This window comes from Triticum dicoccoides, chromosome 4A, assembly GCF_002162155.2.
Source record: "Triticum dicoccoides isolate Atlit2015 ecotype Zavitan chromosome 4A, WEW_v2.0, whole genome shotgun sequence".
NCBI classification, from domain to species: domain Eukaryota; kingdom Viridiplantae; phylum Streptophyta; class Magnoliopsida; order Poales; family Poaceae; genus Triticum; species Triticum dicoccoides.
Genome location: NC_041386.1, coordinates 709141412 through 709199804, shown reverse-complemented (window position 1 = coordinate 709199804; position 58393 = coordinate 709141412). Strand labels below are relative to the sequence as shown.

At 44.3% G+C, this 58393-nt stretch overlaps 2 protein-coding genes and 1 pseudogene across 2 annotated transcripts; 2 read left to right on the top strand and 1 right to left on the bottom strand.

Moving 5' to 3' along the window:
* Window positions 1-18396: 18396 nt before the first annotated feature.
* Window positions 18397-21803, top strand: LOC119284179 (glutaminyl-peptide cyclotransferase-like). Its single transcript, XM_037563412.1, has 11 exons — window positions 18397-18555; window positions 18876-18932; window positions 19285-19320; window positions 19535-19599; window positions 19731-19794; window positions 20082-20199; window positions 20277-20374; window positions 20917-20987; window positions 21110-21137; window positions 21323-21377; window positions 21470-21803. Exons 1-11 carry the CDS (start codon window positions 18397-18399, stop codon window positions 21619-21621), a joined length of 903 nt encoding a protein of 300 aa, XP_037419309.1. The 3' UTR covers window positions 21622-21803.
* Window positions 21804-23974: 2171 nt separating this feature from the next.
* Window positions 23975-25694, top strand: LOC119284178 (annotated as a pseudogene).
* An 8667-nt stretch (window positions 25695-34361) lies between these two features.
* On the bottom strand, window positions 34362-36826 carry LOC119288072 (succinate dehydrogenase subunit 8A, mitochondrial). Its single transcript, XM_037567693.1, has 2 exons — window positions 36596-36826; window positions 34362-34718 (listed from the first exon to the last, which is right to left on the bottom strand). Exons 1-2 carry the CDS (start codon window positions 36692-36694, stop codon window positions 34641-34643), a joined length of 177 nt encoding a protein of 58 aa, XP_037423590.1. The 5' UTR covers window positions 36695-36826; the 3' UTR covers window positions 34362-34640.
* Between the last annotated feature and the right edge of the window lie 21567 nt (window positions 36827-58393).

The following is a 58393-nucleotide window of genomic DNA, read 5'->3' as shown; positions in this document are numbered from 1 at the left end:
CCCGGTAGTCTGATAAATACCCGATACACTTCGGAACACTTCCGGTGTACGAATAGTATCATCCTATATATCAATCTTTATCTCTCGACCATTTCGAGACTCCTCGTCATGTTTGTGATCTCATCCGAACAACATTCGGTCACCAAAACCACATAACTCATATAATACTAAATCGTCATTGAACGTTAAGCGTGCGGACCCTACGGGTTCGAGAACTATGTAGACATGACCGAGACACCTCTCTGGTCAATAACGAATAGCGGAACCTGTATGCTCATATTGGCTCCTACATATTCTATGAAGATCTTTATCGGTCGAACCGTAATGACAACATATGTTATTCCCTTTGTCATCGGTATGCTACTTTCCCGAGATTCGATCGTCGGTACCTTCATACCTAGTTCAATCTCGTTACTGGAAGTCTCTTTACTCGTTCTGTAATGCATCATCCTGCAACTAACTCATTAGTCACTTTGCTTGCAAGGCTTCTTAGGATGTGCATTACCGAGAGGGCCCAGAGATACCTCTTCGATACTCGGAGTGACACATCCTAATCTCGATCTATGCCAACCCAATAAAAACCTTCGCAGATACCTGTAGAGCATCTTTATAATCACCCAGTTACATTGTGACATTTGATTTGCACATAAGGGATTCCTCCGGTATCCAGGAGTTGCATAATCTCATAGTCGGAGGAATATGTATTTGACATGAAGAAAGCAATAGCAATAAAACTGAACGATCATTATGCTAAGCTAACGAATGGGTCATGTCCATCACATCATTCTCCTAATGATATGATCCCATTATCAAATGACAACTCATGTCCATGGTTAGGAAACCTTAACTATCTTTGATCAACGAGCTAGTCAAGTAGAGGCTCACTAGGGATACAGTGTTTGTCTATGTATTCACATATGTATTAAGGTTTCCGATCAATACAATTCTAGCATGAATAAAACATTTATCATGAATAAGGAAATATAAAAATAACAACTTTACTATTGCCTTTAGGGCATATTTCCTTCTCCCACTTGCACTAGAGTCAATAATCTAGATTACATTTTAATGATTCTAACACCCATGGAGTCTTGGTGCTGATCATGTTTTGCTCGTGGAAGAGGCTTAGTCAACGGGTCTGCCACATTCAGATCTGTATGTATTTTGCAAATCTCTATGTCTCCCTCCTTGACTAGATCACGGATGGAGTTGAAGCGTCTCTTGATGTGTTTGGTCTTTTTGTGAAATCTAGATTCCTTCGCTAAGGCAATTGCTCTAGTATTGTGACAAAAGATTTTCATTGGACCCGATGCACTAGGTATTACACCTAAATCGGATATGAACTTCTTCATCCAGACTCCTTCTTTTGCTGCTTCCGAAGCAGCTATGTACTCCTCTTCACACGTAGATCCCACCACGACGCTTTTCTTGGAACTGCACGAACTGATAGCTCCACCATTCAATATAAATACGTATCCAGTTTGTGATTTAGAGTCATCGGATCAGTGTCAAAACTAGCATCGACGTAACCATTTACGACGAGCTATTTGTCACCTCCATAAACGAGAAACATATCCGTTGTCCTCTTCAGGTACTTCAGGATATTCTTGACCGCTGTCCAGTGATCCACTCCTGGATTACTTTGGTACCTCCCTGCCAGACTTATGGCAAGGCACACATCAGGTCTGGTACACAGCATAGCATACATGATAGAACCTATGGCTGAGGCATAGGGAATGACTTTCATTTTCTCTCAATCTTCTGCAGTGGTCGGGCATTGAGTCTGACTCAATTTCAAACCTTGTAACACAAGCAAGAACCCTTTCTTTGACTAATCCATTTTGAACTTCTTCAAAACTTTATCAAGGTATGAGCTTTGTGAAAGTCCTATTAAGCGTCTTGATCTATCTCTATATATCTTGATGCCTAATATATAAGCAGCTTCACCGAAGTCTTTCATTGAAAAACTTTTATTCAAGTATACTTTTATGCTACCCAGAAATTCTACATCATTTCCAATCAACAATATGTCATCCATATATAATATTAGAATGCTAAAGAGCTACCACTCACTTTCTAGTAAATACAGGCTTCTCCAAAAGTCTATATGAAACCATATGCTTCGATCACCTCATCAAAGCGTATATTCCAACTCCGAGATGCTTGCACCAGTCCATAGATGGATCGCTGGAGCTTGCACACTTTGTTAGCACCTTTAGGATCGAAAAAACCTTCTGGTTGCATCATATACAACTCTTCTTTTAGAAATCCATTAAGGAATGCAATTTTGACGTCCATTTGCCAGATTTCATAATCGTAAAATGCGGCAATTGCTAACATGATTCGGACAGACTTAAGCATCACTACGGGTGAGAAAGTCTCATCGTAGTCAACTCCTTGAACTTGTCGAAAAACTTTTGTGACAAGTCGAGCATTATAGACAGTAACATTACCATCAGCATCAGTCTTTTTCTTGAAGATCCATTTATTCTCTATGGGTCGCCGATCATCGGGCAAATCCACCAAAGTCCACACTTTGTTCTCATACATGGATCATATCTCAGATTTCATGGCCTCAAGCCATTTATCGGAATCTGGGCTCATCATAGCTTCTTCATAGTTCATAGGTTCGCTATGGTCTAGTAACATGACTTTCAGAATAGGATTACCGTACCACTTTGGTGTCGATCATGTTATGGTTGACCTACGAGGTTCGCTAATAACTTGATCTGAAGTTTCATGGTCATCATCATTAGCTTCCTCTCTAGTTGGTGTAGGCATCACGGGAACGGACTTCTCAGATGAACTACTTTCCAAACTGAGAGAAGGTACAATTACCTCATAAAGTTCTACTTTCCTCCCACTCACTTCTTTCGAGAGAAACTCCTTCTCTAGAAAGGTTCCACTCTTGGCAAACAAAGATCTTGCCTTCGGATCTGTGGTAGAAAGTGTACCCAACTGTTTCCTTAGGGTATCCTATGAAGACACACTTCTCCGATTTGAGTTCGAGCTTATCAGGCTGAAGTCTTTGGACATAAGTGTCGCAACCCCAAACTTTAAGAAACGACAGCTTAGGTTTCTTGCCAAACCATAGTTCACACGGTGTCGTCTCAATGGATTTAGACGGTGCCCTATTTAACGTGAATGCAGCTATCTTTAGTGCATAACCCCAACAGGATAGTGGTAAATCGGTAAGAGACATCATAGGTTGCACCATATCTAATAAATTATGGTTACAACGTTCGGACACACCATTACGCTGTGGTGTTCCAGGTGGCGTGAGTTGTGAAAATATTCCACATTGTTCTAAATGAAGGTCAAACTCGTAACTCAAAGTGAATGAGACCAAATTATATCTCATCTAGATGAGTTCTAGATACTCCCTAAAATATTCTGCCGATTAAACTCTAGCTGGACTCCTGTACGTGATCGCTGCCTCCTGCCCTTTCAATCGTGCTCTCTATGGTTGGTGGCGCTGATTTTTCTCTTTCAAGTCAAGTGTGCTCGGTTCTCCTAATATATTTTCCTTTTTATCCTAGAATTCAATCTAACATACACCTAATATATTTTTCTATATGCTAGCTCAAAAAATAAATCTCTCATGTTTTGTAGATACAATATATATTTTTTGAAAGAAGGTTGACGCGGAAGTTTGTCAACTATAGATGTGGAGTTGATCGAAACTGACAGCTAGATGAGACACACCGCAAGGAAAGACTTGGGTCGAGTCAGGACTCAAGACTAATGGATATAGTCGTGGAGATGAAGAACCTAGGAAATCAGATTAGCTGTTGGTTGATATTTTTTTTTTTGAGAAATAAATCAATTTTGAGGAATCTGATTACATTTTTAATTTCCTGAGCTGGCGACATTGAGCCACTTAAATTATAAGTTTGTTTTCTTGGCAAGTTTTGTTGGTGCAGAGAGCATAGGGGAAGCCGGCCAATGTACCCAATAATTAGTTTATCATTCTTCCCATATAGTGCATACGACCAAACACTATTATTGGGTGTCCTAAAAAAATAAACGTAAGCATTCCGAATATTGCATGTGTTCATGGTATTGAAAAGCAAAGGACATCCAAGTGATCTCGGAAAATTCTGATATACCCCGCGGCTCCACAAGTATTTTGTCGAATTTAAACACAGTCAAAATTTGTACTGCTTTGCTTGCTGCTCCTAATAAACAATATAAACATGGGAGCATGCCATTATTCTACAAGGAAAGGCCGATCCACTTCACTAACTAATTGGTCAGGAAGTGGAAGAGTGCATTTACCCGACCAAGATAAATCATTTTGGATTGAGCGACTGATTTCATGAATCTACGGCGTGTATTGGCTGGCTCGACGAGCTCCTCCTAAACGCCGGGCTATGGCTGGATCCGACGTCCGCAGGTGCAATGTTGTGGTGTCCTGCAAGTTTAGTCTAGATGCTAAATCAGCTCGAGCATTGATTATAATTATTATGCACTAGTCATCAACCCGTGCCACTGCACGGGCTAGGTATTTTTATGTAATTTTGCATTATTGTACTAATATAATGTGGAAACAAAAAAATTAAGTAGAAGTGTCATATATTTGAAAGAATCACTCTGCTGGCCACTCCCTTGACCTACATCTTGGTGGTCCTAAATGTAAGTATGTGTAAGCAATAAAAGTTGGCCAATCACATATGAGGTTCAACTTGCAACTTTGTATAAGTTTGTCTATTATTATGGTGTTCCTCTGCTGGCCTGCATGTCCCATACAAAAGCTGAAGAATAACCTCAAATAGACATCCATATTCTTTGAACTGAAAGAAACAACATTTCGAAGTTTGGCAAATACAATGACATGGTAGATGGTTTCCGCCATATGTACTGGTATATATATAATTCCATGTTATTATATATTTTTAACAGGGATAACTTCATAGATTGACAAATAGGTTCATTAGGATCACACAATGCCAAGTGCAACATGCAGGTCAAGGGGGCCAAAATCCTCTTTCTCCTAACTGACCCAACCCTTGTATTCCACTAAATTAATATGGATAAACTTAATGAACAGGGGAATGGAAACTTATAATTTTAGGCATGCGTCGAACACCTAAAGTCATTCATGCCTCATGCTAGCAAACATACATACAGAATTATTGAATACAACCTAACTGTATGCCGCCATGATGAGATGAACTAATGTATGAATAGGGGTCTGGCGAGCAGTCACAAAAAAATTGAACTTTAAACAGTAGAAGTAGTCTCAACAAATCGAAGCACTGGATAACAGATTTTGTTTTTGAGACGCACCAGACAACATTGTACCATACGACTCAAAATCTGATAATACTGCAAATGGTGATAAAACACTGATCAGAGCTCTAGATTAACTTGCTAGCAATGACACGTATACCAGTACTGATAACATGATCTTTTCTTTACCTTCTGTTCCATAAGTTGATTTGACCTGGGAAAGGAGAAATCACATAATGCACCATTCTTATACGTACAATTAAAATAAACTAAGCATTGGTCGCATCCAAACAACTGGGTTATCATCTAGGATTTTAACTTGATTGATAATGCTTACCCGAGATTAGTGAACCTTGTTTCGCAGCTGAGTACAGGCTTCCGGCTGACGGTACGAAAGATGTCTCTGTTTGATCCTTTCCTTGGAGTCTCCAGGGCAATTAGACGACTCATGATCATCCTTGTGATTCGTGGGCTGGATGATGGTTTTAACACCTGCAAAGATCTGTAGGACCGTGTGCCCTGGTAGGGCCGCTGAAAATAGGCTTTCTCCACATCAGATCAGTCTTTGAACCCGGCATGGCAGAGGTCCGACACGATCTCCGCTCACTTCCTGGCGAGCAGGGTGCTGGATGTTCTTGCGATCCTCACCTTGTGTCCTTGTCCTTCCTCATGAGGTCCACCATGTACGTGATGCTGCTGCCGCAGAGATCGCAGGCCGTGCATGCTGCCAACGCGTTCCTGTAGAAGCCACGGGGAGGCAGAGACGGCTGCTTGTCCCATCTCCACCAGGCACCTAAGCAATCGCCGGAAGGTTACCAATTTAAACTTATTGCTGCCAAATCTAGGAGGAGAGGCGCTCAGATTTCAGATTCCTGTTTTCTATTTCGTGGGGAATAGAGAGACCAAGGCGAGGACCATTGGCGTACGTGGGATAGGAGAGGTTCCTGTTTTTTCTTTTCAGCAAGGGAAATAGAGAGAGACCAGGTGAAGGACGATTGGCGTACGTGGGATAGGAGAGGTTTCTGTTTTTGCTTTGCGTGGGAAATACAAAGAGTCCAAGGGGATGACGATTGGAATACGTGGGATATGAGAGGTTTCATCCAACGGCCATAGACACTCAGTAAATTAATCGGAAGGCTAAAAGTTATTAATACCTAGGATTAACGTGGTGTCTTGTATGGTGCTTTCAATTAGTAAATATATATAAGATATAAGATATAAGATATAAGATATAAGATGCAAATAATACTACTGTTCTGACATCTATATTACTTTTCCACGCATGCGATTCATGAATTACATGGATCCACATGATTCTTGGCATGTGCAGATTGTCAATACATATTTTATGCGTGTATATTAAATCTATGCATGACTTTATTTTGCCTTATAAGTAAGAGAAAATTATAGCTATTAAAATACCTTCAAAATAACACCTAATTACTACAGTAACAATACAAAATCTGGATGTGTCATTCACCACAAATATCTCATATGAGGGATATTTATATTTTCATAGAATGGATAATAAGTATTAAAAATTAGGAACAATCATAGAACAAATTCTTTAAGAATGTTTTGGTACAAACAACTTAAATCCGAATAATCTATTACAAAGTTCCCCGACACATTAATAATAAAAGTAATTCTGTAATAATTTATTGGTTAAGAAAACAACATCAAATCTGAATAATCTATGGCTCTTAAGGAATAAGAATTTCCCCAAAAAAGGGCATGAGAAAATAGTTAATTCTCCGCTCCCCATTTGTTCCCAAGAGAGGACTTTTGCTTAAATGTCGTGCACATATAGGATCTAATCTATGAAGTGTTTTAAGACCAAACACTATGAAAGTGCTAGCCCGTGCAGATGCACGGGTTGATGACTAGTTACAACTAATTACAATAGTACAATTTTATTCTTTTTTGACAAGCAGGTTATGATAACTCACCAGCGCAGAGATCTGCTGATGAATATCCCGACATTGTGCAAGCTTGATGGAATGCTCCTTGTAATATAAAACTCCACACCCTTCTCTGAATTGTTTACGAGATTGATGTGAAGATACCTGAGTTGCTAATTTGTTACCGTTGCACATCTCTGATGTCAAACAGGACTACCTCGATAGTTTCAGCGACAAGCAGGAGTTTTGGTATGTGAAGAAAAATGACAATGAATCCGAGAAGTGCGACACGCCGCAGAGTGACAAATGGTGGCTCCTGACGGTCAAGGTCCCTCCCGAGGGTCTGTCAGACTCGACGAGGAGATGGCTTCAGCACAAGAAGAAGGAGCTTGCCAACCAAGTCTTGAAGGCAACAATGTTCCAGAAGCTTACATGGAGACTCTGCCTAAGGTGATCCATAAGAACACAAGGACGTTATTATACAACAATTTCATTTACCTTGCTTGACTACATTATTGTGATCTCACATGACAACAACGGTCGATTCGTCCCAACCCACTGACCCCGTTTCCGCCTTGAAACTTGAAAGACAGAGCAACCAGATCGAATTTGATAAGTGCTCACTCCACCAAGACGTGTCCAATGAATCCACAGGCAGGACGGATCGACAGCACCGTACCTTTCCTCTCACATGACAAATTAGATGATAGCAAGGTATATAAATAAATATTTTGCAAGAACAGAATGAATGGATACTAACTTCAAAATGTAGTGTATCACAGAATTAATACTAACTTCAAAATGATGCCTCTAGTATCGATATACAAGGAAAAGGTGCATACATTTCTCGGCAGATTCCATGGATCGAGTACGTACTTGCTAATAATTTGGTAGGAGTAGGGCATAATGTAGGGATCAAGCAAGAGCATCCAGTTGAATCTACGTAACGGATATGGAATCATTCAGAACGACACCAAGCTACGAGTTGAGTGACTGATTAGTTAATGGCGGCTAGTGAAGCTAAGCTAGTCGTGGTTAGTTGGGGGTCAAGTGTCATTTTATCTCATTATCTCTCAGACGAAATCAGTAAGACCAAAATTTTCCATGCACCCATCAGTCTGACAAAATCAATAAAACCAAAAATGTGAGTACTCATCATCTGCAGCCCGTGAGGAATCAGAGATTTGCCACTGAATGATGGGTAAACAGAAATGCAGCTGAAGCATCTTCAGAGTAGCACATGCCCTTGAAAATATAGAGCCAACGCTAAACATCTTTCACCCATTTCAAAAAAATGATGACAGATCCACTACGCTCCCTTGCTAGCTCAACTAAAACACCTAAAAATGCCCTCAAACTCAACACTAAACACTCATGGTTGAATAAAAAAAATCAACAACACTTCCCCCAAATAAACATTGACCTGGACATGAAACAATATGGATTAATTAATAACGATCTCGGTATGCCTATGTGTGTACCTGCGCGTGGTCGACCACCACAATGAGCCAACCACCATAGATGCAGGGACCCTTGACTGACATGTCAATCATGCATCAACCGGCCAGCATCAGCGAATGCCACCGCGCTCCTCTCTATTCTCCCTCCTCTCTTTCATGGCTGGCACAAGGGATGGGATGAGATTGACGGGAGGCAACCCCTCTCCTTCTCTCCTTCAAGTGGGTCACGGCACTGCATATTTACATGAGATTACAAAGTTAATCGGTTCAGTTACATGATAATATACTTAATCCTCAGTATGGTCATGTGTAAGTACCGAACATATCAAAATATAGTAATGTTAATGTTTAAAACCAAGATATACAAGGAGAGAAGTTAAAAATCAATGCTTAGACTAAAATTATAACTTACTGAATGAAAACTTAGTTCGGTTCAGATTATAGATTTGTAGTTTTAAAACGTTAATCACATCAATAACACATGACCCTCTATGGCCTTCTACAATTTGGTCTATAAATCTTCAAAGTGGTTTGGACAAAAAACAACCTGATGTGCAGAAAGAAGAGATACTAATACAAATATTCATCGTACTTGAATGCAAAAAAGAACAACAAAATCGGAACCGACTGAAAAATAAGAAAAGAGCACCTACTGACTCACCTGTACGCTATGGCACTTCTGCCTCACAGACTTCGTTGACCCGCTTATTTTACGGCAACGACCCTACCTCTTCTGCTGCATCCGTGCTTGGCCACCATGACGTCTCCTCCTCCCAGTGCATCCCCTCTCCCAAACTCCACGAGGAGATCCTCCCATGCTTACTATGCAAAATAGTTGATGAAATATATGAGGCCCATGTGAAATTGGAGTTTAATATCTTGGCACTCTGTAGTTAACTCTTAACTACAACACTTCATTGATCTAAAAAACATGCAGCACTTCAGACGTTGAAAGCTTTGGAATTGCTGCAAACAATATAGAAGATGCTTGCACTATAGTCCAGCAATACATTTACTAACACTTGGAAACATATTCTGAATGTTCTAATCTTCATAGTATTGATAGCATAGTTTGAATGCTCTTCTACGTAACAAGTACTCGTACACAACCAGTCATATTGATGACTCCACATTTTCAAGACAAATTAACATAAGAAAAATTGCAGTTTTATATTCAAATGTGAGAGGTATACCTGACTATCCTGAGAGAATGTATTACTCCGTACCAGCTGAGAGTTATCACTATTATCAATCTGAAACCTTATCCAAAGAAAAATACGGGTTGCATATATGCACGCAGATGCTCCACCAAGAATAGAAAAATAGACAGACAGGCAAGTAGATTATTCAGAATAGAAGCACATAGAAGACAAATCGAAACATCAGCAAACCACACCAACCAAATGAAAAGAGAGAGGCAAAAAACTGATGTTGAGCACCTTCATAGTGGGCATCCTCACGGCCCCTTGCACCCGCAGCAGCTTCTCCTTGCATCTCCGTCGCTAGATCGTAGCAAATTGCATGCACGCCCGAATCAGACGCGAAGATGAACCAAACCAGAAGAAGTGGAGGAGGGATTCATACCTGGGCGAGGTCATGGACCAGGGTGATCTACAGCGCCAACGCCAGACCGGTCATCATGGTGCGGGCTAGGGAGGCGACGATGACGTCTTGATGAGGAGGATGAGGGAGAGGGCATGAGGAAGAGGTCATCGCCGAGAGACACCGCGTTGGCGTGAGGTGAAGAGCCAGATCGAGGATTGGGGGTGCGGCGGCGGCGGCGGCTGCGGTTGGAGACCGGGAGGCAACCTAGGGATAGCTAGGTATTGAAGGAGGGAGCAGGTACGTGGATTTTTCTATGTCTGCTGCTGCGGGGGTGGGGTTTTTTCCGTGCGTAGAGGGGAGGGAACGAAAAAAACTAACGAAAAAACGGTTGAAAGTGGTGGGACGAAAATAAACCGTGGAGGCTATTCACCAACTTAGACATTAGGAGTAGAGATGGGCGAGGTCATGGACCACAGGGTGATCTACAACGCCAACGCCAAATCGGTCATCATGGTAGTGGGCTAGGGAGGCGACGATGACGTCTTGAGGAGGAGGATGAGGGCGAGGGCGTGAGGAAGAGGTCATCGCCGAGAGACACCGCATTGGCATGAGGTGAAGAGCCAGATCGAGGATTGGGGGTGCGGCAGCGGCTGCGGCTGCGGTTGGAGACCGGGAGACGACCTAGGGATAGCTAGGTATTGAAGGAGGCCGCAGGTACGTGGATTTTTCTATGTCTGCTGCTGCGGGAGTGGTTTTTTTTCATGCGTAGAGGGGAGGGGACGAAAAAAAACAGCGAAAAAAACGGTTGAAAGTGGTGGGACGAAAATAAACCGTGGAGGCTATTCACCAACTCAGACATTAGGAGTAGAGATACAGTCGATCGACCAATCGCTATCCCTCCCAAACAAAATTGCTCGACGCGAGAGAAGGTGAAGGGGATGGGTTGGCCGCTGCGAGAGAGAAGGGTGGGGATCGGTCTATCGATCTGCCGCCACGAGGGATGCAACCGACTATGGGTTTGATTGAAACTGCTCCATGCAGATTTCAAGGATGCAATCTGTTTTTTAGGGGAAGGATGCAATCAGTTTCTCAGGTATTTATCGCTGGTGATGTGTCCGTCCTTTTCTCTGCCTCCATGCAGGTGCGTATATAGAATTATAGATGCCCCCCCCCCTACGGTGCAATATCCATAAGCATGGTGCTCTGCTAGGTTTCCCTTTATTTCTTGTTGTTTATGTATGATTCCTTCTTCCAGCAAACAATTACATTGTCCTCATATCCTCTCAATCCAAAATAGGTGTTGTTCATATTGGCCTTTGTCAATTGATTTGCTTAGATCTTGGAGATTGGTACTTGTTTTTACTTAGAAAATTCTTCAGCTCATAATATCTAGTGGCTTCTCGATAGATAATTACTTCAATTGTACTGTCAGATCTTATCCTTCCATGTTTTTATGCCACACACGATTGTGTAGATTATATATTTACATGTCATGGTGCTACCTTCTGTTGTATGGCATTTCTGCATAACTTTGCACACAATTTATTTGCAGAAGACTAGAAGACAATTCGTACTGTTTTTATTTATATGATAAATTGATAATGGGTTGTTCATAATCAGACCAAGGTAGCACTATTGATGCATTAGTTCACAAGAAATCTCTTTCAAATGGAATCCTTTGCAAGGGTTTCTCCGGATCTATCTATGTTCTCAAGTAGCTAGCGATATATATTACTTGTGAAAAAATGAGTTGCTACCATTGCTAAACTACTCTACTACCATGTCAAGAAATTGGTTTAACTGTTGAAGATATTTTCCATTTTAAGCGGCTGCTCTTCATACATCTTGCACTGCTCTCTTAGTGTAACCCAGAAAATCTGCTGATATAGGTATTGTTCTTAAACTTAATATTACTAATTATAGTCTCTTAGCTTGGAAATTATTTCAGGCCCATTCATTTGATCTCCCATCTAATATTTAGATTTCTATTTGTACTTTCACTTTCAAGTACAATTTAGGACAGTAGTGCTTATAAAGTTTTGAAATCATGACACTCTTGTGTACTCCACTCTGCCTTTGAATATCGACTGCACCCTTACCCTGTAAATTAGATAGTTGATGTGTAGCATCTTGTATTGACATTATGATGTATATTCTTAATCTTGTAACTAACACAACTTCTATTGGTTTATTAATGTCATTATGTCTTAGATTTTGAGGCCATGATCAATACAGAGAATCGTATGTAATTCGGGAGACTCGGAAAAACTAAATCCTCTTTGCTAGACAAGTGCACATTGAAAGGGCCTCATGCAAAGCTATCTCAATGGCCTATGCGTCTATACCCCATGAAGAATTGTTAGAACACTCCAAGGCTTGCTGTGAGTTGCTGCAGCAGTTTGGTTGCTGCCATGTAGTCTTCTATTAAAGTTGTGGGTATGCTAATTAAGTAGCTTCTTGATCTTAGTAATATGCACATCCAATTTATATGAGGTTTATATGAGGTTTTCCATAGAACAATGCCTTAACTCCTATCCAGTTTTTTTGCGTGTAAGTTGTTGTGCTTCACCTATTCATGGGTGTGGAAAGTGTTTTTTGTCAAGATGCGTAGCTTGTTCAATTTGGCTCTATATAGCTAGAATTTGCAGGATGAAACCTGACAAAATCTGGCCGAAGCTGAACATTCATGCCAGTTATATTAGTGAAACATACCAATGTTCATGGGTTGCGACATGCCACGGGTTCAGTTCTGTGGTATGTGCATGTTCCCTCATTCAGAGCTGCAAAGATGCAGTCTAGTTGTATTTTGCATGGAAGAAATCTGGCGTCATTGTATATTGAGCCTACCGGTGATCGCCGACAGCGATTGAGCTGTTTTTGTTGAGGGTCTGAAAATGTATAGACCAGCATCTTCAACTGCAAGGGTGTTAGAAAAACAAGAAAACAAGACGACTCAGGCAGCTACTAGGCTAAGAGTGGTGGAGATTAACAGAAAAAGTAATGAAGTTGCACACATTCCAGTTTAGTAGAGGTCTTGGAGTGTGGTGTGCAGCAGATCTGCAGCCTACGGGTTGAGAATGACATCGCACGGTTGTAATGCTATCTCTTAACCTTACTAGCATACACCCGTTTTTATTAGCTGCTTTTGGAAGCTGCACACATTTCATCTTATACTTGTAACTATTTGTTGTTTTGACATATTTATCATACTATATGTTCTGTCGCACTATCCTCCAAAGAACAAGCGTCATATTGTCCCCCAAAAAAGTATTGTGCAATGCTTTGTTGATATAGAAAGTTAGATTTAATTTTGTTACTGGACAAACAACTTAATAAGTATTTCATCAACCTTTCATGTTTGATACCATTATACACATTCAATTCTACCACTCTATGAAAGAATAGAGGGTCATGGTAACGTTTGTCATCTTGAGCCAGAAGAGTACACGCTTTATCAAAAACATGTGTCCATCGACCATCCTAATTAAAAACAATACACATGAGACATCCTGAGGCAAAAGAGCCCATGATCTATCACAAAACATTTATCAGCCGTCCTAATTCAAAGTTCATAAACTCGAAACCCAAGCTCGAACCAAGTCTACTCGACTTAATACAAAATAAAAAAGCTCATGACACAACTTTCTTGATAAGCTATCAGATTCTTATTCAACTACATACCAATTTTAAAATGAAGGAGTCAAGCACAAGCTACAAGAAAGCACGATACCTAAAAGCATCCGGAACAAATTATACAGATTACTCTATACCCCAAATAACTGACAAAATAGATGGGCGCAGCAACGCGCGCCATCGACGATCTTGTAGCGCTAATACGCAGTTTATTTAGCAAGGAAGTTGTTCCACCCCGCGGTGCTCAAAATGGGACAGGGCTAAATAGCAATTCATCATTGCTGGCAAGAATCTCCGGGTTGGACAGGCCATATTAGTTACTATCAGGAACACCCAGCGCCATGATTTGGTCATCGACCTCATTTACAAGTATGTGTGTGGCGGGGCCATCGATGCTAAATAAAATGCTTATTAGCGCTATTTACTTTTGTTTTAGCTCGTGTTTGTCAAGAGACGATGATTGTCGTTTTATTAGTGATCTACAACTATTTGTGAGATTGTCACTTATTAACTCGTAATGTTCTATTAACTGGTACTGTTCTACTGCGTAATGTTCTATATGTGCTTAATTTTAATGTGACTAGGAAATTTCCCGTGCGTTGCAACAGGGCACAAATATTCTAAAAGTTTGGTACAATCATGAAAAATATATACCTTTATAGTCCTCATGCACATCTTGCCGAATCATGTCTTGTTCAAAAACATTTAGCTAGAAAGCAAATATAAGATGTAATGCATCCTTCGGTCCCGTTTTTATCTGGACAGAATATGAGCGGGCGATGAAACCCCAAGATTGAGTTCTACTCCCTCTATAACAAGATATTTTTTGAAACTATGACAATGTCAAAAAATGTCTTCTATTACGTTACAGAGGGAATAGTTGCTTGTGTTTTTCGAACACTGGCACATACATAATCGTATTGTCGTCTACCTCGCTTGCGCACCATATTTTTTCTAGATTTAGTAGATCTATAAATGGTCTCACATATCTTGGGAGATGAAGTGTATTGTATGTCTAATTTGCAAGTGAAACGACTGTCACCTGCACAGGAGACGACATATTAAATTTCTTATTTACAAAAATGATCAAAGATGCATGCAATGATCAGGCTAAATACAGAGTAGTAAATCAGGAGTAAATTAAGTGGATGTCACATCTTAAGTAACTTAGGAGTTAACTTCTACGAGGTGGGCTCCTTTCTCCATGTTCTTTTTTCTCCCTTGAGCTAGCATATCGAAGTAAGATGAGCCTCTACCGAACATAAAGAGAACAACAACTCCGTTATACTCTTAATTGCAGCATGTAGAGTCATTTCGTTGAACATCTCTTAGGTGTTTAGATAGACGGAGGAACAAGAATTAAAAATCATATCATACCATGACATCCTAGGGAAGAAGATTACCTTGCAGCTGGCAGTCCCGTAGTGGTCCAGCTTCCATCCATGTCGCCTTGCTTTTCCATGACGGTCGAGTCTCTGGAGACGAAATCCCATTAGCAGTGCCCATGGCATATGATTACAATTTAGAAGTTATACACTAATATATATCAACATACTGGAATGTATGGAAATCTGGACATTAGTGCATGCCTTGAATCGTTGAATGTCTTGAGCTTGTAGTCCTTAACTGTTTCACTACCTGAATCTGTGCTTCCCCCAAATCATTTCTCATGGGCAACATCAGCATGATCTGAGAAGATAAGCACTATTCACTACTGAATGATTGTTATTACCTGAATCTCTAATTGGAGTCACATGCTCTCGCTTTGGCTTGCTCTTGCAGCAGTAGCTGCTGCTGCCGCCTTTTTATTGGTGATCTCTCTGCTTTGTTACCACACATAAGCGCAATTAGAAAGCTGATCTGCTGATTGCTAATGCACGTACATGAATGCAAGGAGCTCCCCACATCGGGAGCTACGGACATGGTGGTCGGCCGTGGCGCCGCATCTTGAGAAGGACGACCGTGAGGCGCAGTACACCGGCGAGCCAGTCCCGGGATCCCAGCTGCCCTCAGATGAAACGTGCCCACAGCGATCGGCCATAGGGGATAAGAAAGTGATATATGAATCACGCTTTCAGAAAATCCAAATCGAGAGTGCATGTGCAGGGCCGTTGATGGGGGAGTGCGAGCAGCCTAGAGATTTATTTCCTTCTTTTCCGCGGATCACGACAATTTCTTCCTGCGTGACACGCGCGGGCCGTGATTATCTTCCGTATATGCACGTGATTGTTTCCTTCTGATTTGTTTACCGATTTGGTTGAAAGAAGAAAGTAAATTGATGACCTTCATTGCGTTTATTGCATTACCAAAGAAGATATTCATTACCATACATGTACATACTGATCGTGTTTGTATTACCAAACAAAAGATTGGTTACCATACATGAATTATTTCGTTGCCAAAAATATAGTGGGTCTGTCCAACCTGATGTGAATAAAACCAGCAAATAGGGAACCACCAGGAAGAAAACCGGTGGAGGGAGAAAAGAAAATTGGTGGTGGGGTGGGGGTCGTACAAGAGAAGGATGACGAAGGGTGGGAGACGTAAGAGGGGAGAGGGAACATTACGTTCTTTTTAGGTAGTAGAGAAATGCTAAATGTTGGATGGTGTGAAAAAATATATTTTTTCCTGCACGCAACATTGGTGGCGTGCAAAATACATTGTGTGTCCCTAGATGAGATATTACAATGGTGGCATTTTTGGCAGGCTAGTAATATGTATAATACTGCTGACGTGGGCACCAACGCCATCACTAGTATTTAACAATGGCGCTATATTGGTGGTGTGGTGTGTCCATGCCAGCAAGGCCATTTTTACACGCCATAGCTAGCATTTTCTACACAAGTGTCATATGCACATCTTCAGGGGGAGTTCCTCAATATCTTGTAGCCAATTTCTTCATACTCTGTTCTTACACTTTCATTATTTACTCCCATTGAAAACTTAACCAATTTGTCATCAATCACCAAAAAGGAGGTGATTGTAGTGCACCCTTAGTAGTTTTGAAGTATTGAAGACAAATAGGTTAAGGGACTAATGTGTTTGCGAGTGTACACAAAAGTTATAGTCCCTAAAGATTTGGTTTAACCCAGAAAAGACGACCCCTAAAAATGTATTTCTTCAAGTGAAGAAATTGGTACGACCTCTGAAGAAATTGATGTGAAGACTTTGAAGCTTTAAGACTTTGTTTTCATAGTTTCTTTTCTTATTTGAGTCATGGGAAAAACCGTACTGTTAAAGGGGGGTCTAGGTGAAACATATTTCACATTTTCATAGTGATGCTCAAACAAATACTTACAGAAGCCGCTTCGGGTGAAGCCATTGGAAATCTCTGGAACAGCTGACGACTTTGCTAGCACAGTGACGAAGTTCATCTGGTCTTTGAAGAATTTAGTCATTTTGACGAGTTATGATTTCGCCAGTGCGATATGCCTATCGTGAGGAATTGAGTGCCCCAACGAAATTGAGAGCTAAAATCTCCAACCGTTGCTGCGCTGCATGCCAGCTGTCGAATGGATCCTTAACCTGTCAATGGTCATGTCCAAAGGGCATTTATGACAATTATGTCGGGTTGCCTCCGGTCAATAAATAGCCGCCCCCGACAATCACCTGTCGGTTGGCTGCTCCGAGAGAGCTTGACATTTGTCATTTGAGAGCAAACCATCATCCGACGACTTTGAGAGAATCCTAAGTGTGGAAAACCCCAACCAGAGCCAAAGTGGTTGAGCATCACTGAAGAGATTGGTCTATGTGATCCGACGCTTGTTACCTTTGAAGACTATCATTCTTCCACACGGTTAAGCGTTAAGTTCTGAGCACCCAAGAGTAATTGTGGTGTGCCGGTGAATAAGTCTGTTAAGGTTTTAGAAGTCTATCTTGAAGACTTACCATGAATGATTAGGCGAAGTCTAAGTGACCTTGACTCAAGAGGAATACAGTGAGGACTGCTTTCAGAGCTCACGCTCAACTGCCCCAACCAGATGTACAGTTGATTAAACAACTGGAACTGGTCTACCAAATTGTTGTGTCTTCATCGAGCCTATGTGATTTCAAATTCCTCAACCCTTACCTTTATGTTGTTCTGTTGCGTAAGAATTTGTGATCTATCCTGTGCAGAACTTGAACTGAATATTTTCATCTTGTTGTACTCTAATTCTTCAGTTCATCTTCCTCGTGCTTGAATGACTGTATGATTGCATGTTCTTCATTTGTATGTATCATGTGTGCATGCCTTATGTTTGTCCGGTGGCTTAGTTTCGCTTTTGTTGCTATTTCGTCAACTTCATCAGAGTTTGACGAATTTTTAATAATCTCTCATCCCCCCCCACCCCACTCCCGGCGTGAGAGTAAACGTGCGCTTTCATTATCCGTAATGGGGAAAAGATTAGATCTGAACCATATAATTCGGACCCACAAAATAAATGGTTTCTATTTTTGTATTAGTAGTGCATAATTAGTATAAGTATAATTATAGATAGATAGATATAGATATAGATATAGATATAGATATAGATATATAGATATAGATATAGATATGGATATGAATAGATACATATAGATACTAACATGCATATCCGCTGCCGACGACGCTTTGAGTCGCATCATTTTTTCCCGACGTTGCCAGCATGCCGCCGCTCCTCGTCCGGCACCCGGTACTTATCTTCATTATCCCCGCCATGCTCCTCACCCTCCTCGGGCTCCCACCAACTGCTACGCTCGCCACCAGGTTCTACTCGTTCGACCTGATGCGCGAGTACCCTCACGATCCGGAATCCTTCACAGAGGTACCTACGCTTCTTTGCCATTGATCCTATTCCCATCCCATGGCCTCCCGTGTGGAATTACTTCCTAACCACTTGTGTGATTACTAGTACGTACTTACTGTACTAGTTTAGTACTAGTAAGTATACTAAGTAGTAGTATGTCTCTTAGTGATTATTATGCCTGAAGTTTATTTATTTGTGTTCTTAAGCCTGTCGTTCAATGCAAAGAAATCAAGCAAATTGACTGGCATGTAACTACAAATAATGTATTAGTTAGTTTTATATATGATATAGGTTGGAAGAAATGAGGATCTAATCTCCATATTGTGTTTGCATTGCAGGGCCTCTTGTATGGAGGAAATGACACTCTTTTCGAGTCCACTGGCCTTTTTGGCAAGGTAAATGTTTCCCTTCTTGCTGACTTCATATCTTTCCTCCATGTAATCTTTCCCTAGATCAATCCCTCAAGCGACGATGTTTCTATACCACTAGCAGATTAGGTTCATAGTCAGTATGCGGTCTGAAGCTCTCTTGGTTTGATTAAAATGACAGTGGCAGTCAATTAGGTGTACTCTTAGTTGACTGCAGTTGGTTTCGATGACTCCCACGTAGCAATTACTCCGAGTTATGTAAGAACCTATACATGATCGATGCATAATCCTTTTATGCTGCATGTGTTTTTTTTTCTTGTATCATTAACTGATTCTCTAAAATCACTAAATATGTATCTCCCTCTTGGTTCTTCAACAGTCATCCGTGCGAAAGGTTGATCTTCAGACAGGAAAGGTACGATAAATACTTCTCTTATCACATTTATCGTAGCATAGTCTAATGTTTGCCACATATCCGACCTCTGCTATTCATTCCGCACTGAACTACTCCCTCTGTGCCAAAATAAGTGTCGCTGAGTTACTACAAAGTTGTACTAAACTAGCAACACTTGTTTTAGGATGGAGGGAGTACAATAGAACTTGTTGCTTATCATTTTGCCATTTCTCAGGTTTTAGTTCGGCACCAAATGGACGAGAAAATGTTTGGAGAAGGTCTAACACTTCTCGGCGATAGGTTGCTAGATTAACCTCAATTTTGTATCAGAGTCTTTGCACAACAATTGCTATCTTGAATATAGGTAGTTATTTGCTTATATTCTTTCATGTACAGCCTTATCTCATCTATTATTTTACTTCCATCTGTAGATTGTTTCAACTTACTTGGTTGACGAATGTTGGATTTACGTACGATCGACACAACTTTAGTAAAGTATGTTCCTGCCCCTGTTCTCTGCTTGATATAGTTTACATGTTTCTGTTGTGAACTCCCAGACAGTGATCTTAAGCTCACACATATTTTGGATATGAATTGTCTGTGGGGGGTGGGGGTGTGCTCATTTTGTGAAATATGCATTTGCTATCAGCCCTACGTACATTTGAACGCTGACTGATGCAATTAACTGTACCAAATATAGGGCACTCCTTTTATTTCCTGCTCATTTACCGTCATTTTTTACTAATGTATTGGGTGTCTAGTTAATATGTTGTCTTGTGAAGTGTGGTAGCTTTTCCCACAAAATGCGTGATGGGTGGGGGCTAGCTACAGATGGGAAGGTTGTTTTCGGCAGTGATGGTACCTCAACTTTGTACCAGATAGATCCAGAGTCTCATCAGGGTAATCATTCATTGTGCTTGAGGTTCTTCTAGCTTTCAGACTTCCGTCTCTTATATTTTGCATTTCCTGGGATGTAGTCATGAGGATGGTGCCTGTGAAATATCAAGATAATGGCGTTAGGTATCTTAATGAACTTGAATACATAAATGGTGAAGTGTGGGCAAATGTCTTCAAGGTTAGTTGTCTACTTCCTCCTTCCTCGAAATGCTGAATAGTCATTCTAGAGTACCAATTTTTATTTTTTATTAACTAATATGTTCATCAACGGCTGGAGGGCCAGAACATTTTCCATTAGAATATTGTTGCCACATCATTCCGTAGTGTCATCCGTAAATGCTTGATCCAGACAAAATGTGGATAAAGGGTTTCACAAAATGTGATGAAGTGGCATGCCTAAATTTTTACTAAGATTTAACGATTTTCCTTGTGTGTCATCCTTTTGGGGATTGGTACTGCAAAATAGGCCATTGGTAGAAATGAAAATTGGCCAATTTTTGTTTGGCAAAAAAACATTGGCTCGGATTTAATGGAAGACATATTATTTTTTCTAGTCAACTGTGGAATGAAAGTGAAATTGATTAGAGCAATGACAAATACGAGTATTACTTTGCCACTTCAACTGGTTATTGGTTCCATTTACCATAAGTCGTCAGCAGCCCTACCAATTTGTTGTAATACTGTGCTGCAATTCTGAGTATTCCAAGCTATGACATGTAGACAGATTGCATCGCTATAATTTCCCCTGATAGTGGCATAGTGGTGGGTTGGGTTTTTCTTCATGAGCTGAGGTATGTTGCACATAAATAGCTTATGTTTCTCTATTTATATTACCATCAGTTGAGACTATTCATACATATTTCTATTTTTGTAGTAGCTGTTTCTGAAATAATTATTGATGTGGTTCATGCAGGCATCACTCACCTAATTCAGGTAATATGGTGAGTGGTTTATGGTTTACTTGTTAATATTGTGCTTGGATGTTTCCTCAGTCTGTGATCTCCTTTTTTTATCATGCTTGTTGGAGTGAGTTACATTTTGTTCAATTTGCATGAACGCACACAAGATCTTGTTATCCAAATCTCATAGTGATGGTTACATGACACCGATCTGTTTCATAATCCAGGCTCATGACGTTCTAAATGGTATAGCTTGGGATGAAGACAACCGCAGATTGTTCGGTGAGTTCTAGTGCTCGCATTTCTCTGTTTGTTGCCAGACCTCTTAAATTCTAAAATTTGGGAACCATGATGAACCCTTTCGGCACTTGCAGTGACCAGAAAATTATGGCCAACGCTATATGAGATTAAGCTACGTCACATTGAGGGGCCACCAGATGGGTCTATAGAGCAGCTATGTCCAGGGATCATAATTCCGGGTTCCGGAAATTTGCCCAAACAAGCCGGCTGGTCGGTTACCAGGTGATCGCTGGCCAGTTACCGGATTACATGGTTTCGACGTGTCCAGTTGTACTGATCTAGTGTGAGCGGCTAGTTAGTTTCATTCCAGAACTAGGCATGCATTCATACCCCAGATGTAAAGGTTGGGTCTTGCAAGGATGATTTTGTTTCGAACTGTTGTAATTGTCAAGGCACACAACATTTTCTTGCCATGTGGAGTATATATTTTAAATTATTCTTGTAAAATCTTGTTTGAAATTAATAGACAGCAGTACATTGTATTAGGAAAGGGGAATGCATCATGTATAAGGGCATGTCCAACGCCGACCATCAAACATGTTCTCACACCCTCTCCTTCCTTCTGTCGCCGACGCATGGAACCAAGGAGAGCATGTCAGAGATGGAGGAGGCAAACGTGCTGGAGGATCCGAGGATCATGCTCGCCCGAAAGATCATCTCGGCTATGCGGCAAACTCACCGCGTCAAAGCGGAAGAGGCCAAGATGTTGTGCTTGAATGTGGCCTCTTTGGATGCAGGCGCAAGAATGATCGTGCAATCCGTCCTCTACCAAACGTTGCAGCGGCGGAAAGATTAGTTAATAGCGGCAGGCAATGAGGACACGGCGGAGGCTACCTACATGGCGGCAACGACACCTTGATCTGGAGCAGATCGCTGGGATTGTCGGTCCGACAGGGAAGAAAATTGCACGGGCTAATGTTCTTTTGGATTCGGGGACGTAAAAACTAAGCATACTTGCCACTTTTTGGCCGTGATCGAGCATGCAATCCGGCGCGGTGTGTGGATTGGACTTTATTGAATTTCAAATTGCCCTCACGGACATATAGGATAGCATTTGATGGATGGTTCCCGTCCCTGTCCGCGGACGGATGCGGGAGGAAATTTGCTAATTGGCGTTGGAGATGCATTTAGGCATTTCTAACTGATCCCTTAAAGTCCATAAGGGAGTAAAAAATTGGTTTTACCCCCTTACGGCGCACCTAGCCAATCCCTAAATGTCATAGTGGAGTAAATTTTTACTCCAACTCTCAATATCCCTCCAAATATCCCAAAATTATCTCACTCGTGCGGCCGTCGAGTAAAACTGGCACCTCTCCTTCTCCCACCCCACGTACCATCCTGTCTCACACGGACGCATCCGCCGCACCCCAACGCTGCCACCGATGACTATCTGTTCGGCCGGAATGGATAGCACGGACCCTTCCCCCATCCCGCCGACCACCACTGTCGGCTTTTCGTCGCTGGAAATCACCACGCATCGCAGCCCATGCCGAAGAAGAGGTTGGGGATAAAAAATCCACCTTGTTCAAGCTCCTCCTCCAACCGCCCCAATGGCCTTCGGGATGGCCAGCGCCTCCCCGGCAACGGCCCATAACCTCCCCCTGGAGCCAAACAAGCTCAGAAGACGTTGGCGGCAGCCGCCGCGCTCGCCGAGGTGGCTGCGAAGAAGAAGAAGAAGAAGAAGAAGAAGAAGAAGAAGAAAAAGAAGAAGAAGAAGAAAAAGGCGAAAGTGGCTCCTCATCCTAGGCTGGCACTTCATGCAACTACTCCGGCGACCCCTAAGGGAACTACTTCGGCGTGGGTGGCGGCCGCAACCGACAACAAGCATCGCGGACACCAAGTGCTTGATTGTAACACCCCAGACACACTCGCCAGTGGTCGTTACTCCTGGCGGGATCCAGACTGGCCCCACACATCAATAGTAGTCTTTTCTTGCATAGTTTGTCCTCAGTCGTGCGCATCGGGACCAACTTCCCAGTCGATCACCCATCTGAAATTATTCTAAGATGAGCACGCTTAATGTTGGAGTTCTTTCTGAATGGGCTCCCGGAAAAGAAGGAATTCCTTATTGGTATGAGTAGTCTATCATCCCTATCGAGTCAGGCTATCACATACACCCCCACTCAGAGGAACCAACATCCTCGTTAGGCCACATGAACGGTCCATCTTGACACATACGTCGATGCATCTAGTCCGGCACATGTGCCATGCCGTGTGCCACGACGGGTCACAAATGTCATGCACAACATGACCGCGGACCTGTTCGCAAATATTCACGTACCCACGAGGGTCGGCTCTGATACCAAATTATAATGCCCCGGACACACTCACCGGTGGTCGTTACTCCAGGTGGGATCTAGGCTGGCCCCACACATCAATACCAGTCTTTCATGTGCACTTTGTTCTCACTCGTGCGCACCCAGGACCAACTTCTCGGTTGGTAACCCATCCTAAAATTACTCCAAGCTAAGCACGCTTAAGTTTGGAGTTCTTTCCTAATGGGCTCCTGGAAATAAGGATTTCCTTATTGATATGAGTATTCTATCATCCCTATTAATCCAGGCTATCACATTGACGAAATGCCTACAAGGTAAAAATAAAAACCTCACATTTGTTGGTTTCCAATAGTGATTGTTGGTGGCCGCTAGTGATGGTTGGTAGTGTTTGTTTTGCTATTTTAGTCCAGAGATGAACACGCTCGAATTCCTCATGTCTTTGGAGTCCTCTGCCACCAATGGACTTGATGAGTTCAACAACGACTTGTTTTGGGATCATTCGGAGGTGAACCAAGACATGGAGCAAGATGTGACCGGGAAATAGGAGGAGGCCAGGGAGGAGGAAGCCAAGGAATAGGTGGTTGTGGAGGTGACCGAAGCAAGCACGAAGGTGCCAAGGTGTCACACTCAAAATTACAACCAAAAGAAGGATATTACTCTTTCTGATGCTTGGTGCACGATCTCCATGGATGCAATGATTGGAATGGATCAAATCAATACCATGTTTTGGGAGAGAATTACCAATCACTACAACACCTCTGTGGATGTGTGATCAGCCATACGCAAGGTTCTCTTGGGTATCGTTGGAGCACCATTCATGACCAATGCAACCGATGGTCCGGCTGCATCAACCAAGTGGACCAACCGAGTGGTGTGCAAGTGGCGTAGTATGGCCCCTACATCCAAGAACTATTCAAGAATAGGAACACCAAGTTCGACCACAAGCCCTTCATGTTGCATCATTGCTACAAAGAGATATACAAGAACGAGAAGTGGATCCAAAAAATCATGGGGGACCATTCCAAAGAGATCGAGGTTGAGCATATCCATTGAGGAGGACGCTGAGGTTGATGAAGATGCCAACAATAGACCGGAAGGAAACAAGACTGCAAATGAAAGAAATAAGAGAAATGCATTCGGTGGCACTTACAAAGAAGAACTTGTGGCAATGATCGAGACCAAGAAGGTGTTGGCGCCCGAACGCAAAGAAGAGAAGATGGCGAGGTTGAATAATCCCAAGGCGTTGGAGGATGAGAAATGGAAGGCCAAGTTGGCGGCCGAAGAGAGAAAGTTGAAGGCAAAGGAGCATAGGCTTGCAATTGAGGAGGAGAGGATTCGTGATTCCAAGAAGGCCGAAAAATGTGCTATCATGTTCATGAATCCAAACACAGTGGATGAAACCACGAGAAAGTATTGGGAGCTCATTCGTGGAGAGATCTTGGAATTCTCTCTTCGTAATGTTGGTGGTGGCTGAGAGGGTGGTGGCGGTGATGGTGGTGATGGTTGTGGCCGAGGGAGGGTGATGTTGATGGTGGTGACCGAGAGGGGGTGGTGTTGATGATGGTGTTGGTGGTGTTGGTGGTGGTGGCCTAGAGGATGGCGGTGGTGATGGTCACCGAGAGGACGGTGGAGTTGATTTCTTTGCCGATGACATAGTTTGAGTGGTGGCCGCCGAGGGGGTGGTGGTAAATTTCATAGGTTGGCTCGATCCACAACATATACATATACTATGTTTGTGGTAATTTTGGATCAACCATTGTGTTTCAAGTGTTGTCTTTTGGGTGAACTTTGCATGTTTTAATTTGGAAAACGCGATGATGAAAATTTGTGTTATTGCGGTTATGATATGCATGTTTTGATTGGCATCTCTCAGAAAAGTAAACATCTTTTATCGCCCCCGCGTCGCTCCTCTGTCCCCCGCGCCACCCTCCTCCGGCGACATGGGGGCACCCTAGCCGCCGCCGGTAGCACTCACCTCCGGCGGCCTCCCCTGCATTGCCGCCGCCGGAGCGCCGACCAGTGAAGCCGTGCGCGAAACCCATGAAGGTGGCAATGGGGCGTATCTAGATCCTAGCACACTCCAGCGCCACCCTCCCCCATGGCGGTTGCTTGCTGGTCCGCGAAGCCGCGGGTGCGCCTTGGCCGTGCGTGCGCCCGAATCCGGCCTCCCCTCATCGGCTTGGCCCCTCCGCGCAGCTCGGGCTTGCCGAGCTCAATCCATGGCGGGCGCGGGCGCCCCCCGCCTCCAGCTGTCGCCCCCACCCCTGCCGGTCCAGCGGTGGATGCAACGTGTCATGGATGCAATCCTGGGCACCCATCCCTGCAGCCCCCTCCCACCGGCAGCGCGGCCAGTCTGTTGTTGGTGCTACTATTGGGCGTGGGACTTGCGCCGAGTTGGGGGATGCGCGTAACTTGTCTCATGCAGGCGCCCCTTCCCCTCCTCCGGCGGCACTTCCTCCTCGAGTTAAGGTGATGGCTCTCGTGCGACGATGACAAGGCTTCAATGGTAGTGGCAGGCAGTGGGCGCCCCGCGACGGGTCCTGCTGGCGCTGCTCCGACCCCGATAGCTTCGCCGTTTACTCCACTAACTTTTAAGGGGTCGGTTAGAAATGCCCTAAGCTGAGCTCTTGTAATACAAATCAGTGTGTGTGAGTTAATTCATATCTACTCGTACTCGTCAAAGGAACTTAATCGTGGCATTCTAACCGAAATGAAAAACTATAAAACAAGTGCTCCCTACGCCTCGATGCATAGGGCGTGTGTGTAGTTCTAGATCATTGATTTGACTAACTAAAAATGTGTTATATTTATCGATATCATATAATTGGATTCATATAAGAATGTAGTAGTTTCTAAATAAGGTAGTATCGTCCGTGGTGCTTGAATTTGTCATGGATGTTCACTTTAGTGCATGAATTGGTTTTAAACTTGATATGGACGTACAAATACGGTGCTAATCTCATTTATAGACATAAAGTGTGCTGATTTGGCACTGTATTTGGCTGACGTGGCATGGGTCCACTTCTAGCAACCAAACAAGATTTCAGTTAAATACCATGTGTCTATGACTACCGGGTCCTGCCTGTCAGTAGAGAGGGAAAGTTGACCTGAAGCGTAGGAGCGACCTGGCTAACCACTCAAAACCAAAGTTTTATGTGGTTAAAACGCCCCTTACTCTTAATGTAATGTGAAGTAAAAATGCTTTTGTTTTATTAAAGGGTTGCACTCGGTGCGGCCCATTTAGCGCATGTTAATTTTTTTTTAAACTGTAAAATGCATATAAGTCATAATCACAGTAATACAAATAAATTTCAAATAGTCGTGTGGTATCAATAATTATAAATGTTGTACATAAAATAAAAATAATAAATTCTTTAAAAATGTTCATGTATTTTAAAAAATATTTATGCATTATCGAAAAACATGCCTATAATTGAAATAATAAATATTAATTACAATGATGTTTGTATAATATTAAATAATGCAAATATTTTAAAAATTACAGTTCAAATATATGAATAGTTATACGCACATTTTATAATTCATAAGTATGTTATTAATTGTTTTGTACAGTTGAAACTAATTCATAATTTAAAATTTCAAATTTAGATATGAATATTCACTCATGGATTATATTTACATTATTCATTATATAAAAATTATGAATGCTAACTATGAGTGAAATTATACACCATTGAATATGCATAAATATTGGTTTATGTTGTTATCCATAAATTTCTATAAATTCAATATAACCATGCATGTATAAAAATATTTGTATTCACTATATATTTATAAAAATTAATAATTTTAAATATAATCAATGATTTTATATTTGAATTGATTGTAGTTACTAAACATTTTTAAACACTCATTGATTTGACTCAAAATAGCATTTTCTAAGTAATACGTGCATACATCTATGTATTTATTTTGTGTGCACATGAATATTTGTAACCCACAACATGGCATAGGCCTGGTTTATAGATTTTTCTTAAATAATACATGTGTTTATTACGATTATAATCTATAGGCGTTTCACATTTTTCTTTAAAAATAATGTGTTCAAAATTAACAGATTTTTTTAAAGAAAAATGTGAAATTATAATTTACACATGTTACTACTCTGTAAATTATAATCACACTAATACACATGCTACTACTTTGTAAATTATAATTTACTGATTTTTTCAAAAAAAATAATATATGCTAAATTGGCAGCACCGTCTGCAGCCCATTTAAGTAGCACATGTCTTTTCCCTTACAATAAGTAAGCGAAATCACCAGTTGGGGAGTACTCATTGCAAAGATCACTCCAACTTCCCTGCTTGCGACAAGTGGCGCGCTGCATGTGCGCCCCTTGTCGCAACCTAAGAGTTTTCCTTTTCTTCGTAGATCCGTTTATTCAAAATGTTTTATCTCTCAAACCATGCGTCCAAATCTCAAACCGCTTTCACCGTTGGATTCTTCGCGTCGAGATCTTCAAAACTAGATCCCATGTTGATAGGTTTTGACAAACTTTTTTTCATGAAAATACCGGACGAAAAAACCGAACCGGGAGCATGAGTTTTTTCTCTTTCCGAAAGTGGCACGCCCGTGCCTCTCACGAAATCACAACTGTGCCTCTCGTGGAAGCAAAACCATGACTCTCGCAGAAGGGAAAAAAAGAAAAAACGTGTTTTTTTTGTTTCCGAAGAGGCACGGCCGTGACTCTCGCGGAAGCAAAACCGTGACTCTCGCGAAAGGAAAACAACAGAAAACGTGTTTTTTTTTGTTTCCGAGAGGCACGGGCGTGACTCTCGTGAAAGCATAACTGTGCTCTCGCGGAAGCAAAATCTTGGTTGCCATGAAAACTCCCTTGGTTTAGTGGCCAACGGTGGTGGCCGGCAATCTTCAAGTCGCATGGTGGAACCCAGAACACTAAAATATTGTTTTGTGCTACAAGTGGACCTCATGCCACGTCAGTTTATTATGGAAGGCATAAGTTCAACCCATCAGGGCATATTTTACGAATCTATACAACCATCAACCAAGCAAGAGATACGATTTCGAAAGCAGAGTACTGAAACCAAAGCAGGTGATACAATTTACCGAAGGTATTATGTATCAGGGAAAAACTCACAAGATTTTGGATGTGAAGGGCACTGTCGGATAACAACCCAACAATGGATCTGGCGATTCACGACAGAGTTGAGGTGAGTATCGGTAATCAATCAGATGAAGAAGGGGATGCAAAGGCATCAGCTTATAGAAACTTATGAATAATTCAATGCTTGAGTACAAAGGAGTTATGGTTCCAAGATGAAGGATCAGAAGCAGAGGCTCTGATCAAAAGATGAGTAAGTTGAATAGACTTAGAGGTGCACCCGATCAAATCTTGATTGGGTAAGAACCAGCTCATATTCGAAACAATGCCTGAGCCGGAAAGAAAATTTCCAAGGATTAATTGATGATCGTGTGCATTCTCACAGATGCTGAATCAACAGGATCAGAATGTTAATCCCAAAGGATTTTAACGAATATCGCTAGACAAATGGAATTAACCAGAAAGCAAGTATGCAAGAATTCCAAGAGCAACAGGTTGTAGAGGATTTTCGGAAGATCAAATAGTATTTCGAAGAGTTTTGTGAACCACATGAACAACTGAGGATGAACTGATCCTCGGTGAGTGCGAGGAATTATTCAAAGGGGGGGTATTCATGGGGCAAAGAACTGCAAGGCAGTAAGCTCAAAGGATTCTCAAAAAATAGAGAACTTCGGGGCATCTTGTAATATCAGAAGCAACTAGGGAGGAAGGTACAAGCGGCAAGGATGTTGTTCAAGGGGATTATCGGTGGTCAGGAACTGCAAGGCAGTTGGTACAGGGTCTCGAGAAACATCGAGGAGTATCCGCAGAATCTTCTGGCGAAGCAAGCGATCATCGACAATGTCGAGGCTCTCAGGGAGGAAGTGGGTACGAGAACCTAATGTCAGAGTTTAGTAAAATGGTTAACCCGAATAGAAGAGAGATCAGAGTCCCAGAGTATAGACGAGGAATAAAAGATCCTAATACCACCCAATGGCGACGTGGGCCCGTAAGCCACACAGCCATGTTAGTAAAAGTTTTTCAGTGACTAGACTCAACTTCGGCCAAGGAGTTGGAAAGGGGGCTACCTACAGGCAGTCGGCTCTGATACCAACTTGTGACGCCCTCGATTCAATCATACACTAATCATACACGCAAATGTGTAGGATCAAGATCAAGGACTCACGGGAAGATATCACAACACAACTCTAGACACAAATTAAAATAATACAAGCTTTATATTACAAGCCAGGGGCCTCGAGGGCTCGAATACATAAGCTCGAAAACACAAGAGTCAGCGGAAGCATATCTGAGTACAGACATAAGTTAGACAAGTTTGCCTTAAGAAGGCTAGCATAAAAGCAACATCGATCGAAAAGGCAAGGCCTCCTGCCTGGGAGCCTCCTAACTACTCCTGGTCGTCGGCGTCCTCCACGTAGTAGTAGGCACCCTCGGGGTAGTAGTAGTCGTCGTCAAATGTGTCATCTGGCTCCTGGACTCCACCATCTGGTTGCAACAACCAGAAAGAAGAAAGAAGGTGGAAAAGGGGTAGCAAAGCAACCGTGAGTACTCATCCAAAGTACTCGCAAGCAAGGATCTACACTACATATGCAACATTATCAAAGGGAGGCTGTATATGTGGACTGGGCTGCAGAAATGCCAGAATAGAAAGAAGGCCTAGTCCTATCGAAGACTAGCATCTTCTGGAAACCACCATCTTGCAGCAAACAGGAGGGAGTAGAGTAGCATAAAGTAAAGTAGTAGTAGTGTTATCAACCTCGGCCAGAGATCCTTTCTCGCTCCCTGCGAGAAAGAAATCCCAGAGCCGTACTATCCAATTATCATCACAATCCAATTCTCATCACCATCCAATTCTCATCACAAGTATCCAGTTCTAGTTGTATCGATCGGGATACAACTCCAAGTGTTCGTTACCGTAGGGCAGGCTATCGATAGATGTTTTCTTCCCTGCAGGGGTGCACCAACTTACCCACCACGCTCGCTTAACTCCGGCCGGACACACTTTCCAGGGTCATGCCCGGCCTCGGCCAAACAATACGCCGCAACCCGACCTAGACTTAATAGAGAGGCCAGCATGTCGGACTAAACCTATGCCCCCAGGGGTCATGGGCCATCTCCCCGGGAACTCCTGCACGTTGCGAGGGCGGCCGGTGAGCAGACCTAGCTACCTCCTTCAACAAGGCAGGCGCTTACGCAGTCCAACCCGGCGCGCGCCGCTCAGTCACTGACGTCTATTAAGCTTCGACTGATGTATACGATGCAGAACGCCCATACTATGCCCACGTGATGGTTAGTGCTATCAGGCCAGAGGCCCCTCGGATCAAATATCCAAATCGTAGTGGATTAGGAACGCGCGGTAACAAGCAGAGACTCACGAAAGATGTGACCCCGTTGCCCCGTCTCGAGGACTTGCGGCAAGGGCTAGGAATGCCCGGCCACGCCTCGTAATTATCTCGCGGGCACCCTCCAGGTCAACCCGACTCCACATCACTCGCAATTAAGCTCGCGCGGGTACCCCTCAGGGTCGACCTGTCTTTCCAAGTAACAGTGGTAAAGTCCAAGTATCCGTGTATCCAAACATTAAGGGGAAAACCCGAGGAATCACCCACGGTGAATTCCACTCGATGTAATCATCAAGGTAAACGTAAGAGGATCCACCCTCGAGGTTCACACTTGAGGGGTTGCACGACAGAGCCGTATCGGAAGTGGTTAAGGAGGAAATCACCCTCGATGACCACGACCGAATAGCTACACTACAGGTTAACATCAGAAGTGCTGTAGAGGTCTCACCCTCGGCACTCAATAGTAACACTGCAGAGTCGAGCAACGAAGGGGCGTGATGTGACGTGAGGTGTCGGGTTCTGGTCTTCGATCCCGTTGATTGGGTCTTCTGATAATCCAGCGGGGCAGTCGAGTCAAGTGGGGGGGTCACTGATGGGTCTCTAACCAACCTATACTAAGCAGTTTAGGATAAGCAGGTAAGGTACAACAGTAGGTACAAAAGCAGGCTATGCATCAGAATAGGTGCAAACAATAACAGTAGCAAAATCTAATGCAAGCATGAGAGAATGGAATGGGCGATATCGGGATGATCAAAGGGGGGGGGCTTGCCTGGTTGCTCTGGCAAGGAGGGGTCGTCGTCGACGTAGTCGATCACAGGGGCGACATCGGTCTCGGGGTCTACCGGAGAGAAGAGGGGGAAGAAACAGTAAATATAAAGCAGACATAGCATCACAAAGCGTAACATGGCAATATGTTGTGCTGGGTGTGACCTAACGCATGGCTACACGACATAGGTGAAGGGGGAATTCAACCGGGAATGTATTCCCGGTTCTGGGCCTATGTCAAACAGATGACATGAGGGGGAATGTTCCATGTTCAGATAGTTAGAGGCTTCTGACAGGTAAACGGACCGCATATTTGGATTGTCTCATTTTTCTGGGCGTTTTTCATATATAAACTTTTACGATCCGAGCTACGGTTTAAAAGTTACGGATTTTCAAAGTTTAAACCAATTTCTGAATTATTTGAAAAGCAGAAAAGGTTTATTGCATTAGCAGTGAAGTCAGCACTGCGTCAGCTCTGCTGACCAGTCAAACTGACAGGTGGGACCCACCTGTCAGCCTCTCTGTCTAACAGAGGCTTAACTAAACTAACAGGGTTAGTTAGGGGGCGTGGGCCCCAGCAATCAGTGACTAGTTAGTACTAACTAACTAACTAATTTAACTAACGTTTTAAGTAATCGTTTTTATTTAGAAAAACGTTTATTTAACAAAATATGCGATGGGGCCCGCGTGTCAGAGACACTGTGTGCCCAGTCAGCACAGTTGACCACGGTCAACGTGGTCAACTAGGGCCAGGGGGCCCACGGGCAGTGACCCAGAGGCGGGGCCCAGGTGTGCCACGTCGGCCGCGTCAGGGTTTCGCCGCCGGCGACCAAAACAGTGGCGGGGCTCGCCGGACTTCGCCGGGAATCGCGCACAGGGGGTCATTTGGCCCGGGACTTGGCGCGTTCGAACGAGGAGACGAAGCCGCGCTGCATGGTGTGGTCGGTTGGACGCGGGGGTGATCGGAACTGCGTCGGCGACGAGTGGAGGCGGCGGTGGGGTTCGGGACCTCGTCGGGATCGGCGTTGCAGTGCGTGTTTTGGCGAACGAAGGAGCTGGGCGAGGTCTACGGCGCTCCAGGAGCTCGTCGGAGCTACTAGCTCGAGCGGAGGAGCTCGGTGGCGAGCCCTACGACGGCAATGGCGGACGGCGGAGCTCGGCTTGCGGGCGAGCTAGCTACGGTGGAGGCGGAGACGCGCGAGGAGAGGGAAAAGGGGGCCGGAGCTCACCTTGGGGGCACACGGTGGCCCGTTGGGTGACTAGGAGCAGCAGTGGTGTGGATTAGGGGCGGCGGCGTTCGTCGGAGCCGAGGGCGAAGGCGAGGTCGTGGCGGTGCGGCGGGGCCGTCCCGGTCCGTGCGGCTCGGCAGGGCGGATGTGGAGGTCGAGGCAGCGCCTGGGGGCACGTCGGAGAGGGCCGGGGACAGCGGTGGCCGCGGGATCAACCGACGCACGACGATGGTGGCGCTCGGGAGGAGTGAGCGCGTGAGGGAGAGGGGAAAGGTGGATCTGGGGGAGGAGAGGCGCAAGTGGGAGTGGGGAGCTGACGAGGCCAGGAGGCTCGGCCTTATCCCCTCGGCGCGAGCAGCGGGGTGGCGAGGCGGTCGGGCGGCGACCGCGCGGGCGCGCGCCTCGGTCGGGTGAACAGGGGAAGGGGACGACCGCGGGGAGGAGTGGGCTGGGCTGTGCACTATAGCAATGGGCTACAAGTGCACAGTAGTAGCTAGGCCCTTTTCTATTTCCTTTTTTTTTACAGAGAGAGAAAGGGAATTATTTGGCCAACTATTTCACTTAGCAAAAATTTGGGAGGTGTCCCATTAAATCCCTGGTGATCATAGACAGTGCCACAATTATTTTGGAGACCAGAAGAATTCATTTGGAATTTTTCAAAAATAGGATAGCATTTAAAAATGCTGAATTGGTGCTGTTATAATTGCTAATGTTCATCTTTGCACCAAAGTGATGTTGTGTTCCTTAACAAATATTTGTTATGGAATTTTTGACAGATGATGAACATTTTTCCGGCAACTTTTGATCAACTTCAGACTTCACTTGAATTTGAATTGACTGGAATTTCAAATAGGATATTGGACAAAGGTGATTAAGCACTGTTTGGGTAAATAATTAGCTTAATCACAGAGGGTTACTATAGCATGATACTGAGGGTGTTACAACTAGTTTGGTGTATTTTTCAAGTTCATGCACGAATGTGAACATCCATGGCAAATTTATGCACCACTTGTGATATTACCTCTTTCTAAATATATTTTTGATTACATATAATACATATCTAGCTAGTTAAATTGATGATCTAGAACTACGCAGAATTGCCTTATGCACTGAGACAGAGGGAATATGTAAGGGTCACTTGTTGTCCGCTTGGATGTTTTTTCGTTGGTGTTTTTCAAATGATTGGTTGTCTGGCAAACATAATTCATCCGCCCAAGCACCGGCCGAATGTACACCGACTCTATAACATATCCAGTGACAAAAAAGTATTGCGACTCAACAGCGATGGTATATCAGTATCAAAACTTATTCAGAGCGCCAGAACAAAGTCGACAAACAGCAGGCTACCAAAGGGAACAGAGCAAACATGGCGTCGAGAACATTCATGGGGGAACAGAATGAACATCCGCGTCAGTATTATTCATGGGGGGCAGAAGCAAAAGGTGGCATTGGAAGGCAGAGATAATTTGTATGTTCTATATCATAGAGATACTTCGTTCCATGTCTAGTTCACATGTTGACACGTCGAAAGTGAGCCATGGTCTGCATTAGTTCTTGCCCATCATGGCTCTGTCCTGCTGCCTCAGCCTCTCGCCTTCGCGAGAAAGATAGCCCTGGAATTTCTCCTGCCAAAATGAAAGCAAGAATGATTACACCTCAGCCACCGGTTAGCAACTGCTCACAAGTTCTGTAACAGTGGTAGCAATGCTAACATAAGTGAAGGAGCAAAAGAAATCATGTGCGTACAAGTAATCAAACTATCACAGTATATATATGTGTGTGTGTGTGTGTGTGTAATCATCACGAGGATGCACTCTATAGACTACACATTGCAATTTCCCATACATTAATCGCGCTGAAATACCTTTGAAAAGGATCACTTGAGATAGCGTATGAAAAGAAGTTACTTAAGAAGTACAATTCACATCTCAGTATTCACTAGGCTTGGTTTTATGGGGCATCCCAAGGAGAGGTGACTACATGAGCATTATGTTGGTTCCAAGGGAATATGACTAAGACTTGTGGCTTAGGGTAAAAACAATAAGATTAAAAATGAAATATACAGAGGCATACAAGGAAGGAAGAGGTAGATAAAATAATTTCCAGCTGCTAAGAAACTGGATCTTGTTTTTATTGTTTAAAGAAGAACATTATAAGACGTCAGAAAACGCAATTTTGCATCCAGCTATATACTGAACTTAGAAATCCCAAAAGGTCAATAGTAAAGAGCTAGAAATTAACATAATCGGTACAGACAAAAACCAAAATAATGTCATAACTAGGAACCAAAAACATACCAAATTGCATATAGCAAAGGTATATGTGCCATTTTAAAAGACAGCATCTAGAATATAGTGTATTAAGATGCCTAGTCCAATGTGAGTACACAAGTCCTCAGTATTTCAACCAAAATACACCAACACTGAACTTGAAAAGTATATATCTTAATGAATTTCTTTTACAAACAGGTAAAGCAACCCATTATACAGTAGTGGGTGACATAACAGAAACTCTGCAGTCTTAAACAGCTATACTGACAAATGGGCAAAGCAATCCATTAAGCAGGAAACGGTAGACATAACACAAACTCCACTCTCTCAAAACATCTATACAAAGAGGAACCTATTATGGCAAAGAACACATAGCAACTTTGCCATCATAAGGCATGTTTAGCTTTTCAACGCTGTTACTTATTGGAAATCTTGTATTATTACCCACTTGACCAGTCCATCACTATTCAATTCGATATATACCCGTTACCGCAATCTGCAAATTATGTGGGTATACACCTAACACTATATCAAAACAGGACATATAGTTGAGCTGCAACTCTTGCTATCATTAACGCTAATGATAGCAAGAAGTAAATGCGCCTTGCACTTTGCATGTTACACAAATCAAGACCCGGTAAGTTACAACATTAGCCTGATATGTTGCACAACCATGTGCGTAGCCTCCCAAAAAACTCTGATTACGGATAGCACCAAAGCATGAAGAGACGACCCCTTTGCTTGATTACAACAACGTTTGCTACTTTGCTGCTATGTAGTGCATCATAATGTCGGTTCTGACATGCAATCTATGATTTTTTACATCCCGTGAAAATAGACGATTACTCGAACCGAAAAACATATTCTGACTTTGGTGTCGCTACAAATTGGGAAACCAGGTCTTGTCCTCTGAAATAGTAAGATATAACCGAAACCAGTAGACAGCATGACTAATTAATTGTGATGTGCAACTCCGGTCCTTGAAAATTGAAACCAATCTATCTAGAACTAGCAACGGGGTAGGCTGGAAGGAACGCCAACCCCTACCGGGAGGGAGGCGAGCGAGCCGCCAGATCCACAGTCCAGCGGGCGCGCGCAGCAAACGGATCTAAGTTGATCTACCGGGGCGGACGCGCGGACCAAGCGGCCAACCGGCCAAAACGACCGCGGCCGTCGGGCGGAGGTGGGGGGGGGTCGGTGACGGGGTTTCGGGAGGGAAGGGGTTGGTTTACCTTGCCGCCGAAGAGGAAGATCCCGGCGAGGCCGGCGGCGCCGACGCTGCCCCAGATGACGACCGTGGAGGAGAGCAGGGACCAGTTGCGGTAGATCATCCTCGCTTCTTCCGCGGCGGATTGGATTTGGATTTGGATTTGGATTTGGATTTGGATTCGGGGGAGATCGGAGCAGAGACCGCAGCAGGTTTGGGGAAGGGGAAAGAGAAAGAGGAGGAGGGATGGCCACGCCGAGGTCTGTCTGTCTGTTGTCAGCTCCACGGCCCGGCCCAACATGAAGGGCTGGCCCAGCATCCATCGTGAGTCCAATGCACTCCCTCAAAAAAAAAACTTAACGAGGCCAATGCATCTAAAGCGGAAATGGTCGAAATTGGGTGCTCTCATATTTTCTTGGCACAAGCTGAAATGAATACATAGAGTCTAGGTACAAATGGTTCTGGGAAATTAAACGGATCAAATGCGATGCGCACATGGAGATAGAAGCAAGTGTACACCGGAACTGAAAGACCTCTTGAAACACAAGGAAACCAACAAAACATTCAGCTTTGGCAACACAAGAAACTTGAAGGCATCAAGCAACCAAATTACATTGACATAGTAGCGCAGCTCAAACTCCGATGGCATACTCATGGTAGTAGACTAGAGTTAGGGATGGCAGTGGGTACCCATTACCCATGTACGTATCCTGCGGGTAAAAACTCTATTAGGACAAGGGTATGGGCCAAAATAATATCCATGGGTACATAAATAGGACAAATTCATACCCATCGGGTATAGTGGGTACGTGTATGGTTTAGTATAACCCATACACATGTACCCATGAACCCGCATATATTCTGACAAATAGGCTTTATATATTATTTATTCATATATTAAACAAATTATATATGTACATAAATCCCGCAGCCCTAATTAAAAAGACCTCATCATGCATGTTATGTTGATCTACTAATTTATCTCTCGTTGTTCGCTCATGTTGTTGATTCCTACTATTGACATGACCCAGGGCCTGGGCCTGGGGCTTGATCCCCAATTACTTTGCTTGATGCCCAACTACTTATAAATGTTCAAATGAAGTTTTGTTTTCATATTCCAGTTTCTCATGAGGAGGGCTTCCAAATAAGACCCATTTTGAATACGGCTTGACAAAATTTGATAGTATGAACGACCGATAAAATTACGGAAACACTAACGCCCACACGTGTGGGCGTTATCCAACTCGCCCACATGCCTCGATCGTCTCCAATGCCTTTTGCACGAATCTTGGCACGAAAAGGTGAATTTGGTGTGTCACGTAGGACGGGGCTGGTGTGTGGGTGTTAGAGAGTTTGCCCACACGCTCGCACCATGCTGTTTGCCAGCTGCGCTGTGTGGGCGAACTAGTTTCTGCCCACACAGTCAGCCACCTACTTCATGCGCGTGTGGGCGAACTGCTTTTCGCTCACATGACACTCCTACGTTGTTGATGGCAACTGCAGTTAGGCGAACGTGGCAACTAGGTAAACACACATGGCAACTGTGATTTTTTGCTAGATGGCAACTGTAGTTGCGCGTACGTGGCAACCAGATAAACACACATGGCAACTGTGATTAACAATACATGGCAACTATGGTTTGGACCACACGTGGCAACTAGGTAAACACACATGGCAACTACTGTTTGACCATATGTGGCAAGTAGTTAATCACACACGGCAACTACGGTTTGATTACACGTGGCAACTACCATAAATTAGACATGGCAACTACAGTTTTTTTTGCGAGGTAATACGTTTCTCATTCATAAAATAAAGATCCGGTTACAAGACACGTAATCACCGACATTACAGTACTGAAAGGATAGGATAATCCTACACAAAAAACCAGCGCCTGTTCCTCTCCTTCGGCATCACCGAAGTGACCACCAAGAGAGAGAAGACAAATCACCTCTTCATCCGAGCTCGACGCGGCTCCATCGTTGATCTGCAGCTTTACGGACCTCCAAAGTAGTTTGTCAAAAGCAAAACCATTGCCGTTGAAAGAATCAGACCGGGGCAACGTGTCCCCGGACACGCCATCGAACTCCAGACCTGACATCCCCGCACAACTACAACGTCGGAGGAGAAACCAGAGCTGTCAGCCTCCAACCACACACCCAGCACAGGATGCACCATCTTCCAGCTGTCAACTGCGCAGGCCGTCGTCTGCGCGTACTCCCGGACGACAAAACCTCCCTACTCCACCATGACGTCGGAGACAACGCCACAACAACGGGGACAGAGCAGAAGGAGAGACACACCTGATGGAGTCGCCACCACCGCCTCGTCGACACCATCCATGAACCCTGACTTCGCCGATCTGAAGGATCAGCAAACACACGATGCCATCAACTCCGAGACGCCGCCATGAAGGACACCGCCGGTGTGGGAGTGGAGCTGAGGCAGATTTATTCGTCCGGACGCCGCACCCACCACCCCAACGACGCACCACGACATACAAAACCAAAACCTAACTACAGAGCGGAGGAACGGGGTCCCCCCTCCCTCCCGCCGCTGGAGCAGCAGACGGAGGGAGAGGGGACCAACGATCGCGCCGGTGAAGATCAGTGGTAAGCTGGTCGCCTGCCTGGTTGCCGCTCCTGGCGGCTAGGTCAGGGAAAACAATTGGGGGATCCCAACAATTTGTTTCATGACAACTATAGTTAACCAAAACAGATAGAGTTGACATGCTTTTACAACTACACTTGCCATTCCGGATAACTACATCTGTCAACCAGGATGGCAACTAATTCGTCATCCTGCGGTGTACCTAACGTAGCTGCGCCAGGACGTGTGGGCATTTTTGCTTCGTGCCACACGCGCGAGATGGAGTTGAGTAGTACTTGTTGGCGTGTGGCATGAAGTAGCCGTGCCCACGTGTGGGAAATTCTAATGTCCGTCCACACACAGCCCGTGTGGGCTGCCTCCTGCTCACACCACACACGGTGTGTGCACGCATGTCGAATATACCACACGTGTGGCAGTTATCGGCGTCCTAAAATTACGATTTTATACATATGACCGACAAAAAAATGACTATATATATAACTTGGTAGAAAATCTCAAGTTTCAGTTGAAACCTCATAAGTTTCAATGATCGAAACTTAAAACTTACTGCGCCATCATGTGAGATCCAACTACTTCACGAATTGCGAGGCAATCGAGCGACTGAGCAGAGCTTGGCAGGTGCGTGCCCGTGTGAATTTCCGAGTCTCAGTCCCCAGCAATATTGAGCCTAGTGCTTAATGGAATTTTGTTCCATAGTCAAAAAAGAAAAGGTTTGAATCAATCATAACCTGTACGTTCTGCTATCTTTACCTGTATAACTTTCTTGAAAGCTCTAGGAGGTGGCTCAACCAAACCAAGATCGGTTCCAGGATACGAATTTATCACCTTTTCTTTTTGATGGAACAAATTTATCACCTTAATCATGCAGGAAGCATCGACAAGTTCCTTCTTTAGGGGACAAGTTCCTTTTTAAAGCATCGATCTATTATCACATTATTAGTCATGGTGTAACCGTACAATGGAAAGAGCGGACCTGTCTGTGTCTTGGCTGGCATCAACGAGTATAAGGCGTTTGATGTGCTTTCTGTGCACGAGACAAACGAGCCCGTGGTGCACAACCGGCAAAGCATCCAGGCAAAGGAAAAACGAAAGCGGAGGCCGCGCGCATACGGTGTGGATTACGTAGGGCAGGCAACGCAACCCGATGCCAAACGAGCTGGTCCATCGGGTGCTCATCACATTGTTTTTGGAGATCTCTCATACGGCTAGTCAGGAATAGATTCTTTTACCACTACTATTCTTTCACCTAGTCAGAGTAAATGTTGCTATTTGTAATTCAAAGCTCATCACATTGAATGAAATATTCGATTTATAAACTTTTCCGCCGCCACCTCCCTTCATCCAACAACGCCGCCAGCACCCTCCCGCCGCCGCACCTTCCTCCCCCTCGCCGCCTCATGAGGCACCGTCGGGCAATGTCCGCATGGCTCCGGGAAGGTGGTGGCGGGGCCCTTCTCCGGCTGGCCGCGGATGTGTGTGGTGGTGCGTGGCCTATGAATCGGGTGCGGATCTGGCAGGCAGGGTAGAGTGGCGAGGTCGGGTGTACAACAACGGCTCACGGTGCCGGTGTGGCTTGGCTTCGGCCTGAGGGTAGGGCATCGGCCAACGGCTGTTGACCTAGATGCGGATCTGATGGTGGCCTACTCGACAACACGACGGGAGGCCAAGTACGGCTAATCAAGCGACCACACGCGTGGGATCCGGGCCCTTATGCCTGGATCTAACGGTCGCGGCGGCTGTTGCCGTTGTATGGGCAAAGACAGAAATAATGCATCAGCCAATTCCTTTTCTAGGCCCCATTGGAAAAAGGAGCAAAATCATTCTATCCTATCCTGTTCACGGATAGGTTGTGCACCAATGCTATCTTTATTACCCTGTATGTATAATTTGTGGGGTCATAGGCTTTCTTGAAAGCTTCTTAGCAGGTGGCACAACCAAACAGAGATCGAATCCCGGAGATGAATTTATCACCTTAATCATGAAGCATCGATAAGCTCTTTTTCAAAGCATCGATCTATTTATCTCTAATGAAAAGAGGGACTGTGGTATCCCCAGCCCACCAGGGTTCAAATCCTGGTGCTCGCATTTATTCCTGGATTTATTTCAGGATTTTCGGCTATGCACATTCAGTGGGAGGAGACGTTTCCGTCGACGACGAGGCGCCTACGGTGACTTCGTAAATCTCAAGATGATATGCCGGCTCAGTCTTTCGGAGGTGCTCATAGGGGTATGATGTGCATGTGTGCGTTCATAGGGATGAATGTATGCGTGTGTATATATAAGCGCTTGTGTCTATACTGATGTTAAAAAAAATGGAAAGAGCGGACCTGTCTTGGCTGTAAAGTATGAGACGTTTTTTTATGTGCCTTTTGTGCACCAGATGAACGAGCCATACCGGCAAAGCATACCGGCAAACAAAAACGAAAGCGGAGGCCGCGCGGATCAGATGTGGATTACGTGGGTCATGGGCACGCAAAGCAACACGATGCCAGACGAGCTGGTCGGGTGCTCGATTGATTTTTGCAGTGAAACTTTCTTCATGTTTAATCATGACAGTAAGACAAACATTAAAAATGATAAAAATTACATTCACACCCGTAGACCATAATGATCTGGGCATTACAACGGGCCCTAAATATTGAAAGATGTCATCGCAAGGAGCTAAAAATATTGAAACAGTTTATAATTCACAACTTCGTTACAAAAGCATTAGAAACTTCGTACGTAAATGTTTGCATGCAACAACACTAGTGAGATCTAATGGAGGGAAGTAAAAAATAGTGCTCCCTCTGTCCCGAATTAGTTGACTCATATTTATCTACATATGGACGTACAAACACAATTGAATGTTCAATACACCCATATCTAAACAAATCTAAGTCAACTATTTTAGGACGGCGGTTTGCATTTCTTTCTTTGTATAATATTTTCCTCTGCCCTGGGAATAAGTGCCACTTGTAGAGAATTAACGATGCGTGCGTAGCTACCAGCGTAGACATGAACTCAATATCCGAGCATGATAATATGTTGAAAGATAAATCATATTTCTATTTAAAAGTTCTACAAAAGCTCTACGTACTAGTCCCCCATTTCAAAATAAGTGTCGCTGATTTCGTACAAGGTTGTACTTTATTTGGAATTGCGCCACACCTCCAAGTTTGTAAGATTTCTGTACAATTAATATGTAGCAATAACATTGCTCACTTCATGTCAGAACCATGAATAGTGTACATTGTATGATCAATCATCCTCTCGATACATTTTGTAAGGACTAAGGATAATCAACTTTCTTTCCATGTTGTGTATTTTTAGTTGTTCTTGCAAATTCTTGTTTGAAACTAAAGGCAACAATGCCACATAATATGGATGCAGAAATATAAGATTAAAAAAAGATATGGAGAGATAGTGTCGGAATTATTGATCTTTAGCCTATTTTGTTATTTTCAACAATTCCTAGAAAATCCAGAGGCCCATATTGGCCATTCATGCTTGACAATGAGAGTGTGAAAAGGTTAGTCTCAACCCGCTAGTGGAGGGTGTGGTAGACAGCATATAAGATGGGTTGTTACACACAACACTAAGAGTTCGAGAAGAGTTCTAACAAAAGAGTTTGAGCAGAGGACACATACACGTGTAATCCTCCTCCGCTGCCGGCCTTGCCTGTGCGACGTGTGAATTGATCGAACTAGAATCAATGCCACATGTACGCGTTGTCTCACTGGTGGAAAAAAGGCCTTTGGTCGCGGTTCGCAACTGCCATTAGTCGCGGTTGCGCAACCGCGACCAAATAAGCGCGACTAAAGCCCCCCACCTTTAGTCGCGGCTGCTTAAGAACCGCGACTAACGGCCCGTCCACGTGGGCGCCAGGCGGCCGTCGGGGCGGAGGACCTTTAGTCGCGGTTCTTCTGGCCAACCGCGACTAAAGGCCGCCACAGGTTTAGGGTTTTAGCCCCCCCCCCCTAAACCTGTTTTCTGTTTAATTTGTATTGTTTTATTTCTTTTGTGCTTTATTTTAATTTTGAAGGAGTTTCATATATTCTACGGTACTACATACATGCATATGAATGTACAATTTCAAATAAATTTGAAATTAGAACCAAAAAGAATTCAAGAGGAATATACAATATATATTCAATATCATCGGATGACCATATACAATTTTGAACAAGTTTCCATACATGATTTAATGCATATAAAGTTCTACGTCCTCGTAATAGTGTTCTCCTTTAGGATGGAGGACTTTCCTGCTGAACCATCCAGCTAGTTCCTCTTGAAGTGGTCGGAAGCGAGCTTCTGGACTAAGCATCCACCGGAGGTTATTCCTCTGAGCATTGGTATCACTCGCAACCCGCTCAGAGGTGTATCTCCGGATCATCTCACAGACATAGTATCCACATAGATTGGTCTCCGGTGGCTGAATATCCCCAGCATTCTTAGCCTTTAACATTTTGAATTCTAGCTCTTTTTTGAATTCACCGACCTTTGTATCTACGAACCGTCTCCAAACCCTACGAGGCAAAGAAAATTAAATGAACAAGAGAGTTATTAATTAGTTACTTGATATTAGGAAATGAACGAAATAGGCCGATCGATATAGAGCGCAAATGAATGAAAATAATTACTTCTGCAGCATTCTTCTCATGCCGCCCCAAAGCTTTGGATCCATATTCACAGAGTCGTGGACGAGACATTCTGAGGTGTTAACTTTAATTACTAGCAGAATCCAGTGGAACCCGCGGACACGATACATGCACAGTACGTCATGCATAACTCATCGATTAGCCGGCCACATACCATGCATGGAGTAAACAAAAGAGAATGTGCTCAAGACAGAAACACTCACTCAAAATGGTAAGGAAATAGAATATCACTTTTGAGTTCCTGCTTTGTAAGAAAGTGCCACAGGTCTGCCTCCACGTCGGCGGGGTGACGCTCCAACACATGTCCATTAACGATGTGTGGGTCAATGAACCCAACATCATGGATGTTCCTTACTCTGCATTCCTTAATCTTCATTCTGCATGTATAATAGCGGACACAACAATATAGTTAGGACATATATATAGTGCAGGCAATATGAATGAGATGGGGTAGAAATTAATAAATCACTTACAGAACGTAGCAACTGATGATAGATTTATCGAGCTCGCGCAGATTGAAAAGCTGGAACAATTCACTCAGTTCAATTTGTACATAGTAATGTTTGAAGTGATGCTCATGTCTAACTTCCGCACAAATATATTCTTTGGCGTTTTTATTTTTTATGTAACCCTTGTACCATTTCAGCAGACTTTTCATTTGTGGAGGTAGATCCTTTTCCTGCGCAGGCTCGACGAGAGGCCCATTCTTGACATATGTAATTACTACCTCCTTCACTGGCGCCTCATCAAGGCCTAACAGTTCACGAAGAGTAATACCTAAGTTGGCCGCTTGTTCTCTGGCACTCGTTACAGTCAATCCCTGTGCTGCCGCAGCTTGTATGATCTCGGGGGCATCCGGACAGAAGGCTTCCACTATAAGCGGGGCAATCGATTGTTTACTTTGTTCCCCGAGCTGGGCAACTTGTTTCCCGCTTTTTTTACTTTCGGCCTTGTCCCGCTCTTTGTTCTCCTTGAACATGAGTGCCTGCCTGCGAAGTTCACGTGCATAGTCGTTAGGCAGATTCTTCGCGGCTTGGGACGGTGTGCTCAAAAATGACTTAGCCCACTTCTTTTGCTTATCAGAAAATACTGGCTTGGGCTCGGGCTCTCTTTTCTTCTTGCAGTCCGCCTTCCATTTCTCCAAATCAGCAGCCGCGGCCGCGTCGACTTCCTCGGCACTACGTTCCCAAGGCCTTGTGGGGAGAGGCTTCAGTGATGGCTCCGGTACCTTTGTGGTCTTAGGTACATAAGGGTCCGGGTTAATAATCCAGGACTGCTTCTGCTTCTTTGCCGGAGGTGGATTGGGGGGCGGCGTCTGATCACCCGCCGGACGAGGACTGGGGGGCGGCGGCTGATCACCCGCCGGACGTTGTGGACTGGGGGGCGGCGTCGGCTGACGTGACGGAGGTGTAGGTGAACCGCCACCACCACCACCACCACCACCACCGCCACCGCCACCACCACCACCTCTCGAAGGGGAACATATTGTGTAGAAATACATGACCGAGAACGAAAATCTCTTCGACTAGGTGAACCAGGAGGTGCGTCATAATATTGAAGAAGGATGGCGGGAACACCAACTCGAAACTGACAAGACATTGGATCACATCGTTCTGTAACCGTGGTAGAACTTCTGGATTGATTACCTTCTGAGAGATTGCATTGAGGAATGCACGTAGCTTCACAATGGCTACTCGAACATTTTCCGGCAGGAGCCCCCTCAAAGCAATCGGAAGCAATTGCGTCATAATCACGTGGCAGTCGTGAGACTTCAGGTTTTGGAACTTTTTCTCCGCCATGTTTATTATTCCCTTTATATTGGACGAGAATCCAGACGGGACCTTCATACTGCTCAGGCATTCAAAAAAGATGACCTTCTCTTCTTTGGTCAGAGCGTAGCTGGCACGACCTTGAAACCATTCCGGATGCCGGTCATCAGGGTCTTTCAAACGTTGCTGGTCCTGCCGTGCTTCCTTTGTATCATTTGTCTTCCCATACACGCCCAAGAAGCTTAGGAGGTTCACGCAAATATTCTTCGTAACGTGCATCACGTCGATTGCAGAGCGGACATCTAGGACTTTCCAATATTCTAGCTCCCAGAATATAGATTTCTTCTTCCACATGGCTGCGTGCCCGTCAGCTCCCTTCGGAACTGAATGTCCGCCAGGACCCTTTCCAAAGATGACTTTCAAATCCTTGACCATATCAAATACCTCAGCACCAGTGCGTTCCGCAGGCTTCGGCCGGTGATCTGCCTTGCCGTTGTAATGCTTGCCCTTCTTTCTTACTGGATGAATTTTCGGTAGCAGGGACATAAGTCGCGAAGCTGTAGGAACCGCGACTAATGGGACCTTTAGTCGCGGTTCTGGAGGTGAACCGCGACCAAAGGCCTGGGCCCAGGGCGCTCGGTGGCCAGCTGGCGCACGTGAGGGTCTTTAGTCGCGGTTGGCCAGGACAACCGCGACTAAAGGCCTTCGGGCACCTTTAGTCACGGTTTGCCAGGCCAACCGCAACTAAAGCCCCTCCCCTATATATACCCATCCAGCAGCCAACACTTAGCCATTTGGAGCCATTCTCTTCACAAGTGGGTGTAGGTTTGCTTTTGGTTCCTCTTATGCACATAAGGTGTTTGATGAAATGCCCCAAGAGCATGAAACAAACATGACATGAAGTGTTGGAGCCACACTCCTCGATCGCGGTTAGCAACTTGATGAACCTTTGATGTGTCATTGATAAAATATGCATGTGTGCAGTTCATTGTTTAATTTATATTGTTTGTAGCTAGTTAGTTTAACAAATGCATGATGGTTAATTATATATTTTATATTATAATAATGCAGATGAATCGGCAATGGATGTACGGTAACCGACTCTCCGGCGAGTTCACTACGGGTTTGAAAGATTTCCTCGTAGTGGCTAATGCGAACAAGCAGGGGGGTTTTGTTATCTTGTCCATGTGTTATCTGTAAGAATCAGAAGGGTTACTCTTCCTCAAGAGATGTTCACATGCATCTGCTTCGGCACGGTTTCATGCCAAGCTATAATTGTTGGACCAAGCATGGAGAAAGAGGGGTTATAATGGAAGAAGATGAAGAAGGGGATGATTTCATCGATGAAAGCTATCTTGCTCATTTCGGTGATACTTTCATGGAGGATGCTGAAGGTGAAGGGGAAGGTGAAGAAGAGGCACGTGATGATCCCGTTGATGATCTTGGTCGGACCATTGCTGATGCACGGAGACGCTGCGAAACTGAAAAGGAGAGGGAGAATTTGGATCGCATGTTAGAGGATCACAGAAAGGCGCTGTACCCCGGATGCGATGATGGTCTGAAAAAGCTGGGCTGCACACTGGATTTGCTGAAATGGAAGGCAGAGGCAGGTGTAGCTGACTCGGCATTTGAAAACTTACTGAAAATGTTGAAGAATATGTTTCCAAAGGATAACGAGTTGCCCGCCAGTACGTACGAATCAAAGAAGGTTGTCTGCCCTCTAGGTTTAGAGGTTCTGAAGATACATGCATGCATCAACGACTGCATCCTCTACCGCGGTGAATACGAGAATTTGAATGAATGCCCGGTATGCACTGCATTGCGTTATAAGATCAGAGGCGATGACCCTGGTGACGATGTTGAGGGCTAGAAACCCAGGAAGAGGGTTCCCGCCAAGGTGATGTGGTATGCTCCTATAATACCACGGTTGAAACGTCTGTTCAGGAACAAAGAGCATGCCAAGTTGTTGCGATGGCACAAAGAGGACCGTAAGTCGGACGGGGAGTTGAGACACACCGCAGATGGAACGCAATGGAGAAAGATCGACAGATGGTTCAAAGATTTTGCAGCTGACGCAAGGAACATAAGATTTGCTCTAAGTACGGATGGCATGAATCCTTTTGGCGAGCAGAGCTCCAGCCATAGCACCTGGCCCGTGACTCTATGCATCTACAACCTTCCTCCTTGGTTGTGCATGAAGCGGAAGTTCATTATGATGCCAGTGCTCATCCAAGGTCCGAAGCAACCCGGCAACGACATCGATGTGTACCTAAGGCCATTAGTTGATGAACTTTTATAGCTGTGGGGTGGTGTCCGTGTGTGGGATGAGCACAAACAAGAGGAATTTGACCTACGAGCGTTGCTTTTCGTAACCATCAACGATTGGCCTGCTCTTAGTAACCTTTCGGGACTGTCAAATAAGGGATACAATGCATGCACACACTGCTTACATGAGACTGAAAGTGTACATTTGCCAAATTGTAAGAAGAACGTGTACCTTGGGCATCGTCGATTTCTTCCGAAAATTCATCCAGTAAGAAAGAAAGGCAAGCATTACAACGGCAAGGCAGATCACCGGCCGAAGCCTGCGGAACGCACTGGTGATGAGGTATTTGATATGGTCAAGGATTTGAAAGTCATCTTTGGAAAGGGTCCTGGCGGACAATCAGTTCCGAAGGGAGCTGACGGGCACGCAGCCATGTGGAAGAAGAAATCTATATTCTGGGAGCTAGAATATTGGAAAGTCCTAGATGTCCGCTCTGCAATCGACGTGATGCACGTTACGAAGAATATTTGCGTGAACCTCCTAAGCTTCTTGGGCGTGTATGGGAAGACAAATGATACAAAGGAAGCACGGCAGGACCAGCAACGTTTGAAAGACCCTGATGACCGGCATCCAGAATGGTTTCAAGGTCGTGCCAGCTACGCTCTGACCAAAGAAGAGAAGGTCATCTTTTTTGAATGCCTGAGCAGTATGAAGGTCCCGTCTGGATTCTCGTCCAATATAAAGGGAATAATAAACATGGCGGAGAAAAAGTTCCAAAACCTGAAGTCTCACGACTGCCACGTGATTATGACGCAATTGCTTCCGATTGCTTTGAGGGGGCTCCTGCCGGAAAATGTTCGAGTAGCCATTGTGAAGCTATGTGCATTCCTCAATGCAATCTCTCAGAAGGTAATCAATCCAGAAGATCTACCACGGTTACAGAACGATGTGATCCAATTGAAGGAAATATGCCCTAGAGGCAATAATAAAGTTATTATTTATTTCCTTATAATCATGATAAATGTTTATTATTCATGCTAGAATTGTATTTACCGGAAACATAATACATGTGTGAATACATAGACAAACATAGTGTCACTAGTATGCCTCTACTTGACTAGCTCGTTAATCAAAGATGGTTATGTTTCCTAACCATGAACAAAGAGTTGTTATTTGATTAACGAGGTCACATCATTAGTAGAATGATCTGATTGACATGACCCATTCCATTAGCTTAGCACCCGATCGTTTAGTATGTTGCTATTGCTTTCTTCATGACTTATACATGTTCCTATGACTATGAGATTATGCAACTCCCGTTTACCGGAGGAACACTTTGGGTACTACCAACGTCACAACGTAACTGGGTGATTATAAAGGAGTACTACAGGTGTCTCCAATGGTCGATGTTGGGTTGGCGTATTTCGAGATTAGGATTTGTCACTCCGATTGTCGGAGAGGTATCTCTGGGCCCTCTCGGTAATACACATCACATAAGCCTTGCAAGCATTACAACTAATATGTTAGTTGTGAGATGATGTATTACAGAACGAGTAAAGAGACTTGCCGGTAACGAGATTGAACTAGGTATTGGATACCGACGATCGAATCTCGGGCAAGTAACATACCGATGACAAAGGGAACAACGTATGTTGTTATGCGGTCTGACCGATAAAGATCTTCGTAGAATATGTAGGAGCCAATATGGGCATCCAGGTCCCGCTATTGGTTATTGACCAGAGACATGTCTCGGTCATGTCTACATTGTTCTCGAACCCGTAGGGTCCGCACGCTTAAGGTTACGATGACAGTTATATTATGAGTTTATGCATTTTGATGTACCGAAGGTTGTTCGGAGTCCAGGATGTGATCACGGACATGACGAGGAGTCTCGAAATGGTCGAGACATAAAGATTGATATATTGGAAGCCTATGTTTGGACATCGGAAGTGTTCCGGGTGAAATCGGGATTTTACCGGGTTACCGGGAGGTTACCGGAACCCCCCGGGAACCACATGGGCCTTCATGGGCCTTAGTGGAATGGAGAAAGGGGCAGCCCAAGGGGGCTGCGCGCCTCCCCCCTTCCCCTAGTCCTATTAGGACTAGGAGAGGTGGCCGGCCACCCCTCTCCCTCTTTCCCCCTTGGGAATCCTAGTTGGAATAGGATTGGAGGGGAGTCCTACTCCCGGTAGGAGTAGGACTCCTCCTGCGCCTCCTCCTCCTGGCCGGCGCACCCTCCCCCCTTGGCTCCTTTATATACTGAGGCAGGGGCACCTCTAAACACACAAGTTGACACAAGTTGATCCACGTGATCGATTCCTTAGCCGTGTGCGGTGCCCCCTGCCACCATATTCCTCGATAATACTGTAGCGGAGTTTAGGCGAAGCCCTGCTGCTGTAGTTCATCAAGATCGTCACCACGCCGTCGTGCTGACGAAACTCTTCCCCGACACTTTGCTGGATCGGAGTCCGGGGATCGTCATCGAGCTGAACGTGTGCTCGAACTCGGAGGTGCCGTAGTTTCGGTGCTTGATCGGTTGGATCGTGAAGACGTACGACTACTTCCTCTACGTCGTGTCATTGCTTCCGCAGTCGGTCTGCGTTGGGTACGTAGACAACACTCTCCTCTCGTTGCTATGCATCACATGATCCTGTGTGCGCGTAGGAAATTTTTTGAAATTACTACGAAACCCAACAGTAACCATAATATGTGACCTTTTGCCCATTCTCGGTTGCTGCATCAAAGCGGACACCACTGTTTTGGTTGGTGCTCTTTTTATCTTGGGCGATCGTGTAAAATGTATTCCCATTTATCTCGTACCCTTGGAAAGTCGTTATAGTCGAAGATGGTGTCTTGGCCAACATGTACAGCTGATCTACAACATCATTGTCATTCATTAAATGTTTTCTCAACCAACTGCCGAAAGTCTCCATGTGGGCCTTCCTAATCCAGGATTCAGGCTTCCCCGGGTTGTCCGAGCGTAAAATATTCTTGTGTTTCTCAAAGTACGGAGCCACCAAGCTGGAATTGGTCAGTACAGTGTGGTGTGCTTCAGTCAGAGAATGGCCGTCCATACATATCGTTGATTTCCTTCCGATCGTGCCTTTTCCACTTAGTCTCCCCTCGTGCCGCGATCGAGGAAGACCAATCGGCTTAAGGTCAGGAACAAAGTCAACACAAAACTCAATTACCTCCTCATTTCCATAGCCCTTGGCGATGGTTCCTTCTGGCCTAGCACGGTTACGAACATATTTCTTTAATACTCCCATGAACCTCTTGAAGGGGAACATATTGTGTAGAAATACAGGACCGAGAACGAAAATTTCTTCGACTAGGTGAACCAGGAGGTGCGTCATAATATTGAAGAAGGATGGCGGGAACACCAACTCGAAACTGACAAGACGTTGGATCACATCGTTCTGTAACCGTGGTAGAACTTCTGGATTGATTACCTTCTGAGAGATTGCATTGAGGAATGCACATAGCTTCACAATGGCTACTCGAACATTTTAAGGCAGGAGCCCCCTCAAAGCAATCGGAAGCAATTGCGTCATAATCACGTGGCAGTCGTGAGACTTCAGGTTTTGGAACTTTTTCTCCGCCATGTTTATTATTCCCTTTATATTGGACGAGAATCCAGACAGGACCTTCATACTGCTCAGGCATTCAAAAAAGATGACCTTCTCTTCTTTGGTCAGAGCGTAGCTGGCACGACCTTGAAACCATTCCGGATGCCGGTCATCAGGGTCTTTCAAACGTTGCTGGTCCTGCCGTGCTTCCTTTGTATCATTTGTCTTCCCATACACGCCCAAGAAGCTTAGGAGGTTCACGCAAATATTCTTCGTAACGTGCATCACGTCGATTGCAGAGCGGACATCTAGGACTTTCCAATATTCTAGCTCCCAGAATATAGATTTCTTCTTCCACATGGTTGCGTGCCCGTCAGCTCCCTTCGGAACTGATTGTCCGCCAGGACCCTTTCCAAAGATGACTTTCAAATCCTTGACCATATCAAATACCTCAGCACCAGTGCGTTCCGCAGGCTTCGGCCGGTGATCTGTCTTGCCGTTGTAATGCTTGCCCTTCTTTCTTACTGGATGAATTTTCAGAAGAAATCGACGATGCCCAAGGTACACGTTCTTCTTACAATTTGGCAAATGTACACTTTCAGTCTCATGTAAGCAGTGCGTGCATGCATTGTATCCCTTATTTGACAGTCCCGAAAGGTTACTAAGAGCAGGCCAATCGTTGATGGTTACGAAAAGCAACGCTCGTAGGTCAAATTCCTCTTGTTTGTGCTCATCCCACACACGGACACCACCCCACAGCTGTAAAAGTTCATCAACTAATGGCCTTAGGTACACATCGATGTCGTTGTCGGGTTGCTTCGGACCTTGGATGAGCACTGGCATCATAATGAACTTCCGCTTCATGCACAACCAAGGAGGAAGGTTGTAGATGCATAGAGTCACGGGCCAGGTGCTATGGCTGGAGCTCTGCTCGCCAAAAGGATTCATGCCATCCGTACTTAGAGCAAATCTTATGTTCCTTGCGTCAGCTGCAAAATCTTTGAACCATCTGTCGATCTTTCTCCATTGCGTTCCATCTGCGGTGTGTCTCAACTCCCCGTCCGACTTACGGTCCTCTTTGTGCCATCGCAACAACTTGGCATGCTCTTTGTTCCTGAACAGACGTTTCAACCGTGGTATTATAGGAGCATACCACATCACCTTGGCGGGAACCCTCTTCCTGGGTTTCTGGCCCTCAACATCGTCACCAGGGTCATCGCCTCTGATCTTATAACGCAATGCAGTGCATACCGGGCATTCATTCAAGTTCTCGTATTCACCGCGGTAGAGGATGCAGTCGTTGATGCATGCATGTATCTTCAGAACCTCTAAACCTAGAGGGCAGACAACCTTCTTTGCTTCGTACGTACTGGCGGGCAACTCGTTATCCTTTGGAAACATATTCTTCAACATTTTCAGCAAGTTTTCAAATGCCGAGTCAGCTACACCTGCCTCTGCCTTCCATTTCAGCAAATCCAGTGTGCAGCCCAGCTTTTTCAGACCATCATCGCATCCGGGGTACAGCGCCTTTCTGTGATCCTCTAACATGCGATCCAAATTCTCCCTCTCCTTTTCAGTTTCGCAGCGTCTCCGTGCATCAGCAATGGTCCGACCAAGATCATCAACGGGATCATCACGTGCCTCTTCTTCACCTTCCCCTTCACCTTCAGCATCCTCCATGAAAGTATCACCGAAATGAGCAAGATAGCTTTCATCGATGAAATCATCCCCTTCTTCATCTTCTTCCATTATAACCCCTCTTTCTCCATGCTTGGTCCAACAATTATAGCTTGGCATGAAACCGTGCCGAAGCAGATGCATGTGAACATCTCTTGAGGAAGAGTAACCCTTCTGATTCTTACAGATAACACATGGACAAGATAACAAAACCCCCCTGCTTGTTCGCATTAGCCACTACGAGGAAATCTTTCAAACCCGTAGTGAACTCGCCGGAGAGTCGGTTACCGTACATCCATTGCCGATTCATCTGCATTATTATAATATAAAATATATAATTAACCATCATGCATTTGTTAAACTAACTAGCTACAAACAATATAAATTAAACAATGAACTGCACACATGCATATTTTATCAATGACACATCAAAGGTTCATCAAGTTGCTAACCGCGATCGAGGAGTGTGGCTCCAACACTTCATGTCATGTTTGTTTCATGCTCTTGGGGCATTTCATCAAACACCTTATGTGCATAAGAGGAACCAAAAGCAAACCTACACCCACTTGTGAAGAGAATGGCTCCAAATGGCTAAGTGTTGGCTGCTGGATGGGTATATATAGGGGAGGGGCTTTAGTTGCGGTTGGCCTGGCAAACCGTGACTAAAGGTGCCCGAAGGCCTTTAGTCGCGGTTGTCCTGGCCAACCGCGACTAAAGACCCTCACGTGCGCCAGCTGGCCACCGAGCGCCCTGGGCCCAGGCCTTTGGTCGCGGTTCACCTCCAGAACCGCGACTAAAGGTCCCATTAGTCGCGGTTCCTACAGCTTCGCGACTTATGGGGCTGGACGGAACCCTGTTTTTCCACCAGTGTCTTCTTTTTTTCATGCAGGAAAATAAAAGTTGAAACGATTTTTGCACTAATGAAAAATGAAACTGGACAATTATTTGGTTGTTTCCCTTTGTCTCCGGTTTAGTGCTTCCCATAGAGGCCGCCACTTCATCTCCTATGTGTCTACCTCATTCCCGAGTCTTGAGCCGCCTACCGCTTTCCCATCTCGCTTCTCAGCGTGCACTGCGACAAATTGAGATAGCAGGCCTCTAAAACCCTGCCTATTGTTAGATGGGTGATTAGGTTTGTGGAGACTGCTCTTGTGCAACAGCTGGACTCTTCTCCAACGTGGCTACGCGCTACTATTTTCCCAACGATTTCCGAAATCGATGATCTCCTCCACAACATGACACTCGGCGATGGTGCTGCGATTGGAAACGCCTCTTCTTCCACCCCGCCGTACATTTTCATATCGCTTCTCTTAGGTGTCAGGACCCCGACTCAATGCCACAGCGATCTAGCATGTAACACATCATATCACTTTGCGGCCTCACGCACGGTATTCCCACGGGTGCCACCTTACCTGGCCTGGGACCGTTTGCGCCTTTTGGCTCACGTATATGATAGTGTCGCTAGCATCCATATGACAAGAACCCGGGCTGACATGGCTAGTCGTGAACCCAAAGTGGCACTAACTTACAGGGACAGGCATCCATGACCCAGCATCGAACGTGTCGGTCATCAGCGAGTGAATCCAGGCTGTAGCACTGGGCTAGCAGGACTCCGGTGAACCGGGCTGTAGCGGGCTAACAGGACTCCGGTATTCATCGCGTGACATTTCCCCGAAGGGACAGACACAGGAACGAAGAAGGACACATGCCAGCCAGCCTAAGTATTCCGGAGTAGTAGCAAGCTACCATGGCTCGGTGGAAACACAAGGAGACATTTCCCGGTAAGAGAGGCTACTAAGGATAAACAACTAGATAGTCAGATTCCACACATACCAAGCATTTCAATAACATACACACAATATGCTCGATATGTGCAAATACAACATGGCATCACGACATGACGCTACGACTCAAGTATTTAATCAATAGGCTCCGAGGAGCGAGATGTTACAAACATGGGTCTCATGACCCAACAATCAGAGCATACAAGTCGAAACACAAGCGGAAGCTTAACATGTCTGAGTACAGACAACTATAAATGAAAAAGGCTGAGAAGCCTGACTATCTACCAGATCCTGCCAAGGGCACAAGATCGTAGCTGAGGTAACAAGCTAAACGTCGAAGTCCACGCGGTACTACTAGCGAGACTGAAGTCTCTCTGCAAAAACATAAATTAAGCAACGTGAGTACAAATGTACCCAGCAAGACCTACATCAGATCTAACTACCTATGCATCATTATCAACAAGGGGATGGTGGAGTTTGACTGCAGCAAGCCAGCTTTGACTCGGTGGCTAACCTGAACTACGACTGCAAGTAACTCTTTTGAGGCGGCGCACACGAGTCCACATATTCACCATATCAATACACCACCATGGATCCGCTCCCGTCCTCCCTACGAGAACGCCATCCATAGCACTCACGCTTATCTTGCGTATTTTAGAGTATCCACTTTCACTTTTCTATGAACTATGCAAGGGGTCCAAGTTTCCATATCCGAGGAGTCCGGCTATTCGAATAGATAATGATAACCCTGCAGGGGTGTACTTCTTCACACACGCTTTCGCCACTTATCGCCCTGTACACGTCATGTACCTCGGCAACCTTCAAGCGGAAGCCGGGCGAGGGAGTCGGCCACGACCTGACTAACCGAACAAGTCTCTAGTCCAGGTTTATCGCCTATTCGGGTTCCATCCGCAAGGAGATCCGGCCGGGGTGTCGCTCACGGCCCCAAACGATGTGAGCAGGGTTCCCAAGCCCACCATCCGGGTGCTACTTGGTACACCGGGCCATTGTGCCTAGTCTGTCCCAAGCCCACCTGTACCGGGTGCCACTTGGTAGACTACTAACACTACCTACAAACACCAGAAACTAGTTGCAACTCCTGGACAGAGATCATGTTGATTAATAAGTCGAGAGAGTCAATTAAGGATCCCAATGTGTGGTAGTAGCTGTTCATGGATCACAAACACAGAACTCAGTTCCTGAGGACGGCGGCGATGAGACAACCCACCATGTACTCCTACATGGCCTCTCACCGCTACCTTTACCAAATCGTGTTCACACACTTAGCTCACACACAGTAGGACATGTTCACACACCTCTGATTCATCCCTGATGAATCAGACCTGACTCAACTCTAAGCAGTAGCAGGCATGACGAACAAGCATGAATGAGTAGGCACATCAGGGCTCAAACAACTCCTACTCATGCTAGTGGGTTTCATCTATTTACTGTGGCAATGACAGGTCATGCAAAGGATAAAGGGGTTCAGCTACCGCAGCAAGTAACAAATATGTCGTTGTTGTCCTAATGCAGTAAAAGAGAGCAGGAGCGAGAGAGTGGGATTTTATCGGAATGAACAAGGGGTTTTGCTTGCCTGGCACTTCTGAAGATAACATTGAGTCTTCATCAGTGTCAACGATCACATCATCGGTACAGCGTCTACCGAGGTGGAACAACACCGACAAACATAGAAGAAACACGATCAATTCAATGCACAATATGATGCATGCTATGACATGGCAATATGAATGTGCTTTGGGCTAATGCACTTAGCTATGATTTAAATGAAGTTGGTTTGAATACATGATTCAAATTCCAACTCCATATATGATTATTTAAATGCCCTTTATTTGTTTTGTCCAAAACAGAGGACAAACATTGTTCAAACATGCATGAAAATGATACAGATGGATTCCTTGAATTTTTCTGATAATTTTTCATATATAAATTATTTCATTTGGAGTTACGGTTGAATTTCTATGAATTTTTGAAGTTTTGGATATTTTCTGAAATAAATAAATCATTTCTGATTTATCTAAAACTCCAGAAAACATTTACTGCGTCAGCCTGACATCATCATGACGTCAGCAGGTCAACGGCCTGGTCCAGGTCAAACCTGACCAGTGGGGCCCACTGGTCAGTGACTGGGGCTGGTTAGTGCCGCTGACGTGTGGGGCCGGTCAAAGGCCACGTCAGCAAGTCAAACTGACGTGTGGGATCAGCTGGGTTAATAACTAATCTAAACAAAAACTAAACTGGGAATAATTAGGGCGCGGGGCCCATTCGTCAATGGCATGTTGGGTTTCGTAGTAATTTCAAAAAATTTCCTACGCACACGCAAGATCATGTGATGCATAGCAACGAGAGGGGAGAGTGTTGTCTACATACCCTTGTAGACCATAAGCGGAAGCGTTAGCACAACGCGGTTGATGTAGTCGTACGTTTTCATAGGGTGTCACCTCAACGGATTTAGATGGTGCCCTATTTAATGTGAATGTAGCTGTCTTTAATGCATAACCCCAAAACGATAGTGGTAGATCCGTAAGAGACATCATAGATTGCACTATATATCTAATAAAGTACGGTTATGACGTTCGGACACACCATTATGCTGTGGTGTTCCATGTGGCATGAGTTTGTGAAACTATTCCACTAGAAACTTTATTTTCTTGTCACGATGATTTTCCACTTCACTCTGAAATTCTTTGACCTGTTCAAATGTTTCAAACTTATGTTTCATCAAGTAGATATCCCCATATCTGCTCAAATCATCTGTGAAGGTCAGAAAATAATGATACCTGCTGCAAGCTTTAATATTCACCGGACCACATACATCAGTATGTATGATCTCCAACAAATCTGTTGCTTGCTTCATTGTTCCGGAGAACGGCGTTTTAGTCATCTTGCCCATAAGGCATGGTTCGCAAGCATCAAGTGATTCATAATCAAGTGATTCCAAAATCCCATCAGCATGGAGTTTCTTCATGCGCTTTACACCAATATGACCTAAACGGCAGTGCCATAAATAAGTTGCACTATCATTATTAACTTTACATCTTTTGGTTTCAATATTATGAATATGTGTATTACTAAGATCGAGATCCAATGAACTATTTTCATTGGGTGTGTAACCATATAAAGTTTTATTCATGTAAACAGAACAACAATTTATTCTTTTACTTAAATGAATAACCGTATTACAATAAACATGATCAAATCATATTCATGCTCAACGCAAACACCAAATAACACTTATTTAGTTTCAACACTAATCCCGAAATTATAGGGAGTGTGCGATGATGATCATATCAATCTTGGAACCACTTGCAACACACATCGTCACTTCACCCTTAACTAGTCTCTGTTTATTCTGCAACTCCCGTTTCGAGTTACTAATCTTAGCAACTGAACTAGTATCAAATACTTAGGGTTTGCTATAAACACTAGTAAAGTACACATCAATAACATGTATATCAAATATACTTATGTTCACTTTGCCATCCTTCTT

Bases quoted from the DNA above. Each gene is read 5' to 3' on its own strand.
- LOC119284179 (XM_037563412.1), top strand. From the start codon at position 18,397: ATGCCGCCGCTCCTCGTCCGGCACCCGGTACTTATCTTCATTATCCCC. The intron at 20,200-20,276 runs GTAATCATTCAT...CCTGGGATGTAG, and splicing joins AGATCCAGAGTCTCATCAGG to TCATGAGGATGGTGCCTGTG. The intron at 21,378-21,469 runs GTGAGTTCTAGT...CGGCACTTGCAG, and splicing joins AGACAACCGCAGATTGTTCG to TGACCAGAAAATTATGGCCA.
- LOC119288072 (XM_037567693.1), bottom strand. From the start codon at position 36,694: ATGATCTACCGCAACTGGTCCCTGCTCTCCTCCACGGTCGTCATCTGG. The intron at 34,719-36,595 runs GTAAACCAACCC...TCATTTTGGCAG, and splicing joins TCTTCCTCTTCGGCGGCAAG to GAGAAATTCCAGGGCTATCT.